This window comes from Xenopus laevis, chromosome 3S, assembly GCF_017654675.1.
Source record: "Xenopus laevis strain J_2021 chromosome 3S, Xenopus_laevis_v10.1, whole genome shotgun sequence".
NCBI classification, from domain to species: Eukaryota; Metazoa; Chordata; class Amphibia; order Anura; family Pipidae; genus Xenopus; species Xenopus laevis.
Window position 1 is genome coordinate 98,319,642 of NC_054376.1, and position 72,089 is coordinate 98,391,730.

The 72,089-nt window shown below is 39.0% G+C and overlaps 2 protein-coding genes and 1 pseudogene across 4 annotated transcripts in view; 2 read left to right on the plus strand and 1 right to left on the minus strand.

The window, feature by feature from the left end:
* Positions 1-11,657, plus strand: part of arl1.S (ADP ribosylation factor like GTPase 1 S homeolog) — a 13,777-nt gene extending 2,120 nt beyond the window's left edge. Inside the window, 5 exon segments of one of the 2 annotated variants that reach the window (NM_001094069.1) lie at positions 5,967-6,104; positions 6,774-6,855; positions 8,652-8,763; positions 10,225-10,403; positions 10,784-11,147. In NM_001094069.1, coding sequence (NP_001087538.1) covers positions 6,014-6,104; positions 6,774-6,855; positions 8,652-8,763; positions 10,225-10,403; positions 10,784-10,814 — 495 coding nt within the window. In that variant the 5' untranslated portion in view covers positions 5,967-6,013 and the 3' untranslated portion in view covers positions 10,815-11,147. 2 annotated transcript variants of the gene reach the window in all.
* A 6,358-nt stretch (positions 11,658-18,015) lies between these two features.
* Positions 18,016-54,282, minus strand: LOC108712386 (annotated as a pseudogene).
* A 13,819-nt stretch (positions 54,283-68,101) lies between these two features.
* The window catches only part of LOC108713211 (sodium-coupled monocarboxylate transporter 1), a 14,118-nt gene continuing 10,130 nt past the window's right edge, over positions 68,102-72,089 (plus strand). Inside the window, exons 1-4 of one of the 2 annotated variants that reach the window (XM_041588672.1) lie at positions 68,102-69,056; positions 69,883-69,948; positions 71,493-71,544; positions 71,874-71,941. In XM_041588672.1, coding sequence (XP_041444606.1) covers positions 68,706-69,056; positions 69,883-69,948; positions 71,493-71,544; positions 71,874-71,941 — 537 coding nt within the window. In that variant the 5' untranslated portion in view covers positions 68,102-68,705. The remainder of the gene's footprint in view (positions 69,057-69,882; positions 69,949-71,492; positions 71,545-71,873; positions 71,942-72,089) is intronic. The other variant, XM_018256068.2, reaches the window with a different exon arrangement.

A 72,089-nucleotide genomic window follows, 5' to 3' on the forward strand; every position in this document is an offset into this window, starting at 1 on the left:
CTCCCTAATCTATGTTCTTGTGGCCTATCATCTGTCTATCTATACATCTCTCTATCTATACATCTCTCTATCTAAACATCTATATATCCATTGCTCTGTCTGACAGTATTTAATATGGATGCACCCACCACATATTGTGCCCTCCCTGTGCTTTCTATATATAAGTCTCATGCTGACATTAAAGGATGCTTTACCTAAAATTTACTTTTACTGTGTCATAGACAACAGTATTCCAAGACAGTTTGCACCTGGGTTTATTTTTGGTTCATGAAATATTTATATTTTTTTATTGTAACTCTTGGAATATCAAAGGCTATCCATTTTCTACGGCTTTATTACCCTAGTAACCAGGCAGCAGTTTAGGTGCCAGAATGGAAAGAAGACTGAGTGGACCTGAAAATGACCATAATGCTATAACAATGAAAGGGAACACTAAAGCTGGCCATAGACGCAACGATCCGATCGCACGAATCGTGGATTCGTACGATTTTCGGACTCTGTGTGGAGAGTCCCGACATATTTTTGTCCGGTGGAGATCGGTCGTTTGGTTGATCGGACAGGTTAGAAAATTTCTGTCGGCTGCCGATAATATCTCTGCATGTATTGCTGATCATACGATTTTCAGAGGGAGACTGTCCCTAACTTTTGTCGGACATAACTTTCATACGACTGCAGAACATCGGCTGATCTGTTCTTTTCTACTTTATTTGATCGGAATGGTAAGACTTTGATCTGAATGGTTATTGGCAGGTCGGGAGATGGGAAAGTCTGATCGTACATTGATTCATACGATCGGATCTTTGCGTCTATGGCCAGCTTAACAGTATGTGTTGTTTGGTTGCAAGGGGTCAGTGACATTGGCAGGCTATTTTTTTTTTTCAGATGTAAATTGCAAATAGCCAGGCTTATAAACCAGAAAGCATAAATAATGAAGACAAATGTAAAAGTTACTTATTTTGTATTGCCTTAAACCATACTATCACAATTATAATTTTATACTCCCTTAGCCATCATATTAGCATTTCTGCCAGATTTTACCTCTTCCCAGGCACTTGCCAAATGCTGTGTATTGTCAGCAATATGAACATATGCAGGATAACTAATCAGTACCAAAGCAATAATATGCCCTTATTCCCTGAGCCATTATCCATTCAACACCCAGCTTTTAGTATACAGATTTCCTTGTCCTTTAAGGCTGATGTCACATGGGGGCGAAGCTAAGACTGCTGAAATATGTAGGGCAAGAACCTGCCCTTATGCTGGAATTAGCCCCTTACCTTGCCTACACCTAGTTGCATTGCATCGGCCCAGTGCAGGCACACACATTGGATTTCATAAGAGAAATGCAAACTCTGTTGTTTTGATGCTGAAATCTGCCTTGTGTGTCTGGCCCACATAATGGATCAGGGTGAGTCAAGGTAAGCAGGCCACGTTTCAGCCACTTGCAGCTTTAGTAACTCTAGTCCAGTCCTGGTAGTTTTTTCTACTCAATATTAAATTAGTTCCATAGTGCAACATTTTAAATGGCCTCAGTGAGGCAACTTCAGGCGACTATATAAAACGCATCGCCGCTTGTGCATTAGCGCAGGCGACTTTTCATTCTAGCCTATGGGGAAAAATGCAGAGGCAGTTCGGGGAGATAGTCGCGCAAAAGACGAGGCGATTAGTCGCCAGGCGACAAAATCTCCCCGAATCTCTTTGTGTGGCCTTACTCTAAAGAGTGACCGTATGGGATCCTCAAAGCAACTCTCAAAATATCTGAAAACAAAGATTGTTCAGTATCATGGTTTAAGGAAAGGCTACAAATAGCTATCTCAGAGGTTTAAACTGTCAGTTTCAACTGTAAGGAATGTAATCAGGAAATGGAAGGCCATAGGCACAGTTGCTGTAAAACCCATGTCTGGCAGGCCAAGTAAAATACAGGAGCGGCATATGCGAAAGATTGTGAGTGGTTACAGACAACCCAAAGATCACCTCCAAAGACCTGTAAGAACATCTTTCTGCAGATGGTGTATCTGTACATCGTTCTACAATTCAGCGCAATTTGCACAAAGAACATCTGAATGGCAGGGTGACGAGAAAGCCCTTTCTGGACTCACGCCACAAACAGTCACTTGTTGTATGCAAAAGCTCATTTAGACAAGCCACAGTCATTTTGGAACAAAGTGCTTTGGACTGATGAGACAAAAATTGAGTTATTTGGTCATGACAAAAAGCGCTTTGCATGGTGGAAGGGGAACACCACATTCCAAGAAAAACACCTGCTACCTACTGTCAAATTTGGTGGAGGTTCCATCGTGCTGTGTTGCTAGTTCAGGGACTGTGGCCCTTGTTAAAGTCGAGGGTCGGATGAATTCAACCCAATATCAACAAATTATTCAGAATAATGTTCAATCATCAATATTCTGGAATGGCCGTCACAGTCCCCCAACTTGAATAAAATTGAAAATCTATGGGATGATTTGGAGCAGGCTGTCCATGCTTGGTAACCATCAAATTTAATTGAACTGGAGAGATTTTGTATGGACAATTTTCAAAAATACCTCCATCCAGAATCCAGACACTCGTCAAAGGCTATAGGAGGTGTCTAGAGGCTGTTACATTTGCAAAAGGAGGCTCAACTAAGTATTGAATTAATATCTCTGTTGGGGAGCCCAAATTTATGCACCTGTCTAATTTTGTTATGATGCATATTGCATATTTTCTGTTAATCCAATAAACTTTGTCACTGCTGAAATACTACTGTTTCCATAAGGCATGTTATATATTAAAACGAAGCTGCAACTTTAAAAGCTCAGCCAATGATAAACAAAACTCCAAAGAATTAAGAGGGGTTCCCAAACCTTTTCATATGACTGTAATTGAGAAGGGACATTTTTCCCCCAAAGCATTGTAGCATTTGGCCATATGAATCAAATTTAAAAACAGAGTGATTAGATTGGAAGGTGAAGTATTTCATATTAAAAATGGCTCTAAGATTATGTTTAATTGCCCGACCACTGCCTACGCTACTTGGTTTTCTGCACTCACTAGTTTGAAGGACAGTTAGTTAGGTTTTAAAGGGGTTGTTGACCTTCAAACGTTTTTCTAGTTCAGTTTCAGATAGATCACCAGAAATAGACTTTTTCCAATTAATTTCTATTTGTGACTGTTTTTCTAATATTGAAGTGTAAAGTTTCATTTTTCACCTTTTAAAGCAGCTCGGGGGGGGGGGGGGTCGCTGACTCATTAAAGTGATACTGACACTAAAACAATATGAATATACGTTTAAAAGTTACCTATAAGTCATGCTGAGGTTTGTTTTTTTAAGTAATTGTTGTTTGAAGTTCCTAAAACTGACTGTTTTGCAAACCTGACTGTCCCATCTCAGCCTGTCGGTTAAAGAGATACTGACACCTGAAATTAAACTTTTTTTTACATCTATTATAATATTGGCTATGCAAGCTAATTCTAACTTTGCCATAAAGTATTTGCATGATGCTTTTACATTACCTGTCTGATCCCCCATGTTCCTGTATGAGGGGGCTGCCATATTTGTGCAGCAGGAGTCCGTTCGCATTAGAAACTGTAACTAACTGGCTGAGATGGGACAGTCAGGTTGGCAAAGTCAGAGTGTCAGAGAGTCCGGCTTATGAACTTCAACTAACAATTATATACAAAAACACACCTCTCAGCAAAAAATGATCAACCTGACCTATAGGTAACATTTAATGTACATTCATATGCTAAAATTCATTTTTTAGTATCAGTATCACTTTAAACTTGCTAATGCTAAAGGACTCCTGGTGCAAAAATATGGCAGCCCCCTTATACAGGAACATGGGGCATCAGACAGGTAATGTAAAAGCATTGTGCAAATACTTTGTCAAAGTTATAAGTAGTTTTCAAAGGCAATATTATGAGAGATGTGAAATTCTAAATTAATACATTTAGTTAATATGTTTGTTATCTTTGTCCCTGCTGAGCAGAATCTCTGAGTTTCATTAAAGGCAGCTGTTAGAATTGATACAATAGTTGCTAATATTCCACCGATACTGCTGAGAAATGTATCAACTAAATGTAGCAAATTGTAACAGTTCAGAATCTGCTCCTGGATCACTGAGCTGCCAGACTGAAACACTAGAGACGCGGACATTAAATTTACATTTTGTGAAAAACAATTGAACTGAAAAAGGTGTTTGGAAGGTGAACAACCCTTTAACGGAATTGGCCAACATATACATATACTTAAAGCCATTTCATAAAATGTTCACAAATTTGACTTCTTTTTCAAATTATTCAAAAGAATCTTAAATGTTTTTGCATATTTAGAGGAAATTTCCAAACATGTGTACTCCTGGGTCTGATGCAAAGTGTGCAGTCTGAAGCAGGGATTAAATAATCCGATTTGATTGAGAAGGAATTATAATCACCCAGTGATTATAATTCCACGTCTCAGACCTTGAGATGTCGTCTTCTCTCCTGTGACTCCATGGATCCATTGTGGCATGTGCAGTAGAGTTAAGTAAAGGCCTGCAGCAAATATTCTAAATTTGTGATGCTAAGATTTGTTAGTGCCCATAGAAGCCCCCCACATGTGATTTTTATATGCATTGGTCAGTTCAACTGCACTCGCACTGCATAAATCAGAGACTTGCTTGAAGCCTTAATTGAAATGTTAACATGGTGCAGGCATTGATTTACACCTGAGCCATAATATACAAACACAACTGATGTTTCATGTGTCAACACCCTACATTTGTGCATTATATTAACAATGGGTAATTGGATTTCCCTGCACCCTCTCCTGAATGCCTCTCTGTTGAATCATTGCTAAGCCTTTTTGAAAAGTATCTGCCTGTTGACAAAACTAAATTCAGCATTGAACTTCACTTTGTTAATCACACATTGCTTAATCAACATTATTATTACTATAAATTTGGGTCCGTCTCCTTTTTTAGCTTTTAGGTCACTGAAGAGTTGAGCATGATGAATAAATAAATTTAAACACAAGTAATAATGTAAATCTTTTCTGCAGAAAAAGGTTGGTTAAGTATTCTATTAGGATATTCCGTTAGTTGGAAGGCTTAAAACCCCTTTTATAATACAAGGTACAGGTAAGGGACATATTATCCACAATGCTCAGGACCCATGTTTTTCAGATAAACGATCTTTCCATAATTTGTATCTCCATACCTTAGGGGTAGGACTACACAAACGTTTTTGGCGCAATCCGACGGTCTTGTCGTGTCGGATCAACGATGCAACTTCATCCGACATTTCTATCTCTTACCGTATTTCTGTCACATGCGTTTGGTCGCATGTCGTCGGTTCACACCGAAAACGTCTGTGTAGTCCTACCCTAATGGTGGCACACATGAAGATTCTGGGAGATTAGAAGCTCAGCGACGAATCTTCTCTTCTTCGGGTGACTAATCTTCCCGTATTGTTGTGGCGGGAAGACATTTGGGGAGATTAGTCGCCGGAAGTAGGGGAGATTTGTCGCTGGGTGACTAATCTCCCCTGAATCTTCACGTGTACCACAACCCTAGGTCTACTAGAAAATTATTTAAATATTAAATAAATTAGACTTGTTTGGATAAAATGGAGTCTGTGGGAGATGACTTTCCTGTAATTCATAGCTTTCTGGATAACGGTGTTCCAGATAATGGATCCCATACCTGTACTACATTTGCCCTAGTTATACCAAACTTTTTCCCTCAGATTTTTTTTTTTGCAAATTATGGTTTGGATTCAGCTTGATATCTGGCCATATCTATTTGGCAGGGATTTGGCATTCAGCTGAATCTTAAAATGATGGCTTTGGTGTGACCCAGCACAAATACCTGTGTTTGCTGCACAAATAATAATTTCAAATCCTATACTGTTTTCATGCTGGTTGTAGAGATCTGCAAATGCATTCAGTAGATTTATTTACTTGCACTAAATACTCTTTACTACTCTTTTTTTTTTTTTTTTTTTTCCAGGGGGCTTTTTTTCCAGCATCTTTTCCAGCTTGTTTGGAACACGAGAAATGAGAATTTTGATTCTTGGTCTGGACGGAGCAGGAAAGACAACAATCCTTTACCGGTTACAAGTAGGAGAAGTCGTTACTACTATACCAAGTATGTGCTTATAATTCTGTATCTTACACTGTGTATTTAGGGTATTCGGGCATCAGTTACATTTATTCAATAATAAGAGAGAACTTTATTCTGTGAAGATTCTGTAGGATCATTTTTATTCCTACATTTTATTAAAGTAAGTATTATTGCTGGTCCTTCTATTGTATGAAACAGAACCCTTTAAAGCATTGTTTTAATTATGTTAACAGCCATGACCTACTTAAAAGGAAAAATATTGTACTGTAAAAATACTGTAGCTACATTTTTGACATGAGCTCAGTCAGTTAATCTTATGTAAAAAAAAAAGGCACATAAACACAAATGGAGTTGCAAAAATAATATACATTCAGACATACATTATTTCTCAGCTTGAGTAAAGACCCTTATCATCTGCCTCAGACTCACAGGGACAGTGTCCCAATGACTGGCAGTCATGTATCCTCTCCTTGCCTTTGTCCACTGTAAAGTTATGATTCCTAGACTTGAAGTTCCTCTGCTTTCCAGAGAATCTGTGCACTGCCCACCATGGAAAGCAGACGGACCATAATCCATCACTTCAATGTGGAACATAGAGAAATATTTGAAATCTAATGGTAGGATGAAGAGTTTAGTATAGCAATGTAATTGAGATAAATATAATTCTGTCACTGGTTTTGTTTTTTATTTCAGCTATCGGTTTTAATGTTGAAACAGTAACTTATAAGAATCTCAAATTCCAAGTTTGGGACTTAGGAGGACAAACAAGTATCAGGTACTAAATTTTTCATTGTACAAATGAAGCACTTTAGAAGCCCCAAACATCAGCTGTAACAGTGACATAACTGATATTTAAGCTAGTAAAGTTTGTGATATCTTTTATGAATATTTTTGGGTTTTATTAATCACCACACATTCACAGTTAGCCATGTGTAGTTTGTTTTACATAAAACATCAAGTATTGTTGTTGGGGTCCTCCCTCTGCAAAACATATTCTTGGCAATGTTTATTTTATTTGCTTCTGTAATATTCATTTATTTACATCACCAGCAACCCCATAGTTTGAAATGCTTTACATTGCTAGGAAACATTGGCAGGTGCCCTTTCCAGTTTACTGCAGCGCCTCAGAAAAGTCGTCAAGGCTTGGATTAGGCAAGAAAGTTTCTTACTGAATTTAACTTGCTTGGGTTTTCCATTTTGAGTGGTTGGCTCAGATGCACCTACATTAGATTTCTTTATAATTTCAGAATAATCCTATGCCCAGTTATCAACTGGTTCAGATGAAAATAGAATATAGCAACAAGATAAGGTCAACAGTGATCAGTTTGAAAGTTCATACCATCTGACAACAATCTCTGATTATCTCACAGTCCACTACATCCATTTTGCACTCCTTTCCCTTGATCCCAGCTCTCCCACCAACTATCGTCCAGTTTCTTCCATTTGCATTCAAATTTCTGGAAAGACTTGTTTACAAATGCATGGGACACAGTTGACCATCCGCTTCTCCTAGACATTCTATACTCAGCTGGCATTTGTGACACTGCTCTTTCTTGGTTTACATTCTCTTTCTGATAATTCCTTTAAATGTGCCTTCTCACACTCGACTTCTTCCACATTCCCTTTCTTTGTCTTAGGTCCTCTGCTGTTCTCACTCTATACTACTTTGCTATGAAAACATATTCAGTCATTTGGACTTTAGTATCACCTTTATGCTGATGACACCCAACTATACTTGTCTAGTCCTGATCTCTCTCTTTCTATCCTTTCCCAAGTTACAGACTGCCTCTATGCTGTCTCCTCCTGGATGTCTCAGCACCACCCGAAACTGAATTTTTCCAAAACAGAACTCATTATATTTCCTCCAAGATCTTCCCCTGTCCCTCAGATCACACTCACAGTTAATAACACCACCTTTTATTCAACCACACAGGCACGCTGGCTAGGTATCATCTTAGACTCTCATCTGTCCTTTTCACCACACATCCAAACACTTCAAATTTTGTCGTAATTGGCTGTGCAGCATTGCCCAAATATGACTGTACCTCAGTTTAAATACAACCAAAACACTTATCCAGTCTCTTATTATCTCCCACCTTAACATTAAACCTCTGCTTCTGACCTTCGCCTCTTTTTTCCTCTCATCACTTCAGCCTATTCTCGTCTACATGACTTCTCTTGAGCTTTTGCTTTTCTCTGAAATTCTCTCCCTTGAGCGGTCAGACTTTCTCCTTCCTTCCAAGTGCTCCCTAAAGACCCACCTGTTTATAGAAGCTTATTCAATGTATCTTAATCAGTCATAAATGTATTATAAATCACACATTTGTTTCTAAAATCCTTATGTCTCAATGGTACCCTAACTCTTTCCTTTGTAAACTCTTGTGAGTAGGGCCCTCTAATCTTACCATACTCTGTAAACCCTTGTTTGTTATCTGCTGTTTGTTCCTGGTTTGTTAAAAATTTTCATCATATTATTTCATGTTGCAATGCATACTATTTCCACTTGGGGGAAGCAGAGAATGTGCATTAGAGATGACTGTAACTGACATATTATGTTCTTTCTTCTTCTAGACCTTACTGGAGATGCTACTATTCCAATACCGATGCTGTAATCTATGTAGTAGACAGCTGTGACAGAGACAGAATAGGAATATCCAAATCGGAGCTGGTGGCCATGTTAGAGGTAAAGTATGACTAAAGTGGAGTGTAAAACTGGCAATACACTATAAGATCGTTCCCTGATATGCTCACCTAAGTTGGACGAGAATACGAGCAGGGAGGAGAGGACTGCATCAACTAGCCTATGTGGTCCCTGATCTAATGGGAAAATTAAACCTGCTCAATCAGCATCTGGCTAGTTTTCGGACAAATTTTGGTCAGGTGGGCCCGTCAGAGGGCCCCTCACATGGGCAGATAAACTGTCATTGGTCTAATGGGCCCGAACCAGCAGATTGAATTTGTCAGGGGTTGTTCACCTTCAAACACTTTTTCCAGTTCAGTTCATTTCAGGTTGTTCACCAGAAATAAAAACTTTTTTTCCAATTATTTTCTATTTGTGACTGTTTTTCTAATGTTGAAGTGTAAATTGTAATTTTTCACCTAACGCAGCTCTGGAAGGGGGGGGTCACTGACTCTTTAAACTGTTTGTTATCCTTGAGGCACAGCCACACAGGGCATTTTACAATGCCTTTAATAACCCGCTGTCGCACGTAAATACGCACAAAATGAAGCCACAAGAGACCAGTATTTGCTTTTTTCAGCAGAAACGGCAATATGCCAATGAAACGCCATATTCTGGAACTCTATGGGATCCGCAGGTTTGGAAAATACACTTCGCTGAAATACGCCGCATATTTGCAATCTGGTGGCCAAACTTTTGCACGATAGAATGCAAATATACGTATTTGCAGCGTTGTCTGCTGGTGAAGTAATTATGCTGCTGAATTTCTTTTCCCCTTAGCTTTTTTTCACAAAAGTTTTAATAAATTTCTTCTGAGTGGAATTGTGGGGAATGTGAAAAAACAGAAATGCATATTGGGAAAAGAAAACTGCAGGCTGAATGCACATTATGCACATTATCCTGCAATGTGATTTCATTGGCGTATTTACACTCGACTGCACGTTTTTATAAACACTATGTGTGACCTCACCCATAGCCCTGCTGAGGCAGCTGTTAATTGATACAATAGTTGCTAATATTCCACAGATACTGCTGAGAAATGTATCAACTAATTCTATCTACTTAATGTAGCAAATTGTAACAGTTCAGATGCTCCTGGCTCACAGCTGCCAGACTGAAACACTAGAGACACTAACATTAAATTTTGGGGAAACAGTAAAAAAAGAAAATATGGAAAGCAATTCAAAAAAGGCTTTGTTTATGGTGATCAATCTGAAACAACCGAAATGAAAAAAAGTGTTTGGAAGGTGAACAACCCCTTTAAGGGCTGGGAGTTTCTGCAGGGTTTTCCCAGTGTATACATGTAGGCATTTCTTATCGTAGTCATGGCTCATTCATGCCATTTTGGCAAAGTAAAAGCACTTGCCCACCTTCTGAGACACTCAAGCAAGTAATGTAATCTGTACATGCAAGATTTCTTGGACACACACAAAACAAACTACATTTCCCTGTTTTTCTATTTAGGAGGAAGAATTGAAGAAAGCAATTTTAATAGTGTTTGCAAACAAACAAGATATGGAACAGGCCATGACTCCCACAGAAGTTGCAAATTCACTTGGCTTACCAGCTCTGAAGGATCGCAAGTGGCAGATTTTCAAAACATCAGCTACAAAAGGCACTGGACTTGATGAAGCTATGGAATGGTAAGTAATATAACTAGAGAAATCGGGCTGATTGAAGTACCATTGGTAAAGTAACTCATGTTAAAAAGAGCAGATCAATGAGTGATTTGGCCTCCCATGTGGCAAGACATATGGCTTGATCATATGGCTCTTAGGCCAACAACTGATGGTATTGCGCAGACCCTTCGAATGAAGGCCACACACAAGAGCTGAAACATCCCACCCTCGCTGCTGATCACCTCCTTGATCAATATATTGTTTAGTCCAGTACACAGGCCAATAATCTGCTGATTTTTTTGTAGAGTAGCTGAGCCAACAGCCATATCTGCTCTTGTCTATCCAGGTTTATAGTCCTGCTTCTGTCTTCAAAAGACATTTGGTACAATGTGCTGTTTTTGCAGGTTGGTGGAATCCCTGAAGAGTAGGCAGTAATTCACACTATGACCTTGCTCTCCATCACTCCAGAAGAAGACTGTGGCTGGATGTACATAGAATAGAAAACAACACAACAAAGAAAGTGCTCATTGATGAAAATATAGTTATTGGAAAAGGATATTGACTCTAAAGGCACATGTCTATAGCAATGCACTGTACCCAGTTCTTTGTGCTTGCTCTGTGTAGGGAAGTTTCACTTTATTTATACAACATTTTTGTAATGAATATGAAAACTCTGAGAATGCACAGTTAGGTGTTAGATCATCAAATTTTCCCTTATGGCTGAAAGTGTTTATTTTTAATTGTAACTAATAAAAACCTTTTCAGCTATTTGGGTTTTTTTTTTTATATATATTTTTTGTGGGACAGAGGACCTGTGATTGATTGATTCAGTTCCATAGGTGCAGCCTTATAGAATATATAATTGTACTTTTTTCTAAAGGAATTAATATAAACCCCCTTTCGTAAATAAACTGTCATTAAGCATTTGTATAAATGACTGCTTCTATAGAATTCTCTCTCATCCTATGGGTGTGTGCACTGTATTGACAATAGAAGCTCCTGGGGGGCCCATGAGCTTCTATTGAATTCTATTTCTAAATCTATTTCTGAATATTCCATCTGCGACAGGTACAATCATTATTGGTACGTAAGTTCTGTTGCACTGTGGGTCCCCTGTGCGGTGTCACCCAGCTGTATAGAAGGTACTTATAATAATGCCTGTTTCTGACAGTATGTGACCAAAAGAAAATGGATTTCTGGATCTTTAACCACTGCAAAACTTTTCTTCAGAATAGCTGTAAGAAGCCTGACACATATCTGTAATAAAATATGGAAAAATAATTTTGTTTGTGAATACATTATATTAGAGTGCATATGGAATTTGTTTACTAACCTGGTTAATCAATAGTTGCCTTACAATTAATCTGTAGTATGGTGCAGACCTCTATACTGTAATAGGCATTTGTTCTGCATTTTTTTTATTGTTTTTGAACTGTGTTGTGTTTAGAATAATAGCAGTCCAACAGCACTAACTTGATCAATCACTGTTTTTGGTAGTAATTATATTCTACATGGCAAATAATTTACTAGTAGGTGTATTTGAGTAATATAAAGACCAACAGTCATGACATGCTGCTGATTCTGTGTAATTGAATCATTGATTGAGACTTGTTCCAAATAATATCAGTGTGGAGTTCAAATAGTGAGGTCATTCATTCTGGGAAAATACAGGCGTCAATTAGAGGACTTATTTAAGGAAGGAAGGCAGCAATGTGGTGCATGCTGGTTATATTGCATTTCTCTCTGAAAATCTGGGTAAAATGGGTTGTTCTAGACATTTTTCAGATAAACAGGGTACTTTGATTAAAAAGTTGGAGAGGGGAAAACATATAAAGAAGTGCAGAAAATGATAGACGGCTCAGCTAAAATGATCTCCAAAGCTTTGAAATGGCAATCAAAACCTGAAAGATGCAGAAGAAAACTACCATGGAGTGTGTTTGGGAGTTTTTGCCTTGCCGTAAGCAGTATTAAAAACATTCCTCTTACTGCTCAACAAACACAACTGCAGATTTGTTGTGCCTGGAAGTGGTAATGCTTTTTTCATATGTGAATGGATGGGGTGAGAGTGGACACTTTAGTGTGATATAAAGCTACATAAGGTATGGGTACACCTGCAACTTCAGACTTGCTACGTTGGGTTTCCTAGAATTCAGAGCTCAATTTTAACATAAACGTGATCGATTGGGTTAACTTCCACCACCACTTGCTGCTCCCTTCAGTTCTAGGGCAAGGATGAAAGTGGGGAGACAGATCACAATCCACTTTCAAATCTGGCAAAGTCCCAGTTTTGGAACAGACTGAAGTTTGTTTCCCAGTTCCACTTTTTTTCCTGTGGTTTACGCTTCATTTCTTTGCTAAACTGCTAAACTGACTACAGTTATCTACACCCCAGTCAAACACCTCTAAAAAGGAGAGGAAGCATGAGTAATGAAATCTACCTGCAGATTCTTTGGAAAATACTGTTGATTTATGAAGTTATAAATATTTAATTACAAAAACTATTGGCACAACTGCAAACAAATGTAACAGGAAGAGATCTTGGCCCATATTCTGTCACATGTAAAGTAAAAAAAAAAAATATATATATATATATATATATATATATATATATATATAGTGAATAAAGTACCCCCTCTTGTAAGATATAAGGATATTATAAGTTACCGAGGAGTTTCATGACCATATAAAAACACGAGGCCGAAGGCCGAGTGTTTTTATACAGGTCATGGAACTCCGAGGTAACTTCTAATATCCTCATATTTTGCAACTGGGGGTACTTTATTCACTATATATATATATATATATATATATATATATATATATATATATTTTTTTTTTTTTACTTTACATGTGACAGAATATGGGCCAAGATCTCTTCCTGTTACATTTGTTTGCAGTTGTGCCAATAGTTTTTGTAATTAAATATTTATAACTTCATAAATCAATTTTTATTATAATACACAAATTTTAGTGAGTCGTGACAGAAATGACATCAGAACTCACCGTTTATAACTGATGACATCAGAACTCACCGTTTATAAGGATATAATTTACAAGATATTCATGGCTTTTGTGTATTATATATATATATATATATACATATACATATACATATATATTTCAGAGGAAATTTTAGATTGCAGGAAGGAACTGCATCTTGTGCCTCTTCTATTCCTGCCCAGAAACATTTCCAGAATGATTTTAGAGGATATGAACTAAATTTACTACAGTATTAAGGCCAGAAACCTATCACATAATTTATAATATGGCTTGTAGTGTATGATCAGGCAGTCACTTGTGCCTCAGGCCTTTTAATTGAAAGTTTATAGCATATGTATGCCATCTTTTAGCATAAAGATATAAAAACGTTATTTTTGGAATGCCGTTCTTATTCTGGATGAGAGACTTATGGTTTCACATTGCTTTGTTCTCCTGCAAACCTGAGAGTTCTTTGACTACTTCCCACAATAAAGGTGTAGCACATCAACAGCCAGGAGTAGAGGTGAAATGATGGACAAAGTAGGATATACAGTATCTCTATATGCCATAATTCCTTAGCACATAAGTTGCTAAACTTTAGAACTTTTTAGGCTGTCAGTTTGGTGAATGTTAGAATTATTACTGCATAATCATGAAACGTACAATATGGAACAGATAGAGGTCCCATAACAGATACAATGTGCAAGTACTATTTTAAGAGTCAGCAAATATTTACACTCCTACACATTACATAAAAAAACCTACACAGGACACTTCCTGTTATGTACCTTCCTAATAAAACCTTATCATTTCTGTCCCCACGTGCCGGCATTACATCTGTTACCAGGTTATGCTCTTTCCTATTTGTAATTTCACATAACAAAAAAAATCACCTATTTACAATGCTTTTTGCTGTTTTAATAGGCCTAAGTGTTAGATGTGAAAACAGAGTTAAACAAATGGTTGGTGGTTCTCTCTTGTTATATAGTAGAATTAATATAGTAGCTACAACAAGAGACTGACGTGGTAAAGACAAGCGGATGCAGGTGATGGAGCATTAACATCCCCTCAAATACTGTAGAATAATGGAAGACTGTTTTCCTGATATGAAAATAAAGCAAATGACTGACCATTTGGTTTCAGAGGCTTTGTATAGTCAAAAGCTGTCTATAGTCTAAAGGTGTTAAATAAGTATAGAATACAACCTGTGAAGTCATTAAATTGAATGGAAGTTAGTGAAAATATAGAAATTTTTTCATACTCACCGTAATTTCTATTTCCAAGTCACTTCCATGGCAGCATTCACCAACATGGGTTAATCCCGCCTATCAGGTCACTGGACAGGAAAGAGTTAACGATCGGTATAAATACCTTGCTCCTCCCAGCAATCCTCGTCTAGTAACAAGCTCCAGAAGAAGGGAGGGAAGTTGGTGAATGCTGCCATGGAAGTGACTTGGAAATAGAAATTACGGTGAGTATGAAAAAATTTCTATATTTCCCAAGTCACCCATGGCAGACAATTCACCAACATGGGATTTCCCCAAGCTTAAAGAAGGGAGGGACCATTATCGATCAACCAAAAAACTTTATTTAGCATGAACAACAGATTGCAAAATCTTTCTTCCAAACTTTGCATCTTGAGACAGCATCACATTCAGTCTGTAATGACGAATGAAGGTACAAGAAGATGTCCACCTCGCAGCCTTGCAGATGAGGTCTGGCGGGGCCTTGGCTTCCGCCGCCCAGGAAGTAGCCATGGCTCTTGTAGAGTGAGCCCTCAGGTCCTTAGGAATCTCATTGCCTGTCAACCGATAAGCTAGAGCAATGCAGGAGACAATCCAGCGGCCAATCGTAGATTTAGCTGGTGCCATACCCTTTCTAGGGCCCCTCGGAATCAGGAATAACTTGTCAGATTTTCGCCAATCCTTCGTTCGCGTCAGATAATGCGAAACGGCCCTCACCAAGTCCAAAGTATGCCATTCTCGCTCCTTGTTAGACTTTGGAGACGGGCAGAAAGAAGGTAGTGTAATTTCCAAATCGGCATGAAATTGGGAGATTACTTTTGGAAGAAACTCAAAAGATGGTCTCATAATCACTTTGTCCGGATAGACAACTGTGTCTGGCTCTTTTGCTGACAAAGCAGAAATCTCACCAACCCTGCAAGCTGAGGTAATAGCGACCAGAAACAGGACTTTCAATGTCGCATGCCAGTCCGAGGCTTTCCGCAAAGGCTCAAAAGGTGAAGACATTAAGGCTCGTAAGACAATCGTAAGGTCCCAAGGTGGAACTCTGGATTTCTTGAAAGGACACACCCTTCTCATTGCGTTGAAGAACCGGTTAACCAGAGGCTCCTCCGCCCAGGAATGACCACACAATGCAGATAATGCGGAGACTTGACCTCGCAAGGTGCTTGTGCTAAGTTTTCTCTGGAAACCCACAAACAGGAACTGAATCACCTGTTGGACAGTAGGATCTTTTGGGTCAAACTTGTGTTGTACTGCAAATTCTGCGAAACACTTCCAGACCCTGTAATATTGAGCCGAGGTAGAAGCCCTCCGAGCCTTCAATAAGAAATTCACCAGATCTTCCTGGAAACCATATTCTGCTAGCCTCTGCCTTTCAATTTCCATGCCGTCAGTGACAGGGAATCCACTCCCTCGTAGACCACTGGGCCCTGGGATAACAAATCCGGCTGAAGAGGCAGTCTCAGAGGTGGCTCCACTGCCAAACTCTGCAGGAGCGGAAACCAAGGGCGTCTCGGCCAATACGGAATTATGGCTATGACCAAGGCTTTTTCGATATCCACCTTTTTCAACACCCTCCAAATCATTGGAAAGGGCGGAAAAACATAACCAAATATCCTGCTCCAATCCTGGAGGAGTGCATCCACTGCTTCTGCCAGAGGACATGGTGCCCTGGAGAAAAACCTGCTGCACTTGTGGTTTTTGTCCGTGGCCATAAGATCGATTTCTGGCCTTCCGAACCTCTGTACTACGCCTTGAAAGGTTAGCAGACATAAACTCCATTCTCCTGGTTGCAAGGTGTTGCGACTGAGAAAGTCTGCCTCCGTATTCTGACTGCCTGGAATATGTAAGGCTGTCAGCCCTTCTAGATTTTCCTCTGCCCACGTCATTATTGGGGCCAGTTCTTTTAGCAGTCGGGCGCTTCTGGTGCCACCTTGCTTCTGCACATAAGACACAGTTGTAACATTGTCTGACTGAATCTTTACCCAGGCATGTAGAATCTTTTCTGAAAAGGCCAGCAATGCCTCTTTCACGGCCCGTAGTTCCAGAATGTTTGAGGAGACACCCTGCAGGTTCCAATGACCTTGAACACTGCGGCCTTCCAGTACTGCACCCCAGCCTCTCTCTGAAGCGTCTGTCGTGATCACCACATACGGGGGGTTTGCAAGGACCATCCCCTGAGTCAAATTTCCTACAACCAGCCACCAACTTAAACTGTCTTTGGCGTCCTCTGAAACTACAATTCGTGAATTTAGTTTCAACTGTCTTGAAGCATTCTCCCTCAGGAAGAATTGTTGGAGAGGCCTCATGTGCCACCTGGCCCACTTCACCATCTGGATCGTAGATGCCATGAGACCTAGGACCGACATGCATGATCTTACTGAGACTCTTTGTTGTTCTTTGAACTGTCTTATTTGTCTCAATATATGCTGTATCTTTTCTTGAGGAAGTGAAACTATTCCTTCCTGCGTATCCAGGTGTGCACCCAAGAAGACCATCCTTTGTGACGGAAGTAAGCTGCTCTTCTCCCAGTTTATTACCCAACCGAACTGTTGGAGTACCAGGATTGTTCTGTCCCTGAATTTCAGAGCTTCCTCTCTTGATGAAGCCACCAACAGAATGTCGTCCAAGTAATGAAATATAGGCACACCTTCTACTCTTAGAAAAGCCACGACCGTGACCAGGACTTTTGTAAACGTTCTTGGGGACGTTGAGAGGCCAAAGGGAAGACAGGTAAACTGGACATGTTGACCTCTGAAAACAAATCGAAGATACTTCCGGTGTGTCTTGTGCACTGGTACATGGAAATATGCGTCCTTCAAGTCCAGATTTATTAGCCATGATTGTGGAGGAACTGCTTGTAGGATGGACGTCAGTGATTCCATTTTGAAGCGCCTGCAGTTGACAAACTGATTCAGAGGGCGTAAATCCAGTACCGGTCTGAATGCCCCCGAGGCCTTCCGGACTAGAAAGAGCTTCGAATAGAAACCTAAGCCCTGTTGGGACTTCGGAACCCATTCCACTGCCCCCGAGTTCAGGAGTTGATCTACATACTCCTGTAACACTTGGTCCGAACCTGGTACCTGCGGGACTGAAGACACCTTGAACACATTGCGAGACGGCACCCTGTGGAACTCCAACTGATATCCTTCCTGAATCACCCTCAGGACCCATTGGTCTCTGATTTTTGAGGCCCAGACCGCATAAAAGGATGTTAGACGTGCCCCCACTCTGCTGGTCTGAGCCGGCCTGATCTCATTGCTTCTTCTCCGTATGGCTTGAGCTGAAAGTAGAACTTCTCCTATTGGGAGGCCTACTTTCCCCCCTTGTGGGCTTCCAATTAGTCTGTCTTCCGGCCAGTCCTTCCATATCTAGGCTGTCTTGAACCCCGAAAGGACCTGTTAATGGGGGAACTAGGCCTCCCCCTTGACGCCCTGAATCTCTTCTCCTGCGGCCAAAAATACACTCTTGCCCCCGGAAGCTTTCTTAATGATGGAATCGAGTTTCTCACCGAAGAGCATCTCTCCCTCAAACGGCAACTGACATAAATTCCCCTTAGAGGCTGAATCCGCCAGCCATGGCTTCAACCACAAAGCCCTTCTTGAGGACACCGAAAGTGCCATAGTTCTTGAAGCTAGATGTACCAGATCTAGAGAGGTATCGGTCATGAAATCCACCGCTAGTTTCAATTCAGACAACATTTCACGTAACCCAGACCTTTTGACATTAGAAGAAATGGCATCTTCCAGGTTATTCAACCACACCTTCATAGCTCTTGATGTGGAGGTCATAGCTACTGCCGGTCTACAAGTTGCTCCTGCCGCTATAAACGTCTTCTTGAGGTTGGTTTCGATCCGTTTCTCCATTGGATCACGGAAAGCTGCTGCATCATCCACTGGCAGCGTCGTCTTTCTTGCCAACCTTACCACCGCAGCGTCGACTTTAGGCGGATTGTCCCACAATTTAGAGAAAGACTCCTCCACCGGATACTTTTTTGCAAACTTCCCCTGGATAACAAACTTTTTCTCTGTTCTCTTCCACTCAGAGCTGATGATTTCCTTAATTGAATCATGCACCGGGAAAGTCACCTGTCTTTTCCTGACCGATGGGAAGAATTTATCTGCTGAACTAGACTTAGGTAGCTCTTCCGAAAGACATAGCGTCTTCCTTACTGCCTTTACCAGATTCTCTATCGCTGTAGGATCAAATGCAATCTCTTCCTCAGAAAACACTTCTCCCTCCTCTGAGAGTTCTGAATGTGCGTCCCCTGGAGAATACAATTCTTCATCTGACACATCTGATAGAGACTCATATGGCAAATCTCTGACCCTCTTAGCTTTCCTCTGTACCCCAGAGGTAGAAGCAGTAGCCTCTTGCATGCCTTGTACTACAGCTTGCTTGATGATGGAGACCAGAGCATCCAATTGTGGGGCTCCTGAAGGCTGAGGGTCTGCAGACGCTACTGGGTCCGTAGCTGAAGCCGCTTTCTTTGAGAGAGTAGGCTCCCCTTTCTGCAATTCAGTTGACATATGTAGGCTGAAAATGGAAAAGACAACCATCAGCCACTAATTATCGTTCTCTCTCATTACATCCATATATCCACAGCCAGCTTACCTAGGACCCTTGGGCTGAGATCCTTTTCCAGAGCCAGGCTGATCCATAGTAACCTGTAACACATTATTCCATAAGCATAAATTCAATTACAAAAGCAAGATTCCACTGGAAAGGCACTCACAGTCTGTAGCCGAGTGAACCAACGCTCTCCAACTTCCGGCGAAGTGTACAATCACATCCAGCCAAAACGCCAGCCTTGCACACACTGCCAGCGTCTTCTTATTGCGTCACTTCCTGACGCCGTTTTCCCGCGCGTCAGTCCGGACGCGCGTCACTTCCGGGCGCGCGCGTCCATTTCCGGGCGCGCGTCTTCTTTGAGCGCGCGTCTTCCGCGTGCGTCACTTCCGGCACGCGTCACTCCGTTCGCGTCAACTCAGGCGCGCGTCTTACACGCGCTTCCGCGTCCGTACTCGACGCGCGTCCGCGTCAGTATTGGCGCGTGTGCTCTTCCATGGAACAAAACACTTTACCCAGCCTCGAATCCATCTGAAACGGCTGATCCTCTGGACTGCTTCATCCTCCTCTCTACCTTTAGGAGGGAATTCTTACAGCAGCTCCAGCACACAACCCTGCCCAACGGGTTCTTCTCACCACAACCCGTATAGGGTGCTCTTGGAGGCATCAGAGGGGAGAGAGAGAGAGAGAGAGAGAGAGACCCACTCTGGTATGGTAAGCTTAGCAGCCTTTTAGCCATCTGTAGCAGCCTGTAGCAGTCTGTAGCAGCCTGTCGTGACCTGGACAGGAAAAAAGACGAGGATTGCTGGGAGGAGCAAGGTATTTATACCGATCGTTAACTCTTTCCTGTCCAGTGACCTGATAGGCGGGATTAACCCATGTTGGTGAATTGTCTGCCATGGGTGACTTGGGAAATGTTTATATTATACATTACCTTTACATCCAGATAGTCCGCTAAGAATGAGGCAGATAATGATGTCTGTGTGTTTTTTTTACCCGGCTTTTTGGCCATCCATTTACTGACAAGATCTTCTGGCTTTTGTAAAGCAAAAAGCAATCCAAAGATCTGGCATGAGCTGAGCCAGACCCAGCTATGAGGATAAAGCTGGCCATAGACACACAGATCCTATCATACGAATAGAGGATTCGTACGATTTTCGGATTGTGTGTGGAGAGTGCCGACGTCTTTCGTCCGGCGGAGATCGGTCGCTTGGTCGATCGGTCAGGTTTGATTTTGACCCGGCCGATCCCGCCGGAGCCCATTGCGCATCGTAATCTGATCGTTCGGCCATATGGCCCAACGTTCAGACTACCCCCAATATAGCCATGCTCGTTAATGGCATATTGGGGAAAGATCCGCTCGTTTGGCGATGTCGCCAAACAAGCGGATCTTTGCGTCTATGGCCACCTTACCACAGATGAGACTGAACATGGGCTAAAATGTCATATCTTACTCAGACTGGCAAAGCTGTTCCCTGACTAGAAAGAATAGTTATAGAAGAGGCTTCTTATATAAGTGGAAGACATGTTTTTCAAGTTCAGTTATGGGACCTATTATCCAGAATACTCTGGATTTGGGTTTTTATGGGGTATTTCTGTAATTTGGACCTCCATGCTTTAAGTCTACTAAAAAAGTAATTTAAACATTAAACACTATAGGATTATTGAGGATTGTATTTTATAATTTAGTTGGGATCAAGTACAAGGCATTGTTTTATTATAGAGCCTTATTACAGAAAAAAAGAAACCTTTTTTATAATTATTTTGAATTATTTAATCAAAGTAGTAGTTCATGGGAGATGGATTTCCCGTAATTTGAAGCTTTTAGGATAATGAGTTTCTGGATAATTGATCTCATACCTGTCCTGGCCAATGTTCCCTCGATGCTGTGCACTGTTGCACACAAACACACACTGTTTAAGCATAGTGCACACAATAAGTTGTGGTGCGCACAAAGGATTTTGGGTGAAAACATAACATTTTGCATTTATTTTGACCTGCGCACACAGTTTCTGAAAATGCGCACAAAAATTTAAAATGTTTGCGCAAAATAATTTTTTTTGCGTACATAGCCGAGAAGGAATTCGAGAGAGAATTGGTCCTTGTAACATTCTGGCATATTAATCCCCCCTTTAATTTTCAAGAATAGTAAGAGTCCCAATGAGTTCCATGAGATGGATTTTTAGTTACTGACAAAAGCATGAAATTAGAAATATCACTTTTATTTTAGAAAGCCCTTCTTGTTCATGAATATTAAATGCAGTTCGAAAGGTAATATGGTTCAGATTTCATTATTGTGGTTCAGATTCTGCTTTTACTTGCAAGGCATCTGCCAGTGACAGTAATGGAAATAAACACGTAAAATGTAAAATGCATTGTGAAATACAGACTTGATTTCCGTCTCTGGCCCTAAAAGGACAACAGACTTTCCTAACATTGTAAAAAGGTCTACTAGAAGGAACTTTAATTATAATGGAGGATTCCTTAATGAAGGAATAGAGGGAAAAAAACTTTGAATTTCGAATGTTTTTTTTGGCTACTTCGACCATCGAATGGTCTATTTGACCTTCGACTTCAAATCGAATGATTCGAACTAAAAATCGTTCGACTATTCGACCATTCGATAGTCGAAGTACAGTCTCTTTAAGAAAAAACTTCGACCCCCTAGTTCGCCACCTAAAACCTACCGAAGTCAATGTTAGCCTATGGGGAAGGTCCCCATAGGCTTTGCTACCTTTTTTTGGTCGAGCAAAAGTCGTGGATGGATTAAAATCCTTCGAATTGAACAATTCGAAGGATTTAATCGTTCGATCGAACGATTTTTCGTTTGATCAAACTATTTGCGCTAAATCCTTCGACTTCGATATTCGAAGTCAAAGGATTTAACTTCGATGGTCGAATATCGAGGGTTAATTAACCCTCGATATTCGACCCTATGTAAATCTGCCCCGAAGTGTTCTGAAAGTTAATGGAAGTTTTTTTCTGAACAAGATGGCAGAACTGTCTTACTTACCAAGTATTACAGCCATAATCTCTTGGTGCGTTGATAACTGAGTAACGTTGCATTCCATTAAATCCTTAGCAATTAATGTAAGAAAACTAAACAGCAATCTATCTGCTGCCTTTTCTTCAGTCTCTTCTTTTAACTGCAATAGCCAAAATATCTGTTTAGTCAGAGAAAGAGAATATAGTGAATTGCTTTTAATCTATTCAAATTTGAGAAAGAGGCTGCTCTGATGTTTTTCTGGTTAGGAAAGGTTTGAAAAAGATTTCTAATGTTATTCCTAAGCAGAAGAACATGAGAGCAGCCTCTTTCTTTCTCCTGCAACTTCCTTGACTACTTGGTGGTCAGACAATGAACCAAAATTAATTGATGTTAACAGTACATGTAACTTTAAATATCTTGTATGACTGTACATTGCAAAAGTGCTTAGAATAGCCCCCTGCTCAATTTTACATTCACTCAATTTTAAGGTTTACTTATCCTTTTAAGGGAACAAACCTGTTTCCACAGAAGAATTTTAAACTATTTTGTGGCTGCTGGTGGACAGCAGCCGTACCATGCAGTCAAACTTTTCCTTTGATCATGACTTCCATGGCTCAGCAAGTGCACATACCTTTTCTTTAGAAAGCCACTTAGTGACCAAGGAAAACAACAGATCCTTCTTCTGAAGAATGATTTTATGAAGAAGGGACATCACTGCAAGGGAAGCCATTTTTTTGCACTTCGTGGAGTCATCATTTACCATTAACAAAACAACCGGGACCAAAACCAGGCCACAGAACTGGTCAAGAATGGTCTGTAAGGCAAAATACTGTATATGCTTTAGTGTGGTTTTATTTCACCAGAAATAAATATACCAAATATAAGGGACCTGAAGCACCTCCTGTTATGCAAAAGCAATCAACCGCAGTACATGTCAACACTAGCACACTTACTTCTGGGAATGCCTGGAAAAGGTAAGCCATCATTTCCAAAGCAGCCTCTCTTCCAGTTTCCTATTCATCGCTGCACCAAAAGGAACAAACAACTGACTGTTATAACTGGGAAATAGGTATACTGCATAGATGGAAGGTTACTTCGCATGTGTGAGTTTATAAACTAGAAGTAAATTGGGATATTTAAGACAATCACTGTATTCTGTTAAAGTCCAGCTCCCAGCAAACTAGAAGCAGGTTGGAGGTCTCTAACCTTTAGATTTAACAATGCTCAGTTTGATCATATTACACATTGCCAGGTTAGGAGATATCAGGGCAAATTCACTAAGATTCGTAGTTGCGCCAGCGTCCGCTTCACCGCACTTCACCAGGCATATTTTCCCCAGCGCTAAAATCCGAAGTTGCGCCCAGGGGAAGCGTAAGGTTGCGAAGTTGCGCTAGCATTAATTCGCCAAGCAAAGCGAAGTTACGCTAGCGATGCTTAATTTGCATACAGCGCCAAATTGACTTTACAATGAGGTATATGTAGCATCACTACACAAGCCTGGGAAACCTTCAAAACAGCAAATAACATTTTTATTTTGCCCTACACATGTGCCCACTGTATAGTTAAGGTGCCATGAGTTAGGAAATGTAAGGGGGAAGGAGGGTAGCCCCAAAAAAATGTTTGATCTTTTTCAGCCTATCTTCCATAAAAAAAGAAAGAACACCAGCATTTTTTGGGACTTAGAAAAATGTTTAACTTTTTTTTGAAGCAATCCCCATCTACTCTATTGCACTTTTCCTGGTCTGAGGTGGCGAAGGAAGTCTGGCGTAAAAGGTAGCGTTCAGAAAAATTTGCGTGTCACTGAATTTGCGTAGTTACGTCCGTTGTACAAATTCGCCAGGCGTAAGGGTGCGAGGTAACACTAGCGAATTTACGCCAGTGTCTGTTAGTGAATCAGCAAATTAACGAAAATGCCCAACGCTAGCGTTAGGCGCTTTGTCCTTTAGTGAATTTCCCCCATTGACTGTAGCTACGTCAACCTCATTCTTCAAATCAACCACACCCAGCACAGATTTACAGAAAAGACAAAATACGTCAGTTTGATTATGGAGCACTTGCTAGATAGTTTAATCCATTGCGATGTGCTAAACAATGGAACACCAGCTCTTTGCAGCCCCAGGTGCATGCTGTACCCTTATAATTCAATGAAGACTGCAGAACTCCGGAGTGCTGTTGTCTTCACTGAATTGCAACATAGTTTAAGAGATCTCTTTTACCATTACTAAATATGGGCGGCAACCCATTATCAATTTAACACATGTAAATGTCTGTTTGTTTGAATTATGCATCATTCCTCGCTAAGCAATGCATCTTGTAAAAAAAATAAAAGGGCATCTTATTTTAGCATTTTAATGAGAGAGATTCACAGCAACCAAATCAAACAACCGTGTACATTGTTACGGAGCCAATATAATTTATGAGGCACACTGAAACATATCTAGAGCTGTGACTAAAAGGAATTATCCCTGGAGACATTTGTGCTAGCTCATCTATGCATTTCAGTAATATTATGTTCTATTGGCCAGAGAAGCATGATGATCAAACTTATTGAGGTTTAATGAGAGTGATAATTTGGAGTCAAAGTTATTATTCTCCAGGCCAGCAGAATATATTATTTGAGCATCAGAAACACTGCTCCAAAACATAAATTCTCAATAGTATGTATGTTCACCAAGAAGCCTTAAAAACACTTAAAATACCTTCAAATCCCAATGTTGCTGTCCCACTGCTTAAAGAGCATGTAAAGGCAAACACATAAAATCCCATTTTTACTTTCTGTAATGAAAAAGAAACCTATCTCCAATATACTTTAATTAAAGAATGTGTACCGTTTTTATAAGAAACCGGACTGTATGCAGTGAAATTCTCCATTCATTTACTGCTGTGGATAGGAATTGTCAGACGGTCCCTAACTGCTGAGCAGGGAAACAATCATACTTATGAACAGCAGGGGGAGCCCCCGCCTTACTTCCCAGCCATGCAGAACTCAAGCAGCTTTGTTTATGAAGATCCCTAAGCAGCCCAGACCACACTGAGCATGTGCACAGTCCTAGGGGGCAGATTTACCTAGGGTCGAATATGGAGGGTTAATTAACCCTCCATATTCGACCGTCGAAGTCAAATCCTTCGTCTTTGAATATCGAAGTCGAAGGATTTTGCGCTATTCCTACAATCGAAGGAATAATCAAACGATTCGAAGGATTTTAATCCATCGATCGAAGGATATTCCTTCGATCAGGAAATTGTTAGGTTTTAGGTGGCGAACTAGGGGGTCGAAGAATTCTTTAAAGAGACAGTACTTCGACTATCGAATAGTCGAACAAATTTTAGTTCGAATCGTTCGATTCGTAGTCGAAGGTCGTAGTCGAAGTAGCCATATTCGACCATTCGAAATTCGAACTTTTTTCCTCTATTCCTACACTCGAACTAAGTAAATGGGCCCCATAGTCTTGCAAAGATGTTTAACAAAGTCACAAGATGGTGACCCCCTGTAGCCAACTTTGAAAGCATAAATTATTTGTTTGATTAGGCTTGTGGTGCAGTAAGTTCATGTTTATATTTAGTATACAAAATACAGCATTTCTAGCCTTATTCTATTTTAGACTTTACATGCCCTTTAACTGAACAGCCATAGAGGAAAATTAAGCAGGGAAAATCCCCAGGCATATGTATATGACCATATAGAATGTGGATCAGCCTTCAGATGTAGACTCTGCATCATATGTGGGAAGAGCTTAATTACAATTAACAAAGAGAGTAAAATATGTCAAGCCAGTCTTGAGCAAAACAGGATAGTCAAGATGGTACTTTTTAGAGTAAATTAGGGGATGGGTTACGTCCAGTATTAGCTGGCAGCATTATAAATACATGTTGTCATTTCACATCTGCTAACACAAGTGCATGGGTTCCTTTACCTGCCGACACTGGACTCTGACTTGCTCGCTCTGGCCAGTGACTGCCAACTTAGCTACCTTCTGCATCACCTCATCAATCTCAGGAACAATCACTTTCCTTGATACAATGGCCTTTAAAATAACAGAAGAACACAAATAGTCATTATAAATTTTCCCAGAGGAAATCCCAGTTATTTGAAAAAATTTAGCTCAACTCGAACTGGCACAGTTACTAGGAACAGAATGGTCACTAGCTGAACAATGCACCATTATATACTTCTTGCTTTTGCCTTATTTACAGCTCAGACGTAATGCTGTTTTGAAGATGCTGTACATTTAAAATTCCAAGTGTAGATAAAAACATATTACAAGTTTTCTACTTTTTAGTATTCACAAACAAAAAGGTTTGCTTCTACATTGTTTTATAAAACAGGAGATGTATTTATTTTTTTCTACTGATATTTAGAAACAGAATTTTTTTGGAAAATGTTTTGGTTATACATTAGATGTGCCAAAGGCAGTCACTTGTCATGATGATCGTACAGATCTTCCTCGGCATTAACACCTGCAGCTGCTTCTCTATAATTTCTCCCTTTGTGTGTCTTACCAATATGGTAACACACTGCAAAATAAAGGACCACTTATTACTGGGGTGGCAGCTAGGAGTCTGGGCAATTTCTGATACAATGTAGAAATGACCTGAGCAGTCTTATAAACTCTCAAGTTTATAAAGTAATACTGTACTTTGCATGCAGTAGGATCAGAACTAGGGACAGGCAGAAAAGGCAACTCCCAAAGTGGGGGGTCACAATTTCAGGGAAAAAAATACTGTTTAATACACCTTATTGCTGCCTGCTAGGGATGTAGCGAACGTCGGAAAAAAAGTTCGCGAACATATTCGCGAACTTGCGCAAAAATGCGAGCGGTTCGCGAACGGTTCGCGAACCCCATAGACTTCAATGGGAAGGCGAACTTTAACATCTAGAAAAGACATTTCTGGCCAGAAAAATGATTTTAAAGTTGTTTAAAGGGTGCAACGACCTGGACAGTGGCATGCCAGAGGGGGATCAAGGGCAAAAATGTATCTGAAAAATCTGCCTGTGTGTGCTTGGAAGAGATAGTGTAGGGGGAGAGCTGTTAGTGATTTCAGGGACAGATGATAGTAAGCTTGCTGGCTAGTAATCTGCTTGATACTGCTCTGTATTGGAGGGACAGAAGTCTGCAGGGATTTGAGGGACATTTTAGCTTAGGTAGCTTTGCTGGCTAGTAATCTACTGTTCTCTTTAAACAACTGCCATACGTTGACCTTGTAGGCATTGTTTGCCCAGTTTTTTGGACGCAGCCACTGAAGCACAGTTGCCAGAAAAAATATGCCATATAAATGCTGAAAATAGTCATTTTTCGCCATTACGTAAAATATATTATGGCTGCTTGAAAAAAGTGACTCCGGTGTTTTTTCTGGAGACGGTAATATTATGGATATTTAGACAGAATGGGAACAAGGTCACACAGCTCGATGGCGGGTTGAAGAAAACAGTGTGCAAATAATGCCTACAAGGCCAACGTATACACTACTACAGCGGTGGATACGGATTACGTAAAATATATTATGGCTGCTTGAAAAAAGTGACTCCGGTGTTTTTTCTGGAGACGGTAATATTATGGATATTTAGACAGAATGTGAACAAGGTCACACAGCTCGATGGCGGGTTGAAGAAAACAGTGTGCAAATAATGCCTACAGGGCAAATAATGCCTAAAAGGTCAACTTATACACTACTACAGCGGTAGTAAAATAAAAAAAAGTAAAATAAAAAAAAAATGAATATTAAAAAAAAAAATTAAAGTTGGTGCTGCTGAACTACTAGGAGCAGCAGATTAGCACACCAGTCCCACTCCCCAACACTGCTAGACTAATAGCACTGGGCTCTTATAGTAGTAGTAGTAGTAGTAGTAGTAAAACAACAAAAAAATAAATAAAAGCAGTCCTTACAAGGACTACTGTTATTGCAGCAGTCAGCAGATGAGATCAGAAGCAGGACAGCTGCCCACTGCAGCTACATACAGAGCACTGCAGTAGAAGGTAGATTACTAGCCAGCAAAGCTACCTAAGCTTAAATGTCCCTCAAACCCCTGCAGACTTCTGTCCCTCCAATAACAGAGCAGTATCAAAACGATTACTAGCCAGCAAACTTTCAACTGTCCCTGAAATCACTAACAGGCAGCAGCTCTCTCCCTACACTATCTCTTCAGCACACACAGGCAGAGTGAAAAAACGCTGCAGGGCTTCGGTTTTTATAGGGAAGGGGAGTGGTCCAGGGGAGAGCTTCCTGATTGGCTGCCATGTACCTGCTGGTCTGGGGTGAGAGGGCAAAAAAAAGCGCCAACAATGGCGAACCCAAAATGGCGAACGTCGCGCGACGTTCGCGAACTTCCGGCGAGCGCGAACACCCGATGTTCGCGCGAACAAGTTCGCCGGCGAACAGTTCGCGACATCTCTACTGCCTGCCCTGAATTTTTTGAAAAGGGTGAGTAGGAGCAATGCATTGTTAAGGGAAAACTATACCCCTCAAACAATATAGGTCTCTATAAAAATAATATTGTATAAAACAACTCATATGTAAAACTCTGCTTCATATAAATAAACCATTTTCATAATAATGTAGGGAATTTGTGCAAACACCTTGCTCTTATCCTTGGAGGGCAGAAGCACAGAGCCTGTGTTTCTATCTGAGCATCCAAAGGGGCTGGTAGTCGCATTGTATGACTGAATGTGCTGGATTCGCCTGAAGAGAGCTCTAAAGTATCCGAAGAGGATTTGTGAGTATCCTGTTTAAAGGGACAGTACCCTAAAGAGTACCCTAAAGAGTGCTGAAGATAAACAGACTGTTTATTAAAGGCCATTAAAGGACTTTGCCTTTTTAGTTAGCTAGACAGCGTTGTGCTAGCAAGTTAGTTAGTGAGGCCCTATTGCCACCAGTTAGGAGTGCTACCTGTATTAGGTGCCCATTTATTTTAGATAAACAGTTATTTAAGTTAACCAATACTGTGTGTGTGTTATTACTGTATTCCTAATGGGGCCACCAGTAGGTGCATTCCCGGATCCCACTAGGCGGAGGAACTACGCTAGTAAGTACCAGGTACCCAGTCTCTCCCCATACCACTGCGGAGTGGCTCAGGTTTGTCACGTGCCATCAGGTAAGCGCCACAAGTGGAGTGTAACACAGACAAAGGGGTGTCGAAAGGGTTACAATAATAAACTTAGTAGTATGTGCCATTGGGTAATCATAAGCAGGAAATTGCCATTTTAAAATATACGGGAAGCCCCCTGGGATCGTATGATTCACAGTGCACACACACATACCAAACAAACTATACTTGTTAGATCACATGAGCCAATTAACAGACAGAGTTCTGTCTTTTGCTTCCACACGTCTTCCTGTTACAGTTAGAGTTGTAGTATTTCTGGTCAGGTGATCTCCGAGGCAACATACAGACCATGAAAAATGATGGTTCAAGGTAGGAGATATAAAAGGGCAATATTTATATATATTCCAATTTGATAAGATTCTTTAATATGCCACTTAATTTGATATAAAATATCTGTTGCTCAAGTATTCATTTTGGGGATATAGTATCCCTCGAAGCAAGTGTGGAAGTGGGGGGAACGGGTATGGATAGCAAGTGGATGGTGGGCTATTGTGGTGGCAGGCGAGTGTTGTACAAGAGGTACTTGCCTTGAGTGCATGCACCACTTGCCAGGCACTGCCTTGCATTACCTTCTCCAAGATATAGCAGTTCCATATAGTGTTGATACGTGACTTTTGGGGCTACAGATATTTTCCAGTAGATTGTTGGCTAACTGGACTCCAATGTATGACTAGCAAACAGCTGAAATGTATAGTAACTGAGGGCTATTTTATGACCACAGCTGTGGATGAGTTAAAAATTGGTGCAGTTGCTGTGCAAATTGACATCATAATCAAAGGAACTTGCATCCAAACACACTCCTTGCACCAAGCTCCATTGCGCACCACCAGATGATGAATTATGCACAAGTGCACCAACTGGAGCTCCAGGTTTCCCATCGTGAGCAGCATCAATACTCACAGCAGAATCAATGCAAAAGAAATAGGCATGGTGGATTGCATCCAAAACTGCTCTTTGCACACTGTACTTGTGTAGATAAATAACCGCTAATGATCTGCTGTTTCATAAGGAGTCTGTGGGCAGGAGTTCTGGCTTGCCAAGTCGAATTAGAAGAATCAGAACATTTCTGCCAGTATTTACATGAAATTCTCACCTTGAAACAGTTAAAAACTAAGTGGAAATTCTGCCCTTTGGCTACTCCAGCTTTGGCATAATCTTTCAGCAGCAGAAAGAGCTGTTTGGTTTTAAGGGAAGGCAAAGGAAACTTTAGGATCCAGATGAAAGACTGTGAAGCTCCAGTGATAACCTGCTTAAAATTTAAACGTGCATATTGAAACAGCTTATGTATTCTCAGATGCTATTGAAATAATAGCTATATCCATGTGCAGGTGCATCCTAGAATACAGATTCACATATAGAAATACAAAAAGCTCACGGAATAGATATGGAATATCAGACATTTGATCTAACTCTTTTGCAGATGCCATTTCTTGAATAATAGCATGACTTGAATATTCAGATCCTTGTAAAGACATTGTTAATCTACTGATTAGCCTTAAACAGAGAAAGCTGGTTGTGATGAAAATTATTACCACCTTGCAGGCAAAGAGAGTCCAGTATAAGATAGTAACTTGATCCTCCCAGTAAGAGCTGCAGGATTTTGGGTCACTGGAGCTAAAAGACATATTGGAACCCTAATACAAAAATGTGTAAAATGTCAAAGACTAAGAGGTTAACACCACACACAACAAATGGCAAATTTACCATCTGACAGATTAAGCACCAACCCTCCTTTTTCTAATGTTGGTCTTGATGTCTTTGGTCAATAGTTAATTACTACCCAAAGAACATGAAGCGCCCAAACCAACAACAAAAGATGGGCTTTATTATTCACTTGCATGAGCATAAGAGCTGTACATATTGAAGTAATTAAATCAATGGATACATCGAGTTTCATCAATGCCTTTCAAAGATTTGTCTTGATAAGAGGGACTGTAAAGCAATTGCGTTCTGATTGTGGAACCAACTTTATTGGAGCATGTAAAGAGCTGCAAATTGACACAAACCTTTTCAACAAATACATAACTGAGAATGGCTCCACATGAATATTTAATCCACCTCATTCTTCTCATATGGGTGGATCATGGGAAAGAATGATTGACATTGCACGTCACATTTTAGATTCAATGTTGCTGGATGCCAATACTACACGACTTACTTGTGAAATGTTAACTACCTTTTTGGCAGAAATAGCAACTAGAATAAATTCAAGACCTTTAGCCTCTATTTCTTCAGACCCAGAATCTCCACAAATCCTAACTCCAGCAATTCTTCTTACACAAAAGATGGCAACACTCCAGACCCCAGTTGGAGACTTTGGCTCAGACAATCTTTACAGGAAACAATTGAAACGTGTTCAGCATCTTGCCGATTATTTTTGGAACAGATGGAGGAAGGAGTACTTTACAAAGCCACAGGAAATGGCAGAATGATAGACCAAATTTAAATAAAGGAGATCTAGTTCTTCTAAAAGATGATCACAGTCATCACAATGAATAGCCAATGGGACTAACAAACAAGGTCTTTCCCAGCAATGATGAGACGGTATGGAAGGTTGAAGTGAAGGCTGTAAAAAACGGAATGGCAAAGACTTTCACTAGACCTATCACGGAACTAATACATTTGCTGCCTAATAAAGATAACTCAAAGTCAACTAATGGGAAAACCAAAGAAGACAAGGCATAAATTACTTCAAGTATACCACTATGGACTATACAATGTTATTGTTGCATGTTCTCTCTTCTGGCAGGCTCCTGTAGAAAGGCAGAGTTCAACGGTCAGCCAATTATATTTATTCTCAGGTGTACTTGCATATTTTTTTGTTGATATATCTAAAGTGTTTAATTAGATATAGATAGACACTGATAGCTATGTGAAGAGACAACCACTTCCACAGTAACACGTTACAATAACCAGTACTCACTAAATGCTGGGAGAGAATTACTTGAATGTAATACATGTCACAGTAAAGAAGGACTTGAGGAGAACTTTGATACCTGCTTTTGGGAGTGTATGGAGGTTTTGTAATCTAAGTTGTTTATATTTACTTTGACAGGATATTTAGTTATTAGCTCACTTGTGCACTCATTTTTTTTCCTCATTTTGTCCACATTCAGCATAGTCTTACTGAAGTACTGGAGGATTACAGAAGTGTGCGGGTATATTAACCTCACACCAACAGTGGGAGATTCTAGCAAGAACAAAGATAGCATTTTAAGTGTGAAAGACAATAAGACCAAGATACATGGAAAAATATAAGCATTGGTTTGTTTCTTTCAGTCTTCATACCATCATTTATGTTTTCAACATCAGGGAGAACACAATCATTTACGATACAAGCAGGGAAGGTTCTCTACAGCTTCAAAAGATTGTCTGCCACATCTATAACCAGTTTTTTATAAGTTCTTTGTTGAGAGAAGGGCAAACACATTAAGTAGTACATCATATTCAGGCTGCCAAAGCATTTGTTTTCCAAGCAAAGGGAAACATCTATTTAAAAAAATATATACTATGTAAAGGTCATTACATACAGTGATATGGAGCACAAACTGAATTAAAAGTAAGATATTTAGCTTAAGTTTTCCAACCAGAGAATGATGAAGACATTCAATTGAGCAAGTTTTGACCAAAGCTGCAAACCATGAGTAAATGATTGGGATTCCCAGTGAAGTTTATTAAATGCCTGCACTGCTTACAATATCCCTTAATAAAAACACATTTCTGTAGTCATGTCACCTACTAGTATTTGACATTCTGACTCCCCTGTTCTGCTCACTTTTGATGCAAATTACCTCCAATAGATATGCAAATTGCATCTTCTGCTCAAGGCACTTTTTAATGACATTTTTCTTCTACTCCATTTCTAAATAGTTATTGCATATTTACTGAGTATATACTTTATTCTATGTGTGCAATAGAGGCATATGATAAACACGGTCTAAGAATGCAATGTTATCTGGTTTTATTGCTCCAAATATGGATAAGTTTCAGTAAAAGGGATGGGGAATACTGACTTTCAGCAGCAAGTCTGCTAATCTGCAAGAAATAAATCAAATCAAAAGCAATGATTACGTTCTACACTGACAATCACTTGCTTTATACTATACACAGAATTCTTCATTTCCATTCCATTTACAGCCTTTTTTATGGTTCCACCAATATAAAATGCATAATGCATATACCTAACTATATAGTGTCTATTAAATAAATTCAGTTACCTATGGCCATACAACAGCATGAAAAACAGCATCAATCTTATTAGTAGAGAAAAGATACGACTCAAAAGCTGTAAAAAAATTCTCCAATTCGTTTGACCCCAAGTTGCCTCAAGTTCTTTAGTGGGTTGATAAACTTTAGTTGTATCTAAAAAAAAAAATGTATATATATATATATTATATATATATATATATATATATATATATATATATATATACAATTCCAACGTTTATGATGCACTAATCCCAATGTATATCAGAGTCAAGGGTGCTGATCCCAATAGCAGTGAGTAATTCCGCTTCTTAGTTATATTGGTCCAACCAGATCGCACTCCATATTTAAACATAGCTTTTATTAGCCTGTTAAAATGTATCAAAAAATGGCATTCTTCACAACATAGTAGCAGCGTCATTTGTATCAAGACACTTATCTGTTAAAAGTCCAGCATAAACGCTATATTCATCCACACTCACGCGACGTTTCGGGACACATCCGTTCCCTTTCTCAAGCGTATGTATCGTGTAGTAGTGTGTAGGACTCCATTGCACACACTTTCTGCTTCCTCGTTAGGCGGGGCATACGTGGTAAGTAACTGTGATGATGCTTCCTCACCTGGAGGCCGGATCTGCACGTCAGTCACCACATATCTCCACCCTCCCGTTACTATGCAAAGTCCATAGTTACCAAAGAAAAGAAATATATCAGTAACAGCAAATTACATGGGCATTTTTCACTATATCTGATGATTGTAGTTGTTTGAGCAAATTATGCCAAAATGAAAAGCAAAAGTTGACAGATGAAATGGCAAAAAAGAAAAAAAAATTTTTTTAAAAAAATACAAAAGTACTTATAAAGAAAAAATATACACAAAATAATATTAGTTGCCCAAAATATTACTACTCACCCTAAATGGGTACTTTACAGAAATAAATGCAAGTCAAAATCACGATTTAGACCCCTTGGACTGAGAGTCCCTAGCCTGTCAATCCATTTAACTTCTGCTCTTTTTAATGCTAGAACACGATCTCCTCCTCTTTTCAGAGGTGGGACGTGTTGGATAACTCTGAATTTCAGCTCCTCTGATGTATGTCCTTGTTCTAAACAATGTCTAGAGACTGGCAATGATCTGTTGCCCACGTGTATAGTTGATCTATGCTGAGAAAACCTATCCTTCACCCTCTGGGTGGTTTCTCCAACATAGACCAACCCACATGGGCACACCAGCATATATACAACAAAATTGGTATCACACGTATTGTAACCCCTAATTTGATACTTCTGATCCCTATGTGGATGGTCGAAATCAGGACGTGTTCCTCCTATGGCGGGGTGACCTGGACTCCTTGGCCGTCTTCCGTGAGGCAATTAATGGGGCCCATAATGACATTAAATTCAGGATGACAGCTGATCTCCAAGTAGTTACTTTCTTAGATGTATTGGTTACACGAACCGAGACAGGGTTTGATACTCGTATCTATACAAAACCCACTGATCGAAATCAACTTCTTTCTTATGACAGCTTCCATCCCCCCTCAGTTAAGAGATCGATTCCTATCAGCCAGTTTACCAGAGTGAGTAGAATTACAAATAATCCGGTGGTCTTGGAACAAGACTTAGAAATAATGTCTAGGAAACTTACAGATAGGGGATATCCGAATCAGCTAATACAAAAAAATCAACAGGCTGCTATGGAAGGGATTCTTGGATGTACATCAAGAGATCGGCGTACTACAGGTAACAGATTAGCTTATGTATCCCAGTATAATTCTGCCAGTTCCAAATTTAAATGCATACTAGATAAACATTGGCACTTATTAAAAGATGCATATCCCTCAATTCCAGAGTTTCAACAAGGCCCTATGATGTCCTATCGCAGAGGAGCAACCATAGGGAGTAGATTAGTGAATGCAGACATACGGAAACCACCTAATAAGGCAATGTTTTGGGGTCCCAAGAAAGAGGGCATGTATAGATGTAAGGGTTGTGCCCAGTGTCGATTTGTATTGGTAGGTCCTGATTTCGACCATCCACATAGGGATCAGAAGTATCAAATTAGGGGTTATAATACGTGTGATACCAATTTTGTTGTATATATGCTGGTGTGCCCATGTGGGTTGGTCTATGTTGGAGAAACCACCCAGAGGGTGAAGGATAGGTTTTCTCAGCATAGATCAACTATACACGTGGGCAACAGATCATTGCCAGTCTCTAGACATTGTTTAGAACAAGGACATACATCAGAGGAGCTGAAATTCAGAGTTATCCAACACGTCCCACCTCTGAAAAGAGGAGGAGATCGTGTTCTAGCATTAAAAAGAGCAGAAGTTAAATGGATTGACAGGCTAGGGACTCTCAGTCCAAGGGGTCTAAATCGTGATTTTGACTTGCATTTATTTCTGTAAAGTACCCATTTAGGGTGAGTAGTAATATTTTGGGCAACTAATATTATTTTGTGTATATTTTTTCTTTATAAGTACTTTTGTATTTTTTTAAAAAAAAATTTTTTTTCTTTTTTGCCATTTCATCTGTCAACTTTTGCTTTTCATTTTGGCATAATTTGCTCAAACAACTACAATTATCAGATATAGTGAAAAATGCCCATGTAATTTGCTGTTACTGATATATTTCTTTTCTTTGGTAACTATGGACTTTGCATAGTAACGGGAGGGTGGAGATATGTGGTGACTGACGTGCAGATCCGGCCTCCAGGTGAGGAAGCATCATCACAGTTACTTACCACGCATGCCCCGCCTAACGAGGAAGCAGAAAGTGTGTGCAATGGAGTCCTACACGCTACTACACGATACATACGCTTGAGAAAGGGAACGGATGTGTCCCGAAACGTCGCGTGAGTGTGGATGAATATAGCGTTTATGCTGGACTTTTAACAGATAAGTGTCTTGATACAAATGACGCTGCTACTATGTTGTGAAGAATGCCATTTTTTGATACATTTTAACAGGCTAATAAAAGCTATGTTTTAAATATGGAGTGCGATCTGGTTGGACCAATATATATATATATATATATGCAGTCCCACAGTACCAGCACTCAGACAGATGTTGCCAGTGGTGCACGATCAATAAATCGTATATAGTCTTATGAAGGATCAGCACACACTGTTCTGTAGTGAAGTAATAGTGTTTATTTTCAAACAAAACACATTTTTATCCATATATAGTTATTATAAACATATAGTTATTATAAACAAAACTGACACAACATAACAGGCATGGGACCTGTTATCCAGAATGCTTGGGAACTGGGGTTTTCTGGATAAGGGATTACCTTAAATCTACCTAATAATAATTTCAACATTTTTAATAACCTCAATAGGATTATTTTGCCTCCAATACAATCTATAATTGTATTGTATTTGGCATTAAGTACAATGTACTGTTTTATTATTACAGAGAAAAGGGAAATCATGTTTTGAAATTTGAGTTATTTGATTATAATCGAGTCAATGGCCTTCCCGTAATCTGGAGCTTTCTGGAGAAAGAGTTTCCAGCAATGGAAACATCTACCAATTATTGTGCCCATGTCTTCGGGCCCTAGTAGCAGACATAATGTCTGACATTCCCAACCTACCTGTATTAGTGAAAATCAGTGGCATGTGCAATATTTATGTTTTCCCACTTGGAATTTACCAGTAGGAAGCATCAGCTATCATTCTGTATAAAGTGGTGGTTAATATGGGATAGTGCAAACGCTACTGTCTCTCAGGTGCACATAACTATCCCAGGGCAATAAGCTTCTCAAGTAGCAAAGCTGTAGCTGCCCCTCTGTAAATAAATTGCAGTGTTCATATTATAAACAGCACAGGAAGGTGTTAATCACTTGGTTTCACCTGGACCTTTGCTATTAAAGTTAAAATTTGCCAAAGTTCTACTTAAGCAATAAAAGGAGTGCTCTGCAAACATCCCGTAATCATTAGCTTGGATGGAGCCAATGTCATCTACTTTATAGGATTTCTGACACCCTGGCATCTAATGAAGCGGTAAATGAACTTTGCAAATGACTGCTTGGCATTTCAGCCAAATATCTGAGGGTTACTGAGTCTTCAAATCTGTTGTAAAAACAAGTTAGGGATTCCAGGAACAGGCATTACATGCAGGGTAACATGAAGGTGTTTATAATAGTGCTTGAGTAAACATGTAACACACTGGTTAAAGGGAGGAAATTGACTATAAAAAGAATACATTTTAATATCATGTCCTCTACAGCACAATTGAAGGACCCAAGTAACTGGCTTGTTTAGTACTAGGGTATAGGGATGCAGTGTGGTTCCCACTGATAACAATTATATGTGTTTCAAAACTTTCAGGACCCCCCCATCATTTAACCATTATGAGCCTGTATGCATAAGGTACCTGTTGCATACGCACATTAGTATACAGGTAGGGGGTTAAAGCTGAAATGGTGCCTGTAACCTAAAAAGCATTTGCTGACCAAGGGAAACACCACAGCAGCGAAAGGGCCTCTAATTCTCCTTTATACAGTTACATTTAGGTTAAAACATACACATTTCCATCAAGTTAGACCTTTTTCTAAATAAAACTTGCCTATTAGCTACAGGGTGGGGGAGACAACTGTGAGATTTTACTTGTACAGGGCATGGACCCTAAAAGAGTGGCTGTCCGCAACAAGACAGATGTACAGCGCCTTGCAAGAGTATTCACCCCCCTTGGCTTTTTTTTTACCTATTTTGTTACATTCCAATCTGTAATTTAAATGTTTCTTAATCTTATTTTATGTGATGGATCTGCACAAAATAGTCTAAGTTGGTGAAGTGAAATAAGAAAAATATATATAAAAAAAAGAATTAAAAAAAAAAAAAAAACTGAAAATTGCCATGTGCATATGTATTCACCCCCTTTGAAATGAAGCCCCTAAAAAATCCCGGTGCAACCAATTACCTTCAAAAGTTCCATAATTAGTGAAATGAAGTTCACCTGTGTGCAATCTAAGTGTCACATGATCTGTCAGTAAAAACACACCTTTTTCTGACATGGTGCCACAACAATGGTACCACAACAAACCTTCCAAGAGAGGGCCGCCCACCAAAACTCACAGACCGGGCAAGGAAGGCATTAATCAGAGAGGCAGCACAGAGACCAAAGGTAACTCTGAAGGAGTTGCAGAGTTCCACAGCAGAGACTGGAGTATCTGTCCATAGGACCACAATAAGCCGTACACTCCATAGAGCTGGGCTTTATGGAAGAGTGGCCAGAAAAAAAACATTACTTAAAGTTAAAAATAAGAAGGAAGGTGCTCTGGTCAGATGAGACTAATATTGAAGTTTTCTAAAGCATACTGCTAAAGCAACACTGGAGTGGTTTAAGGGGAAACATTTAAATGTGTTGGAATGGCCTAGTCAAAGTCCAGACCTCAATCCAATTGAGAATCTGTGGTCAGACTTGAAGATTGCTGTTCACAAGCAAAAACCATCCCACATGAAGGAGCTGGAGCACGTTTGAGGAATGGGCAAAAATCCCAGTGGCAAGATGTGGCAAGCTCATAGGGGCAAATTCACTAAGCCGCGAAGCGCCGAACGCTAGCGTTAATTCGCTAGCGTTTGGCATTTTCGCTACTGAGCAAATTCACTAACGAACGCTGGCGTAGTTTCGCTAGTGTTACTTCGCAACCTTACGCCAAGCGAATTTTCGCTAGCGACGAAACAACGCAAATTCACTAACTAGCGCAGTGTACTGAACGCTACCTTTTACGCTAGACTTCCTTCTTTTTTCTAAGTCCCAAAAAAACGCTGGCGTGTTTTCTACATGATGGCTGATAGGCTGAAAAAGATTGAAAAATTTTTGGGGCTCCCCTTCCTCCCCCCTACATTTCCTGACTCATGGCAACTTACCTAGACAGTGGGCACATGTGTAGGGCAAAATAAAAATTTTATTTGCTGATTTGAAGGTTTTCTAGGCATTTGTAGTGCAGATACGTGTTCCTCCATTGAAATTTGAATTTCGCGCCATATGCAAATTAGCCTTCGCTAGCGTAACTTCGCTTTATATAGCGAATCAACGCTAGCGCAACTTCGCAAGCTTACACTACCCCTGTGTGCAACTTCGGATTTTAGTGAATTTGCGGAGCCCTGGCAAAAATACGCCTGGCGAAGTGCGGCGAAGTTGCGCGTGGCGCAACTTCGCATCTTAGTGAATTTGCCCCATAGAGACTTATCCAAAGCGACTTGCAACTGTAATTGCAGCAAAAGGTGGCTCTACATAATATTGACTTTAGGGGGGGTGAACAGTTATGCACGCTGAAGATTTCTGTTATTTTGTCCAATTTGTTGTTTGCTTCGCAATTAAAAAAAAAATCTTCAAAGTTGTAGGCATGTTCTGTAAATGAAATGGTGCAAACAATCCATTTTAACTCCAGGTTGTGAGGTAACAAAACCTGAAAAATGCCAAGGGGGTGAATACTTTTGCAAGGCACTGTATAACAGTCCCTTATTACCTTTTCCCTTTGCCCAAGAATGTGAGACATCGAAGCAGTTATGCACAGCAATATCCGTAACATTTCAGTGCAGATGCCCAAGAGGGAGAACTTTAGCGAGATCCAAACTTTCAACAGTTTGTATTACTGAAGCAAGGCAATGACCTGTAAAATAACAAGTGAGGAATTACAGTATGCTTAAAGGCAATCCTATTGTTATATTAACTCAAAAAAATTAACCTTGGAGACAAAGCATGAGAAAGGGAAATGAAAGATTAGCACGCTATCTAATATACAGTATATAGTTTCATACAATCTTTTAGATGTTTCACTGTCTCAAACACGAGCTCCAGGAACATTTGTATCTCCTCAGACAGTGAGCCAGCTAGAAACCACAGAACAATAGACATTCGGGTTCCTGACGCCGACTTGCCCTGAGTTTTGCTGCCAGTTTTACTTCTCATGTGGCCATAAAGGATTCTGAAATGACAGAAAATAGGCATGTCCCTTCAAAAATATCATTGATTAAACAAAAACGATTTATTATGTATTTTATCATCCGCATCTTAAGAACACAAACCTCATGAGAACAGGCATTACATCTGGCCGGTGTAAGGATTTTACTATTGAATTCTCTTCAGATATGCTGAAATGGACAATTACCTCTTTAAAGCTTTTATCATCCAGAAGTTTTAGCAGGTTTTCTCTATAGTTAACCAAGAGAGAGAAAAAAAAATGATTATAATGTGTAAAATGCTTACTTCAGTAATATAATAATGTGGTAAATCTTTTCTAAAATTAAAAAAATGCATATTTGCACACTATTTTAATATTTTAATTTTATAATTTATGGAAATATAAAGTAACGGGATATTTAAAATATTTAATTGTACACTATCATGACATAACTGTATAACTTAAAATCTGCATACTAATACAACTATTGGTGCTGGACAACACTGTAAGCGAATATTGTTTGCAGACGTAACCTCTTTCTTGTTGTCTCGAATGAAATGTTTGCAAATCTGTCCTACAACATTTGTCAGCGACATAGATGAAAATTGCTTACTTGTAAGGAAGAAGACTGTGATGCTTATAGCTCATCACACACTCAAGGGTGATCTTCTGCACTTCTTGATCTTGATGACACAATCGTTTGGAGGGAGATTGAAGATATTAAACTACTAATGTATCACTGTGAGTATAAAATGTGTACATTTAATTAAATGCAATGCCTGTATAAGAGCAGCCACACACAATGTTAGTTGTAGTGTTTTTTTACAGATACAAAATGCCAGAAAACTGCCTGCTGTAGAGAATACAGGGAATTGTACAATTTCCAGTATTCTCGAAGGCAGGATATTTTCTAGTGTTTTGTAATAGTTCTTATAAATGTGGGCCCTCTTGTTCAGGTTCTCTAGTAGGCCCAGACTGACACTATTCAATTATTATTCAATTAAATATGTGCTAGAATTGTTCTTCCTGCAGATGTCTGAAAACAGATATTCACTGATCAATGTTTTCTGTAAGTTACTACCCAGGTGCAAATTTGTCCAGCAACAACTTATGTCTGTATTGGAATCATGTTTCAGTGATGCATTTCACAGAAATAACAATGCTGGAATGTACAGTATTATACCATGGTCATTAATGAAACAGTTTTTGTTGACACATCAAACAGAAAAACTAGAACAAATGACATATGAGGCATTTTGACTGGTAGGACATAGCTTTCTATAGTTCCGTAAATGCTTGGATGTCAGGCTATCTGCACCCAGCACAGTATTGTAAGTTCACTGGAGCTGTTTATGGCTATAGGAATGCATTTAACTAACATTCTGACACCCCAAGCAATTGCTGGTTTATAATTCAGAGAATTTCTGAAACCTTGCAACTTTGTAACTCAACTAGATAATTAACCAAGGCAAATGTTTTAACTTAATTAAGGCATAAGGTCAAGGAGAAAGTGTTACTACTGTAATACTTCGGGGAATCCTACATGCCTAAAGAAATGTGCTGATTTTTGGAAACATTATACAGAAAAACTATCCTTGCACACCCCACATTCATCCCAATCCTCTTTTCTGTGACAGCAGGCATAATGTTGGATGCTTGGCCTGAACGGTTTAATTTTCCATGCGATACTATATTCTCACAAAATTTTTTAAAACTAATCTTTATTTAGTTTTTTGTTACAATCACTCTGCTAATTACTCTTTTCAACATCAGGTTCACCTTAAGGAGGCCTCAAGAGTTGCTCCATTTAAAACTCACACAGCTAGTTGCTTTCCTTGCCTGAAATGGTGCCATGTAATAGGGATAAAAAATTTTTTAGTATGATTTTGACATATAAGTGGTAGTGTTCCTGCATTCTAAATTGTCATGTTTTGTGTAGCTGAGGACAAGTAGAGTATAACAGTGCTTTATCAGCAGGCTCTCATGCAGCCATTACACAACAGTAACTTTCACTTTCACTTTTAAGCTGTCAGGAAGTATGCACAGTATATGTCTGGGCACAGTGACAGCTACAGGCCATTTGTATAAACACCACATATTCCCCCTATAGTAGGAAAGCATTTGGGCAAATGTAATAAACAACAACAATGCATCTTAAAGCAATAATATACATTATTCACATCACATAGTCCTGGGTCCATGCAGGTAATTTTCTGATTCTCTCAGTGCGCCGTATAGGTTCAATTTCTTCAGGCCTATTAACAGGAGCAAGACGACTTGCATTCCATATGCGTCCATCAGACAGTTCATATGTGTATGGTCCTCGCTGGCATCTCACTTCAAGTGATGTAGTAAATTTAGATTGTCCTTGTTTCAGTATTCCTGTTTTCTTAATTCTGACTAAAGATCCAGGCTGAAGTGTCAGTATAAGCCTTGCATTTGGCTTGGTGACGTTTCACAATGTCAGCAGTAGATGATTTTGTAGGCACAGTATTTTGTGGAAGTTCGATGTCTGCAACATGTAACATCTGTCTGCCATGTAATAATTCACCTGGAGATGATTGGGTTGTTGCATGGCGCGTTGCTCTATAGTTATGTAGGAATTCTGATGTAAATCTTTCCAAGATTTCCCAGTAAGATTTGCTGTCTGTAGTGCTTCTTTCAGACTTCTGTTGAATCGCTCCATTTGCTTGTGGGTAATAAACTGAAGATTTCCTATGCACAATATTCCTCTATCTCAGAAAGAATTCAAACTCGGATGAGACAAACTGTGGTCCATTGTCTGATATTAACTCCTTTGGATTACCTTCTCTGCTGAAGACTGTAGACAGAAATGTTATTACTGTAGCTGATGTTTTATGAGAAACAAATGCAATTTCAGGCCATTTACTGTAATAGTCTATCAAGGTTATAGCAAATCTGCAAAAGGACCAAAAATATCAATAGCAAGTTTTTCCCATGCTGAATCAGGAAATGGTACTGGTTTTACATCTGGTCTCAACTTAACATTGTGTGGCTGTGTGGCAGACACTGGTGCTGTAGTAATGAGACCATCAATTAATTGTAGGTTTAATGCAGCAAAGAGATGTCTTCCAAGTATAGCAGTACCCTTATACACAATGTAAAAGTCACATTTTGCAGTATTTGATTCCAATTGTACAGTCACTGGCAAGCAACCAAGCACAGGGATTGAATCCTTTAAGTAACTGACCAGTTTCAGGGCAGGTGCAACAAGCGGATCTTTTGCAAAGTATTTCAAGAAAATATCCTTTGGTAGTTTAGAAACAGCTGAACCTGTATCAAGCATCAGGTTAATGGAGTGTCCCTTGTCAGCAGAAGCAGTACTGACACTGACTGTGCATATAAACTTGTCTGGAATAAATGTACCAACTTTATGCTCGATTGCTGGGTGAATAACTGTTTAAGAGCTATGATACTAATATGACTGTGATGTTCTCTTGCTACATGTTCCCTGATATTTATGTACCATTCTGATTCATGTTGCTCTTTCATATGGTCTTTTGCAATGATGTTGATGTATAGTGCAACATCTGTATACTACTTGCGTGTATCCAATTACTGACTTGTTGGACAGTGATATGTTTTTTTTGTGCTCCTGATGTAAGAACGTCTATGATTTTTGTCTCTTTATGTTTTCAATAAACTACCTGAGTTTAAAAAAAAAATGTACCAACTTTATCCACACTTAATACTGTAACATTTGTAGTAGTGACTTCATGAACATCTTTAACAGAACTACGGCAGATCTTAGCAAAATGTCCTACTTTTGTGCATTTGTGGCACCGTTTAGCTTTTGCAGGACATGTAACATGATTTGCAGTGTGTTGTGTTGAACCACAGCGAAAGCAGTATTTTCTATTTGTATTTGCTGCATGGTTTTGCAGTGTAGGTGAATCCCTTTCCTTAGTACTGTATTTTGCCTGTGACTGTGCATTATTAGACCACAGTGTTGAATTCACAATCTGTACATTCCCAGCAGTTCCCTGACTGAGAGTTTTAGCCTCTGCCACTGCTGTTTCAATTTGGCTAGCAACTGTAATAGCCTCTGCAAGGGTTAAATCCTGCTATAGGAGCAGTCTCTCTCTAATGCAGGTGAGTTTGTTTTTCTATTTGGTCTCTTAGCATTTCATCTGTTAGATTTCCAAACTCACAGGTAACAACCAGCTCTCTCAAAGCTGCTTCAAATTATTCTGTGGATTCGCCATTACATTGTCCACGTTGGTGGAATTTATATCAGCAACCACATTTACTCTTGGCACAAAATAGTTCTTTATAGCAGTAAGTGCAGTTTCATAAGTATCATCATGTAATGGTGATGTATAGAATATGTCCCTCTGCTCCCAGGCAGTGAATAAATAAATCACGCTTTCTAGCAGCAGAAATCTCCCCTTGGTCAGACCCAATAATGTAATTTTCAAACATACATATCCAAGCAGTAAAAGGTATGGTAGGCTCACCAGGGTTTTGGAGAAAAGGTTCAGGCTGCTGCAGAGGTAGAAGAGCCATCCTTGTTATCAATCTGTTATGTTTTGGGTAGCCGAGGATGAGTAGAGTATAACAGCAGCAGGCTCTCATGCAGCCATTACACAACAGTAACTTTCACTTTTAAGCTGTCAGGAAGTATGCACAGTATATGTCTGGGCACAGTGACATCTACAGGCCATTTGTATAAACACCACATAAATGATCTCACCCATTATATACTCACTTTGAGGCTGCTCTCCTTGGTTTTTTTTTATGTATCTCAGTATCTTTGACTTCATTTAATTCTACATCTTCATTACCCTCCATTGTCTCATTTTCTTTCATGCGAACATCTTCATCAGCTTTTTCAATTTCTAGATTCTTTATCCGAAGGTCCTGGGGAGGAGCTATTAAATCTGCTGGATAATATTCGTTGCTGCAAAAGAAATCATCTTAAAGAGCACTAACACTGCTGGTAATAAACATTTTCACCCAAAAGTGACTATGCATTAAACCAACTCTCCCCGAATTTTAGCTTTTTTTGGCTTTAGTCAGCTGCAGAGGGGTTCACTGTTAAGCAAACATTAAGATCACAATGAAACTACTGTGCAAGCATACGACTACTGCTGTGTAAATTGAAAGAACACAAATATCGACTACTGTGTAAATTGAGAAACACAACATGAATCTGATTAGTAAGTGGCATCGTCAAAAAGAATGTCTGATAAAGCAAAATGGAATCTGATATATTAGGCCCACAGTCTATATTTTATATTTGCACAATGCAATAATCATGTGAAACATTTTCCATCCAATTGTCAGCTACTAGTAGCAGCTACAAAATATATAATGGGCTTTAGATGAGAGAACGAACACACTATCCCATGTTTACACAGTAAAGTATAACCTCTATTGTGTTATAAAAGACAACTGGGTCCCAGAGCGGACTGAAATTGATATATAACATTGCCAGCAAATACCTTAGAGGTACCTGAAAAAAAATATGGAATGTCAGATTATATTTTTGATTAAAAACTTACATATTTGATCAGGAGCAACTCTGTTGGAATACAGTTTGTTTTCTTAAAGGTATTCTGTCATGATTTTTATGATGTCGTTTTATTTCTTAATTAAAAAAAATTACTGTTTGCACTGAAAATAATTTACTTTACAATACAAAATTTCATTTCTGAACCAGCAAGTGTAGTTTTTTAGTTGCAATATTGGTGTGTAGGCTGCCATTTTGCCTGGTCATGTGCTTTTGGATAGAGCCAGCAGTTTAGGATGGAACTGCTTTCTGGCAGGCTGTTGTTACTCCTACTTAATGTAACTAATGTGTCACAGTGGGATTTTACTATTGAGTTCTGTTCTTACATCTACCAGGGAGCTGTTATCTTGTGTGAGGTAGCTGCTATCTGGTGAGGGAGGAGGGTGATATTACTCCAACTTGCAGTAGTTTATCAGTGCATAAATCACATGACTGGGGGCACCTCGAAAACTGACCATGTCTAGCCCCATGTCAGATTTCAAAATTGAATGTAAAAATGTTTTTTGCTCTTTTGAGAAATGGATTTCAGTGCAGATTTCTACTGGAGCAGCACTATTAACTGATGCATTTTGACATTTTTTTCCCATGACAATATCCCTTTGAAGAAGAACTAAACGTTTGCATAAAATCCAACACTGAGCAATTTAACTGACTTTTTTATGAGCTGTTTTTTGAGGAAAAATAAGCTTTAAAAGCGGTTTATTCTATACAGTATCTAGTAACAGTTAGGGGCATATTTACTAAGGGTCAAAATTCGAAGTTAAAAAACGTCGAAATTCGACCATCAAACTTGATACTTCGATAGTCGAAGTATTTTTCCGATCGAAAACGGCCGTTTACGAGCGAAGTAAAAGTCATTAGAATCGAACGATTTGAAGGATCGTACAAAAAAATCTTTGACTTCTAAAAACATAGCCAAAGACTCAGAGGGGTTCTAGGAGGTCCCCTATAGGCTAAACAGCAATTCGGCAGGTTTAAAGTTTTTTAAAGAGACTGTACTTCGATTTTCGAAATTCGAAAATTCACTTCGACCCTTAGTAAATGGGCCCCATAGTCTACAGCCACTGGACTTGCTGTGTAATCTTTGAATGGTTTCATCACTGATCTGAGCTGCTTCTATAGTTCAGCTTTCAAGGGAGCCCCATGTGGAAATGGGTTGAATTGTTGATTATATCAAAGTTTCAATTGTTTTTACTTCAACAAGGAGATGCTCTGTTTTCCTGCTGGTTGAAGGTTTTCATAAAAATGACATGTATGTGTATCAGGACTTACTACTATGTTGCTTTGACTACTTATGAGTTCTAAAAGTGACAGTTTAGCAACAGCTATATAGCTCCACAATGGAGATCCGGGTTCTACAGAGCACAGGGCATTTAACTTTTGAACAATCTCAATAGACATTCAATTGTGCTGGTTTTAAAATTTGACGGCACACACAATGCTTTTGGTTTAGTTTCCTTACTTACCTAAAGAAAAGTGTGGAATTCATATTTCTGTTCTATATATAGGGCTTTACCAAAAAGGAGCCCAATGACCCCAATAAATTTAAAAAGAGGTTCTCGATCTTTAAAAAATCCTGTCTGCTTTGCCTGTATTGTCTCTATCTGCACTTTGGCACCAGTTGTATGCATATGCTGATAACAGTATTATAACTGTGTATTTTATACATTCTGCTTTGTATTATATTACAATTTCTTTGCATATACAATGGTGTGCTAAATGTATTGTTGTGCGTTGTGCTCCTTTTTGCCATATTACCCTGCTAAAGGGCTTCCCATGTTTTAGTAAATGTGTTAATGTTACTCTGCCTGGTCATTCTACACAACGTGTCAAAATTGCTGCTGTCATGTGTAAAGATCATACGGACATATTGTGGATGGGGAACATGGTCTTGGGTATGGGCTGATGTCATCAAGAGATATGAAAAAACAGAAGGCTCAAGGAGACTAAGTAGCTGTGATGATGGAAGGTGCAAGAACACCCCATGTTTAGTAATGTAATAAAAGATTTGCTACTGGTCTACTCACCCAAACTATATGTTTAGCGAGTAGCATTTACTGCTCAGCTATCGTTTGATAAGGTTTGTTATGAGTTACTAGACATGGCCAAACATTGTACCATTTATTATTACATTACCATGTTTATTTGTTAGTTCATAACAGGGATATACCATAAATCTAGTTATGGTATACAGTAAGTAGCCCCACGTAGTGAACATAAGTAACTCATAAAGAACTATCCTAGTTTGTCTGTTCCCAAATCTGAAAAAAAAAACCAATACACATCTCCTGCAAGTCTCCCTTTGCTACTGTTTCAACAAGATCATGCCTCAGTTTGCTGAGATGAAGAAGTTTGTCTCTGAATTCATGAACAGTAGCCGGAAAAATGTAAAAAGGGGGATTCTACTGTATTGACAGCTACCTGTGACTATTTATTGCTGACTAAAACCACACTACAACCACAGCTGAGTGGTAGTATTCCACCATGTTGGGATATTTGGCCACTAGGGGCACAACTTCTTGAAAATAATTTATTTTATTTTGGCAGAGCAATCATTAAAGGGGCAACATGTGCTCCCCCCCTCCAACATGAGAAAAATAAATATAACATATGCTTAAACATTCTTTGGAACTAGGGGGGTCTTGAATCCACTGATATTACTTTCATATTAGATCCTATTCCCATCCTATTATAGATTTTAAGTATGATGGATCTGTTTTTGTGCTGTTCTATAAACATCACCTGCTATCAAATATGTACAACAACCAAGACAGCAACAATGATTAAACCCTAATTTATATAGGTATATTCAAACACTATTTTAATATCCTCACTCCAAGAAGTGATAACACTGTTTCAGTCATTTTCAAAATACCTTTGAGGAGTTTATTGAAATGTTATTTTGTAGTTTTGTGAAGATCTCCACCATGGTGCTGCGTGACAGTCGATTTTGGAGGCCACAGAATACTAATCTAGTAAAGTACAGGTCAGCCAACAACAAGGTTATTGGATCATGGGGGAAAGCCGTGGAAGACAATCAGCAAAAAACTACATTGAATAAGCCAATAATCATGTAAACAGTGTAACATGGAGATTCTAGGAATATTTTTATTCTGTAAGGTTAATCATATGTCCCTCAGAGCCCACCACCAAAGGAGGCCCAGGTGAAAAATGGGCTAATAATTAAGGCTCTTTGGGGGGGGGGGGGCTGCTAACCTAGTAGTATGGGGGGCCATGACAACTAATAGTGGCCATGTATGCTAGTATACAACAGATGCCTTTCATACCATCAACAAACATGGCTCACTGCTATGAGATGGTGATTATAATAGCACAACTTGGCAGCAGAACTAGTTTAGTCTATAATGGCAAAATATCTCTGTTCAGATTACATATACCGGGTCAGTACTTGAATTTTAAAGGAACTCTTTGAAAGAGCTATTCAAGACACAAAGGGCTAGCACAAAGTCTAGGAAGACATATTATGGGGTTTATAGTGGTGTGTAGGTCAAAGCTTCTGTTTGGTGTTATATAATGTGGTCTAGCTGATAGCACACAAGCAACAACAGGGCTTATTGACCCCAGTGGCTCTCTAACCATAGGAATGCTGACAAACATTGACTCTTGGACACATAACTATCAACTAGTATAACATCAGCAAAGGCATGGATTCTTCATGATGTCTGATTAGATAAGGAACTGTTAAAGTTGTCAAAGGTTACTGACCCATAACAAACATTGATTATGCTCAATGTTTTAGTGGAGTTTTTATTTCTTTTTCTCTGCTCAGTACAAACAAAAAGACTGTTCCATACTTTTGAGTCATTTCTAAACTTCTGAAGTATTTCTCTTATGTTTTTTGTTTGGTAGTCTCTTTTTTTGATCATAGAACAAACCGTTCAGCACAGCAAAATGAGATTCTGAAATCTGTTCTCCCCAGTCCAGCAACAGATTGAAAATGATTTATTGTCAGCTACAATGTAACTATATTTGTCTTCAATAAAACATGGAGAATCCTACAACCCTCTTGCAGAGAAAAAATATCTTTTATGAAACTAAAAATAAATGCATTTCTGAAAGGAAGCTGGGAAGTGCCTGTAGTAGGGCAGGATCATGTCATCAACAGGACTGACTATACTTCTATATAGGCACCCGAGGTCAAGTGCCTAGGATGTAGCTTTAGGTGGGTCAGGCAATGAATGCTATTATATATGTTGTTTGTATAAGATAATAATCTGGGTGCCAGAATAAAAAAAAACTATATAACATCATATCAAACTGCATTCACAGGTCTTTGCAAAGTGAAGAAGAATGGTAATTTATTTAACCAAAGTTTTGGTCTCAACAGAGAACTGTTCATATAGTCTGTGCATACATGATTGGTGAAAGGGGTGGGTAGACAAACAGAATTAGAGCCCATGACTAAGTGCCCTGAGTGGGTGTGAAATGTGTAGGGCGGATGGAGATGCAAATATACACTTTTAACTTTGTGTAAATGTTTTAACTAATTTTCCTTGGTCCTGTGGATCCGTTTGCGTGCTGGTCAGCCCTGTTCTTTCCAAACAGATTTAGAAACAGCCCTGGACTCTGACCCATGGGGTTAATCAGACCATTACAAGTTCACCATCCATATGTGCACAATATGTATCTATTGGTCCATGAGTTGGATTACTTTATACTAAGATGCTTTACATGTGGCAACCCTGCACATTAGAGACACTTCTATACTATATATATATATATATATATATAGGAGTATATTTATCAAAGAGTGAAGTTAGAGATCGCCACAGTCCCGTGCAGTGAAATTCCACCACTCTCCATTTATTTCTATGGGATTTTGAAAGGCGTTTTTTCAACGGGTGAATTTTCACTTGCACCCATTGATAAATACTCTTTTAAAAATCCCATAGAAATGAATGGAGAGTGATGGAATTTCACTCTAGCAGACTGTGGTGATCTCTTACTCTTTGATAAATATACCCCATAGTGACAGTCAATTAAAGATAAAAGCTGCTCAATGCCATAAGAGATGTCTGTGTATCTGACCTTAATGATAATGTCACAGGCACTTAAGTCTCTTAAAAGCAAACTAGGAATAGGAAAATCAAATATTTTCAGACTTTCTCCATTAAACACTTAATTTGAGCAAATATCCAGATTCACTTACAGCAAAAGACACTTCACAGTCTCTACTGAAACAATAGAAAGAATTTCAGAAGAGTCATCCAGACTGAGTAGTGTGCTTACAGCTTGGCAAAGTACAAATATGACTCCTATGGGACAAACAAGCCAGTTTAGTATCATGTTAGATATAAAATGCAGCACAAACATAAAAACAAGCATATGCATGTGTTACTATAAAAGCATGTACATAATAGAATGGCATCATTATTTTCAATTAACGATTCCTTTAAAATCATACTATGTCATACCTTGTTTCTGTTTATTTGTTCTTTTAAAGAAAAAAAGATTTTCAATAAATGTCTTTAAAAGTGGCAGAATTTTATCTTTTTCTAATGGCCTGTAAGAAGAAAAAAATAATGTAATACAATTATGTCAGATATATTTACCTAAGACATGTTTTGGCTCTCAAATAAAAATATATACCAGGGATACTTACAAAAAAATCTAAATACAAAACCCTACATTCTTATAGTTAAAGAGTATGTTGTAAAATTCACTAACATTCTATATATGCTGCATCTTGGAAGTTGTTTATTGGAAAGACGTTTGCCCTTTTTTCCCTTACGAGCTTGTTATTTGCCAAGGCAGTGGATTCCAGACATTACAGACATGGGGTCTGGGCTCTACATTTAATGCAGTTTTACTACCAAGGTCACTAAAGCCATGCAAGGTATGAAATGATTAAAAGGCCATTAGACGGACGCCCAAAAGCTGTAATGTGCATGTAAAACAAACCCCAAGAGGATGCCACCAGTTCTTGCATTGACTAAATCAGCCTAGTCCTTTTTTAAAGGACAAGGAAAGTTAAACTAAGTAGGCTAGAAATGTTGTACATTATGTTTTGAGCTTCTGTACCAGCCCCAGGCAACCAAAGCCCTTTAGCAGTAAAGATCGGTGCCTCCAAAGATGCCCCAGTAGCTCCCCATCTTCTTTTCTGCTGATTCACTGCACATGCTCTGTGCTGCTGTCACTTACTGAGCTTAGGGACCCACTCACAATATACAGTACACATAGAATATAAATGTCACAATATAAGGCTGATTAGTAATTAATATGTATAATTACTACATGGCAGCACAGAAACCAGTACAATTAGCATCAGAATTTAATAATCAGCCCTTTAGCACCAGCTTATATTACAGTTCAACCTCATTTTCTGCTTGATAATTTGCGACAATAGCTCAGTTTAGCTTCTCAACAGCTGCTCAGAGCCCACTGAGCATGTGAGTGTCACAGACACTTTCCAAGATGGTGACCCCCTGTGACAAGTCCTGTATCATTACCGCTATTGAAGTTGAAACTTTAGGCTTGTGCAAAACGTTCAGTATATAAAATATGATATTTTTAGCCACATACATTTTTAGGGTTTAGTTCTCCTTTAAAAGCAATCAACACACCACCTAAACATGTCATTTTTCTGAAAACTTTCAACCAGCAGGAAAACAGAGCATCTCCTTGGTTGATATAATCACCAATTCAACCATTTCCCCATGGGGCTCCCTTGAAAGCTGAACTATAGAAACATCTCAGATTAATGATGAAACCATTCCAAAATTACACAGCAAGTCCAGTGGCTAAAGCCATGCAAGGTATTAAAATTTATGAACGTTCAATATTTCTGTTAACGTCTAGAAATTAAGAAAAATGAAAGAAATTGTTTAAAAATCCTTCTTGTATAAAGAGATCAGGTAGAACAATGGACAATAACCATGTAGATAATTTAATCCTACCTGGCAGTCAGTTTCTTGTTTTTGAACCTTATATCCCTGCCCATGCGCCAAAAGGATGGAATAAGCCTGCAGCAACCTTTCAATTTGATCGAAACATTCAGTGCTTTGAGTTGGCTCCATTTTCTTTGAAAGTCCTAAAAGGATCACCTTAAAAGGCAAAATAGGAGGAAAATCTCAGTGATAACAAGAGACATTCTCTTTTTTTTATAATCACTGCGGCATTAATTTCAACTATTAAAAAATATTTACTATAATATATGTTATAAATAAATAGTATTATATATGTAATACATAAAAGAGATAATGAACATGGTTTATAATTGTTATCGCGCAAGTTTATCATTTTCTTATTTACCTAAATACTGCTAAAAAGTGGATCAAATTGTTCTGTGTTGATATAATGTGTTACAGACTCAACAAAATGTTTCAGAGTCTCCCCAACCATGCTCTATGGTATATTCTCCACAGTGTCAGTGATAGGTCCAATCTTCTGTAGTATCAGTCATATTGCCTGTACGAGGTTTAAAATACAAATAAGGAAAAATTAATTAATATTCATATATATAGTTTAAGATGAGCAGTGCATTTAGACTGATGTCACACTGGGTGACCATGGTGGAATTAAATGTTGTGGGTAGTGGCAAAAAATATTTATGGCATACAAGTAAGTCTGTGAAACCCTAGTAGCCTGAGAAACATACAATCAGATGTCTGAAGTCTATCAGAAGCAAAATGTGTGGCAATTCACATAACAGTGCTTAATTGCACCCAGTCACTTACCTTTGGGGCCGAGGAGTGAAACATGTTTCTTACTCCTTTACACATCTCAAACAATAGCTGCCTCAGACCTTGTGCCTTCTGAGTGTGATCCAAAAACATGACATTTAAAAGCCCATTTAGATCAGGGACCTGAAATAAATGAAAATGATACTATGATCAACTAATACTGCAAATACATGAAAAAATAGATACATATAACTGTTATAGTGGGCCTAAACTGTTGTAGTAAAACAGGGGGGAAGAAGATGAACCCAAAGTCTTTGGGCAAGGAAAGCCAATGGAGTCATATGAGAATAATACCAGCCCAGCATAGGGCTGCCAATTGTTCATTCTCCATTTTAAATTAGAGAGGGAAAAAGAAAAGAGAGTGGATTCTTTTGCATCAGCTGCACTGGGAGGAGTGACTTGAGGAAAAGTTTCAATACTTCTATAGCAGAACAATATAGCAAGTAGTGAGTACTGACAGAAGTTGCAATGAAGAATATACCACATTTTCCAGTGTCAGGTACAATAATTACTCTGAACCCTCCATATTTGTACTGATTCTTACTTGATATTAAACATTTATCTGCATCTAAATTTTGCAAACATTTTTGTAGCCCAGAACTCTCCAAACTGAAGCCCTGATCTAGTGCATGTCTACTTACAAGTGTTGCATCTTACCTTCCTCATTCAAAATGCAAACTGTCATTCATAAAAAAATTAGATAAATAAATGAGATAATAGCAGATAAATAAATTCCCTAAACATCTCATGGAAGCTAAAACTACATCAGTCATCTCTGTGGTTGGGTTCTACAATGCCACCACGTGGTGCAAAAAAAGATCAAAGTTCTCTTCAAAGTTCTTCTGTGTCTTAGGGGTTGGACAGCCACACAGACCCTTTCCCTGTGTACTATGATCTCTTCAAACAAAAGAGAGAGTGATATGTGCTCTGCTGTGAATTCTGCAGAGAAATCACCACCAGTTCTGAAGAAGCAACGATTTATCTGCACAGATGGGCAATGTACAATGCTCTGCCTTAGTTGTGAACTGAAAGAGAATATTTTGTTCAGACGGGGGTATACACAATACAGACACAACTGCAGACAGGACAGCAAAGAAATTATTATTGAGTGAAATTGCACAATTTGAACAACTCTCAGGTTAATATCCTGTTAATATTGGGCAATAAAATACAAGAATGTGAGCATACAAAGCATTCCTTTCTTGCATATTTGAATGTATACACAGCCACCTAGCTGTCTAAACCAATGCATATTCCACAAAGAGAAGGTGATATAGATTTTTATAGTGACTGCTTCTGCTAAATGTGCAGTTATAAATGTAAGTCTATGTTGTATACTACAAATTACTATACAGTAATTTTTGGTGTATATATATATATATCTCTAAAAGTATTTGCTTTTAATGCCAAATACATTTCTCTCACTATGAATTCTGCCAAAAACAGAAGCCCTTTGTCTTTACCTTTCTTAGCAGTTATTACATTTTTATTGACATTGCATACCAGTATAATGTATAACCGGCATATCCTTTATCATCATTCTCCATAGATATTTGTACAGATATGTCAGGCAAGTAAAGGCTCTTTCTAGTAAATCAGTGTCTTTGGTTTCCAGTATTGAACAGACAGCTAGAAAAAACTCCCGAAATTGGGGATAGAAGTCGGTCTGAAATCTCTAGCCAGCTGTACCACGAGGCTGTCAAAAATAATAATATGACTGTACTAAAGGCTGTGTACAGGGCAGACTTCTGAATTAGATGCCTCTGAAATTAAAATCAACCATTGTACAAAAAGGTAGTCTCCGTAGTAAATATAAGTAAAATTGTCTATAATTAAGCCAGACCCTCATTAGGCTCACAGAAGGCCTGGCATGGTCCTGCAGACCAAAGTTGTCTATGTTGCATTTCGAAGTTTATTCATGTACTTACAGTAGTATGTAAAAAATATAAGGCTAAAGTGCAAAAATGAACACTTTATTGAAGGGGTTGTTCACATTCCAAATCATTTTTTTCAGTTTAGTCATTTTCAAACTGTTCACTAGACTTTTTTCAGTTCTTTTCCATTATTATTTCTCAAAATTTTTCTAAAATTCAAGTTTAATATTCTTGTCTCTGGTGTTTCAGTCTGGCATCTCAGTAATCCAAGTGCAGTTTCTAAACTTGTACAATTTGCTACATTAGTTGATATATTTCTCAGCAGAATCTGTTGCATATTAGCAAATATTGTATTAAGTCTAACAGCTGCCTTTAATGAAACTCAGGGATTCTGCTCAGCAAGGCCAAAGATACGAAATTTATCAGTTAATGTATTCGTTTGGAACAGTTTATAGAGTCGTGCCCCCCCCCCAAGCCTCTTTAGAAAGATATAAAAAGGTGACATTTTTTTTACTTTAAGCTTCAGTATTAGAAAAATGGTCACAAGAAGAAAATGAAAGGTAATGGAATGAAAAAAAGTATTTATTTCTGGTGAACTACCTGAAAAAACTGAAAAGGTGAACAACCCCTTTAAAAGTTAAAAAAAAAAAAATCTTTGAGCATGTTGACCAAAACTTGGAATGTTTTAGATACTTTTGACAACTATGCATTATAAATTGCATTTTATTTCAAATAGCACTATAAAACCATGACAACACTGGGTTATGAGAATTACAGGGATATATAGTACAGCACTGGGTTATGCAACATACAGGAATTTATATTATACATTTACAATAAAAAATTAAATATTAACCCAGGCCTGCCTGTTCCTGGTGGAGTTCTTCCTTCCAGTATCCTGGTGAGACGATCGTTCCCCTTTGCTCGTCAGTTGAGACGGGGTGGAATGATACAGCTCTTCGTAGTCAATTCCGGGTGGGCTCTGTCAAAAATAGCCTGGTTAATTACCCTCCTTCATCCACTTTGGATAACCTCATGAGGTTAGCCATCCAAATTGATAGGAAGCAAAGAGAAAGACAGGCTGAGGGGGATTTCCCTATTATATGTCATGACGAATCACCAACTCCCTCGTTTCCTAACCCTCAGGGGGAACCCATGCAATTGAGGGCTACACGTTTGTCCCCTGAGGAAAGGGCTGTAGGTGATCCCTGAGTCTATGCATGTATTGTGGGGATAAGAGGCATTTCCTTAAAAATTGTCCCAAGAGGCCTGGAAGTCCTCAAAACCTAAGTGGAAAAGGGAAGCTCCATTTGGGTAGAGAGATTTCCTCTCCCCAATTCACCTCAAAAAACTTAGTATCTGTAGTTTTGTCCTGGCCTGGGGGTTCAGTTAGAGTTTCGGCCTTTGTGTATTCTGGGGCCGGGGGAAATTTTTTAGATGCTGCCTTCGCAGAAAGGTATAATATTCCCCTTATTCCCCTCACACCTCCTATAAGGATTTCTGCTATTGATAAAAGCCCACAGGGCTGGTAACCCAAAAATCCAAGGCATTATCCATTTGTGTGAAAAATTAGCCTCTCACGTTCTTGATGGTTCCTTGTCCCCTTTAATTCTGGGGTTACCATGGCTACAGGTACACAACCCCCACATTGATTGGGTCTGGGGAGGTTATTAAGTGGGGGTCCAAGTGCAAAGACTCATGTCTAGCTTCCACTTTAATGGTGGCAGTTGCTTCTCTAGAGAAACTCCCTTCTGTCAAGCATTGTTCTATGTCTCGTTCTGGGGTACATAGTTCCCTATTGGCAGCTACGTCTGCTCACAAAAGAGCAGCCGATAAGACTCATAGGGAAGTATCCAAATTTCAGGTTGGGGACTTGCAAGCTTAAAATCCCATCTCTTAAGCGGAGACAGAGATTTATAGGTCCATACCCTATTGTGGAAATTGTGATCCCAACCTCTGTCTGTCTCAAGTTACCTGACTTGTTTAAGTTATCTAACCTATTTCATGTTTCTATGTTAAAACCAGCCATTCAGGTCCACCAGCAATCCTGTCCTCCTTCAGTGTTGTTGAAAAGTCTGGTCAAATCTGATGCCTAGGTTGACCACCTTAGGAGACAGTTCCATCTCAGGTCTCCTGGTAAGCTTGAGGGTCCAGTGGCCCCTCCTTGAGTGGGGGTAATGTAACGAATAGCGTTTACCCTGGTGGTCCAGTGGAGTACCCTCTGGCATGCAGGGAGCCCACCATGCTTTCGGCGGGGACACATGCGTCCTGTTTCATCCAGTGCTGGTTCTTCTATGGTGGGCGCGGGCACATGCTTCCGGGTTTATGCGCCGGCATGATGAAGTCATCGCGCAACGGCTCCAAATTCAAAGTATTTAAAGGGGCTTTGTATTATTATACTTTGCCCGTTGTAAGGTTGTATTTGTAAAGTTCCTAGGTGCCTGATTCTATCTGTTATTACTGGTTTTGATCCTTGCCTGCCTTTTTGACTATTCTGATCCTCTCCAATCCTGACCTTTGCCTACCTAATTACTCCAACCTCTCCAATCCTGATCCTGCCTGCTTGTGTCTACTCTGACCTCTCCAATCCGACATTTGCATATGCACTGACGTTTCTACATTCTCCTATCCTGTTTTCGGCCTGTCTGACAATTCTCGGCTTGTGCTGGCCCGGCCTGCCTGTTCCTGGTGGTGTTCTTCCTTCCAGTTTCCTGGTGAGACGATCGTGCCCCTTTGCTCGTCCGGAACAGTTAGCTTTGCTCCTCTCTCAAATAAGACCTGGCGGCATCCGATTAGCCGAGGGCTCCTCCCGAGGTGAAAGGCGGCGGTTATAGGCGGAAGTGAGAGCCGTGACCAGGGAGCTTAGCTTTGGTTCTGGATATAGGGTGCCGAACGTGACATGCATCTTGCAGTCTGCCCCAATAAACCCAATTCAGCCTGCTCTGATGGATCATATACAAGTGCACAAATGATGTGCAGGTCAAATATTTTTAACCCGCACTGACCCTAACCCAACAGTAACCTATTGGGTTTGGATAAGGCAGAGGCCTGCAACCTACTGCAGGAGGCAATTGGTTGACCCAAACCAGGGTCTACAGAGGAAGCAGGGGGTCCAGGACATAAACGGGCCCGGGAGGCCCTAATTCATATACAATTTCAATAAATATTGGTAAAACAGTTCAACCTCTAGACATTTAGGGGGCCTAAAAATTATTTGCTGTGGGGCCCGATAATATCTAGATACGCCACTGACCCAAACAATATGACCTGTGCAGCACTAAAGTTAATGCAGGGCTATTATCTAAAACTATGTGAATCAGACATATGTACATGCCAGAAGCGCCGACATTGCCACACAAAGTCAGGGGGAAATGGGTGGCAGCTTGTGCACGATTTACTAAATCAGATGTTCATATGTGCACATATTGATACACTATACGAAAGTTACAGTTACACAGCTTAACATGTGCTCATGATTACATTGGTATTTGTAGTGTATGAATTCCCACATAGCACATTGCACTCTGGATGAGCTAGAGTTGGTGGATTTAAGTTAAAGAAAAACATTTCCTACAGATTTAATCAACATAGACAGATATTGTGCTTAATCTGATCATAGTCCAGTACTGATTTAAGTATAAGTATTGGTTTTTCTGGTGCCTCAATGAGCCTCTGCTGTTGGCCACTGACCTATAATATGATAAAATGTGATGGGGAAATTAGATTCTCATGGATGTTGCAGGCCATTATGATAAAAAGTAGAATTATAGTTCAGCCTGCCACAAGGATTATATAACTAGTTCCTAAAGACCATCAATACAGAAAGGGAAATTTCACTGTCCTGTGCACTGAGCTGGGTGTTTGTTTGTAAAACTTTATTTCAGATTTATTAGAAAAAATACACTTGCACTGCCATAAACAACCCTGGTCAATACTTGTACACAGATTTTCTAACTATAAGTAACTGAATAAAAATTTACAGTTTATGAATTAGATGAGAGCATCAATTTGCAATAATGTCAAGAGGAGTGCGTTTTTTTTATTTTTAGGCAATCATTTGTGGGTCATTCCTAATACATTAACTATGTGTTAGCAGATTAAGCTGGATAAAGTTCAAACTCTGGTCAATTTTGAGTTGGTTTCATGACAAGATAAGAGGTAAGATAAGATTGATATTAGGATATAATAAAAAGGAATTAAAAATATTAATTTGGAGATTTTTATGTGCATACATATACCTCCCAACATTTTTGAAATAGAAAGAGGGACAAAAAGATTTGTACCCCCTAATTACCATTTTCATTTTGGTAAGTGAATTGCGCTTTAAGATGCAAGTCACAGTTTCCCCACGAGACCTGCTTATCTTAAATTGGTACAATAACTTATTTGCTTATCTCAAATTGTTACAAAAGTGTCTAAGTGCACCTGGTGGCTGTTCTCGGCTCTCTGCCAAAAGCCAAATATGTTTTAGAAACGTTGTATCTTTTTCTGGCTGTTCAGTGCAGGAGATCAAAGAGAAAGTTGGGACATTTCAGTAACTATCCGGGACTGCGTGTTGAGCTGTCAAAATCGGGACTGTCCCACGAAAAACAGGACAGTTGGGAGGTATGTATGTATACGGTATAAATCATGAAATGATGATAGGGACATACAGCGTTGTGTGAATGCTTTGTTTCTGGTTTCCTTGTGTAACTAAAATAAATTAATTACTTAGAAATTGCTGAGGCCAACATTGTTGCTTCCATGGGCTTCCTTTGAACTTGGTCAACTGGGTTGACTGGGATTTGTACTGATGACCCAGGGATGCATGCACATTGCCCCCCTGCATAGATAAAATAGATATCTGCATAGATAAAATGTGGTTGCATCTTTGAAAACCTGCTTTAGGGTCCAGTTATTTCATTTTTAGCAATGTTTATTTACCATGTAATGCTAACATGGGTTAGCCATATAATTTCCAGTTGATGAGTATGACTAACTAGTCTTACACAATCTTTGCAATACTCCTCTCTGTAGTTCACCAGGACCAAAGGTATTGTGGCAGCCTGTGTTGTCCAAATTGGATAATACATTCAGTGTGCTGCCATCCACAGCTTACCCCTTCATAATACAGACTAATGCATCTGAATTGCCTGACAAATCTGGTCTGCCAATGATTGATAAAAAATATATTTATTCAATACTGTGCATCTAACAAAGAAAATAATTATTTTCTCAGCTTTTGCACCTTGAACTCTCCTTTGCCTTTCCCACACTACCTGTTTATTTCTTTTTCTGAAGCACAGATGGTACTGTACTCCCTTATTAAAATGAAACAGCTAATATTATTAATGTAATATTGTCATTCCATTAAAAGACTTTTATTTTTATTTGTTACTGTTCCTTTAAGATAAACGAAGGTCCAGGACCGGATGGTATTTATTCCAGGGTACTAAGAGAGCATAGCTCTATGATTGCCAAACTGCTTTACATAATTTTTCAGGATTCATTGAGGTCTGGCATGGTGCTGATGTTATATTGCTAATGTGGTGCTGCTATTCAAAAAGGGATCCTGTTCTCAGCCTCAAAACTATAGGCTGGTTAGTCTGAAATCAGTGGTGACATCAGTGGAACGAAAGCTTTTCGAAGGGGTATTAAGGGATAAGATACTGGACTGTATTGCAAATCATAATACTATAAGTTTTTGCCAGCATGGTTTTTTGCATAATAGATTTTGCCAGACTAATTTAGTTTCTGAAGCAAACACATCAGTTTTATCAGTGCTCCAAACGGTACATTATATTTTCATTACATTAAAGGCCTTTCATTGTTTTGTATTACTGTTCTTTAAACATGTTCTAGTTTCTTTTGAATTTGAATTACTTAGTTGCAGAGCACTTATGTAAGGCTTTTTACACACTTTATTTATTCCTTTTTTCCTGTGCCACTGCTGAGACCCAAGATCTAAAAAAAAAAAGCATTATCTAAAATGCCCAAATATTCTGGGGCAAATTTACCAAAAGGTTAAATAGCTCATCAAAGTTCTCCAGAGGCAAATTTGCAGAGTTCTCTGTTCATTTGTATAGGGTTTCTAGGTGCATCTTTATCAAAGGCGGAACATAAAGCATAAATATGCTTCTCCGAGACTGCTAGAAATCCTACTTTTCGGAATTTGCCCAAATCCAAAATCCTTTACACAGCATTTGGTCGAATACCAAACCAAATCCAAATCCTTTCACAGGGGGCCATAAACAGGTGATCAGTAAAATGATTGATGCCGGAGTGCATGAATATATGTGTACACTATGCGCATATCTAAAAATTGACAGAATTGTAATACTTTGTAAGGTTTAGATTTGGTTCAGCCAGGCTCTTATATTCGTCCAAATCCTGCTAAAAAAGATTCGGATTCAGCCTGGATTTGGTGCACCCCTTATCTTTCAGCTTTTAGTATCAGGTTTTCTGTGTAAAGGTTTTAACTGTAAAAATATTAATTATTTTGATGCCTCCTTCCTTGAGAAAGGTATATGGGGGTTTTACAAAGAATACTGGAAAATAATATGTGACAAAATATTGTTAATTTGTTTCTTGCACTTGGATTTCATTGTGCATAGTGCAGATCTGCACACCTAAACCAGATCAACAGTGTGACAACCCTAGCCCTATCTTTTTTTAAAACTAAAGCTGGCTATACATATATGCATACATCATGGGCCATTCAGACCAATATTCTTACAGTCACTGTGGATAAAGAACTATTTGTTATCCCAAAATATTTTCATCAGAGACAAATATCCCTGCTCTTGGTTTTCTTGTATAGGATTAGAAAAGGGATATCGTTTTAAAATAGAGAAATGTACCATAAAAAATCCTAAACAAACCAAGAGAGATTGTTTTCCCTCTGACAAATAGGGGACCTCTACTTTTAGTCTATGAGAACTGTGCCCCTATGGGAACCTTGGCATCTCTTGTTTTGGTTACTAGAAAATGTGTAGTAGCCCTGAAATTGCACAATATGCCATTCCTCTTAAACCAAGTCTTTTAACGCGCTTAAGAGAGAGCGGCATAGAAGAAATTAGCATCTTTACAAAATATTTCTAAAAAATGCAAACGAGTAAAAAGCCTTAAGAACATGATCTGCTTCCCTTAGTTTCCTTTAGGCTTAGTTGTCGGTTTAGGAGTGCTGTACTGTTTATTGAACAATAACATCCTAAGTGCATTTTAACAACTTACGTTCACTGGCAACTGCTGCTGTTGATAGGTTTTACCATTTTAATTATGCCCATAATGATCCCTAAAACAACTCAGGGGTAATATATTTCAGTATCACACAATTTGTTTGTCGTTCTATAATGAAATCTCTAAGATGTTAACCAGTCCCATTCCAAGTCCAGGTAAGAGTTCTTTGTACACCTGACTTACTTTATCATTTTATCTGCTGCTTGTGTGTTTGGCCCATTGTTGTTGTTTGTATGATGGATGTCTCCTCTTATTACAAGCTCCTTGTTGTTCTGTATCATTAACCTTGATTTACACTGATTGTATCATCAAGTAGTAAACAGGTTATTGTTTAAATTGTATTTACTTTTGATTCGCTCATCTGGGTTTACACATGCTAACTTTCCAAAAATCATTGCAAATTTTTTTTCTGCAGAGAGAATGAAGGTCAATGAAAGGGCCTTATTCTTATTTAACATTATCAAATGTCATTTACATGTTGTCTAATATGCAAGAAGGCAGAAGCAATAAAAGCCAGTTATCGCTTATGTTGTATGAAACCATACTTGATGCTTAAAACTTCTAATTAAACGGATTGACACATTAATTCATTCCAACACCCAGTGATTCAGTTGTCTCTGGTTCTACTGATCCTGTCTATGCATTTGTGCAACAAACATATTTGGGAAACACAATGAACTAGTGAACAGAGCAAATAAGCTGCCAGTGACTAAACCTTAAACCTTTTTCCAAAAGATGCCAGATAAAACACTGTACATGCATATTGAATGTGTGATTGTGTATCAGCCATTATCCTCACCTTCACTCTAATGGGTACACTTGAAATACTGCATCAGCTGCTCACAAAATACATAATAAATATTATGTTCCTGCATATATTTTGGTATAAGACAATATAGAAGTTTGCTATTGCATGCAATTAATCCAAGTGTTTAAAGGCAGCACATACGTTAAGTTATTTTGTTGAAACATAATTGTACTGGACATTGGTGGGACACACTTTGGGTCTCATTCCCTCAACAGTGGTATCAATTCCTGTGCCTCTGATGCACCCCTGAGAAAAAATGGAGCTTGCTTCTCCCCATTGATAGAGACACTTTCAGTGATAAAAGAAACTAGCCCAGTTATCCCATACAAATACGGTACAATCACCTATTCATGGATACTCCAGTTTCCTCCAACACTCTAAAAACATACAGGCAGGTTATTTGGCTCCTGATTAAAGTGATAGGGAGCTTAGCACAACTGCGGCAAGGAACTGATGTGTATGATAATCAACCTTTGTAGATATGTTGGTGCTAATAATAATCTATCTTTAAGAACATTACCCCTTCATTTACAAGAACAATTTTGATGGTTGTGTTCCTTTAATACACCGATACACCCTTCTTTTAGGTAAACTGTGGCAACAAGAGAAGCTGACAGACCATTTAACCTACTGTATGTGAGCGTTAGCTCTCTTGTTATTTACTCTTGGGAATTACAGGACAACAAATTGCTTTACAATACACCTTTACAATATAACATCTTTCTGTCTTCTGATTTAGAAAACAAATATATATTTTCTTCCAAACCTCCCAGGTACAGTACCTTCAGCCTGTCTGCAATGCACAGACTTTTTCTAAGAATAGTACTGATTGTACCTGGATGGAATCAACTGTGCAGCAGTTCTACTGACTTAATTTCACAAGAACATCAGATACCTAATATGACGCTAGTATAATAAAGAATGAACAATTCTTAAGAAAACAAAAGATCACAAAGACAAAGTTCTATTTTTAAGATTAGTAAAGATAAATAGTTGTTTCTGTAGCACCATGATTAGGCAAGAGCTGTCACTCTTATTATTTTTTTTATATATAACTGCCTGTGTGTTAATCAGGAAACACCGTGAAGCAATCCTTGCATTCTTTTGATGTTAAATTGTTCTGGTATTTTTACTGTACCTCAGTACCTTTTTATTCATAACTGCAATAAGTCTGTAAATAACACAGTAAACTTTAATGGATTAAAGAGAAAGTCAGTGCCACTCAACAACCTGGACCAAGTTATGTCACATTTAACAAAACTTTATAGGAAAAACAGTTGCTTTGGCTTTCTTATCAGGTCAGGCTAGCCCCCTACAGGTGTCTTAGTGGAGGGTTCTCTCCTTCAAGGAACTACTCCCAAAGATTTCATGCCAGAGGCACACACAGAAAGAAGCACACAGATTGAGATGTCATGGGTACTACACTACAATGCAAAAGCCTATGCATTAGTAGTGACACTACAAGTACAAGCCACCCTGGAAACTCCATATCAAACTCGCAACCAGTGTTACTTACTGTCTGCAAACATTCAGCTGAAAATGACTTGCACAGAGTTTCACTACACATGATTACACCAATAGTGACTGCACTGTTTGTAAATATACATGTAGGCTGTGTAATAGGAAGGAACTCTAACAGCATAGTCAGGGTGAGCCCAAGCATCTATAAATTGCCGGAATATTGATTTATTTTCTCAATTCAGCTTATGCCACTGGGCAGTATAAAGTTTATACATCATAGGAGAGGCTTGAATATGGGTGTTCTTATTTGTATTTCCTGTTGAGTTAGAGTTGCAATTAGAGTAGAAGCTGAGCCAAAACTAACACCTGGAACTTTTTGCTTTTTAACTAGAAAAGACTCTGTAACCTTTAAAAGAAAATATTAACCCCTCCTAATGACTGAGGTTAAATCTATTAAACATGAGCTCATGCATTATTATGCAGATGCATGCACACATTCCATCCCACCCAAGATAATCCAGTGGGGCAGACATTAAAGTTTGCATTTAGTATGGGATTTATGGTCTAAATGTCAGATGGAATTGCCAGTTCATATACAATATAAATAGATGGTCTGACACTCAGATGCAAGTGCAAGAGCACTAAGGGGCCTTAAAGTGTAATTACTGAGCAGGAGCATGTGTAATGAAGCCAAAACCAGGTTGGCATTCAATATGCACGTTTATGTAATTTAAAATATATCAGATACTTGTTTTATGGAACAGATAATTTATTATGCCCCCCAATAAGTGCCCCCCTCCAGCTATAAGTTTCTTTGTGATATTAAACTGCCCATACAGGACCTTTGCCCCCATAAATGGAGGGTCAAACATGATAGAATGGTTGTTGGCCAAAACAAATTAAACGTAGGGTAGGAATGCACCGCACCAAAATCTTGTTTTTTATCCTAATTCCATAAACTCTAGACAACATCTGTTACACACATACAGCATATTGTATACCAAAATCCCTCACCAGATCTATACACAGGGCTTACTAGTGACCATGGGTGAAAATGTATCAAAACTAGACCAACACCTCACCAATTAATTTGTTATTATCACGTAACTGTCAGGAAAGTGCTTTAATGAATTGGTACATTTATCAAAGCATTTGCTGCTAATCAGTCTATCATTCCATCAGATATGGCTATTTTGGGCAGTTAAACTCCATTCTGTGCAGTACAGCCACAGAAAGAGATTTGTAAGACTTCAGGCATTGCTATAATCTTACCATGTAGTAACCACTGTAACATTAGCCCCAAAGTGTCATCTATTTTAGCGCAGCTGACCTATTTAGAAAATCCACAGGACACAACCATTCAGTAGTTATACATTCCTTGAAGCAGAATATTTCTCAAATAATCCCTTCCTAAATATGTACTGTTTCTTCTCAATGGGTTATTGTACTTAAAGGGCACCTGTTGGGCAAAAATATAATTCCCAACCCAAGGGGCAGGCTAATAGCACTTCGGTTGGGGGTAACAGTAGTTGAAGTAGTTTTAAAAAATTGCCCCCCACCAGTGCTAGGAAATGTGCACCAGGAGGGAGCTCCTGGTGCAAGCGTCCATGTTGTGCATAGTGCACGCACATAAGGAGCATCACATACATGCGCATAATGAGCAAGTTGCAGCATTTGTTGATTATGCGCATGCCCCAACATGGGGGTGGCGGGTGGCCTAGTTCTGGCAGGGGGCACATTTTTTAGACTGCACCTTTGGTTGGGGATAATACTTTTGCCCTTTAAGAATGGCAAGTTGCAAATTGCAAAAAATAGTCACAATTGCTCTCTGTACTTGGCACTGCATGCTTTGTGAAACATACCATACCTTCACACTACATTTCCATTAGAATTATTTAATGAATAAGCTGCTATCCCTGTGGATGAAAAGGTGAGAACAAGGAAATGACTAGAGAAGGAGTAGTCGGTGCTGACAAAGGGAATTAATAAATTACTATTTTCCCAGAAATATTTTGCTCGGGCAGGTTGTCACACCAGTTCCAGAGTGGGCACTGTCCAGTAAAATTATCACCAAGAACAGCCTTTGCCTGTAGCCTATATAGTTACAAAAGAATACTGATGGATCTGATCATGGTAATAACAGAAGGTCTCACTATTTAGACTGGCATCTGTGATTCAACTGCAGTTGTACTGTCAGTGAGATCCAGATGACAAGGATCTCAAATCCACTGATTTCTATTGGATTTTAGAGTGCCCTCAAACTTGGGCAAGCTAACCAGTTTCATAAACATACTGAATATGGGCATCAGTTAGAACCCCACCGGCATTGAACAGTCAGTGGGTTTGCTGTCCTTGTTCTTACACCCTTGGTCAAATGCAAGCTACAGCCTAAATTTAAAGAAAATTAAGAGGCTTGGTCACCGATAAAACGTTAATGCCAAACAATGTGACTGATGCCTCTCCCAGCAACCTTGGTCTTACAGAAAAATAAATTTAGGACCACCCTAAACCTTGGGAAGATAGTCCAATATTGAACTGGTCTTCCACAAGGACTGGCCCCAATAAGTTGCAGGCTATACTTCACCTTTTACTGTGTCCCTTATCATTTCCCAACTGAGTGAATCTGCAACTACTGTATGTGCTTTTCAGTGGTCCAGGGCTAAAAGGACAATAGTAATGACATCCTTTTAGTGGAAGCTGTCTAGGAGTTTGCAGGTTGGACTTACACCATGGGGGCTCATTGTTGGGTTCTTGGCCACCTATCTGTGCATGTTTAGTAGTTGTTAATGGGAAATCACCAGGGGGGCATTATCTTTCTGCTAATGACACATTTGCTAATTTCTATGTGATTTATTGCTGATTTTTTTTTTTAAAAACCCAAATTGAGACAATATGCCCTGCATTTACATATATGATTTTCACTGATTTCCATGCTAGTCTTCTATCAGTTTTATGATTAAAAATGCTAATTCCAGGAAAAGACTGTATAAAAACCCAAACAAGTTTCCATATAGCACATGGTCTTGAGCATGTTGTTCTTTGTAGTGTTGATAAAACATTCAAGGAGGCATTTATGGGCAGTAACTGTTGTCTAAATCAGTCATTCAGCATACACTCAGAGTCTCCACATTTTATTTAAAGAAACTCTAGCCTTTTTATTTCTAAGTAACTTTCATCTTCTTTTCTATTAATAGCATAGGTACCAAAAGTCATTTTATTTGTCAGGATTGTAAAATAATGGCTAAGTGGCAATGTTTCATAATTGTAATTTTGTATTGCAACCTGATCTGTTTGCCTGATGTGGATAGTGTTCACAATACCTGGCTGTTTTGCCTAGTAGGAGGGTATCTACAGTATGTAAGACCTGGAGTTAACCTTATCTGTTCTGGGAGGGGATTGCAGGACAATGACAGCTCTCACCTGCTGATCCCTCCTCCTGAGCTTCGTTTCTTTATTAACCCTCCTTTTGGCTCAATCATTCCTTCCCCACCTAGCTTGTTACAATCACTGCATCTTATAGCATACTGCCTGTCCCTGCCTTTCAGCTTTAGCTATCTGCCCCTAGAGTTTACATCTTGCCCTTGCTTTTGGCTGCACTTATTTGCCCCCTTTATCCTCTCAGCTATAGATAACTTCCCTTTGATTCTAGTGTCTTCTCCTTATCCTATATCTGAGCACATCCTTTCTGGGCACTTGTGATCTAAAACAGAAGCTATATTTATTTTACTATGGTTACTCCGGGGGACATTGGCTCTTTTACAGTTTGGGACTACCTGGTGTTTGCTCTGATGCTGCTGATCTCAGCAGTTATTGGAATCTATTATGCTTTTGCTGGGGGTGGACAGAAGACCTCTAAAGATTTCCTGATGGGTGGGAGAAGCATGACTGCCGTGCCTGTGGCCCTATCCCTAACTGCCAGCTTCATGTCTGCAGTTACAGTGCTGGGCACACCAGCAGAAGTGTACCGCTTTGGAGCCATGTTCAGCATATTTGCCATCACATACGCCATAGTGGTGGTGATCAGCTCAGAAGTCTTCCTGCCGGTGTTCTACAGACTGGGCATCACTAGCACTTATGAGGTAATTATCGTTTACTCTTGGGGGCTGCAATGATTTCATACACATATAATGGCTACATTTAATTGTAGGTGCTAGTACTGTGCCTAAACAAACAGATATAGGGTAGATACTCATATTGGAGTATACTAATGTTGGTTAAATATAGGACTTGCATTGGGGAAGGCTTGTGTGAAAATAAATGCTCAGATTCCACCTGATGAACTAGTAACTGGTACAATATTATAACATATGCTATCAGTCCCACATAGCCTGTGTTCTTGCGAACTACCAGAATTCTGAGATATCCAGTTCCTCAATGAAAACCCCTCATTAAGTAAAGCAGTATGGCCATGGGTTTTCAGAGAGATGTTGCCCAAGTTAATTGTAGATGACAAAGAAATTATGGTAGTTTCTGGTTGGATTGCAGTATGGTATCTAACCACCTAATCTATAACCATCTATAACCATGTGCCTCCCTGCCACTGCTTTGCCATACCAACAACTTGTGCCACCACAATATAGCAGGCTACAATAGTATCATATCGGGCATTCTTTAATGTATATATACTGTGGTTTAGACTGTCAGCTACAGGTTGATCATGTGGCATAGCAATTCATCATAAAGCTGTCTTAGAATATTGAATTTAAAGTGTTGTGTATGATATATACACAAGTTGTGGTTCTATACCTTGTGGAGACTTGCAAGTTGTATCATAAATAAGATGGCTCCATGCAGGATGTTTGGGACCAAACTCAATCTCATCAGAAGCATCTCCTATTTAAATAATTGTGCCATGGGTGGAAAAACAGAATAAATGCTACAAACATTTTATCTTTTCATTTTCAGTACCTTGAACTCCGCTTTAATAAGTTTGTCCGGCTCCTCGGGACTATACTTTTCATCATACAAACGGTATGTCTTATTATTCCCTATTTCACTGTAATCCTGGGATTCTTATTCAAAGCACAGCATGAACTTAGCCTTTCATGGTTCCACATTTAATTCAATGTATAATAACATGTATGCAGTTAGGAATAAGATGAGTTGAGCTTTATTTACTGTATTTATTTAAAAGAACAGTGTAGAAATACGATCAAATCCAAACAGCTGGGCTGAGCTCAAGACTATCTAACGCATTTCGTGCCAAGGTAGACACTTACTCATAGGCTGTCCTATGACAGCCTATCAGTAAGTGCCTACCTTGGCACGAAACGCGCTAGGCTAATGCATGTCCAAATACTTGATTACTTTAAAATTACTACTAAAAAATACTTGGTCTAGTTTTTCACCAAACAGCAGGTCTTTCCCGACTTTTGTTTCAGTTAACACAAAGCTGCATATAAGTAACTTACATCCTTCATTGCAAGTTGGGCTGCATATATAGTAGTGAACAGGTGGGCAGTTATTTAGCTCTGATTTGAGTTTTCATGTATGTAATGGGCACATACAAATGATTTCAGTATCAGAACTGGTTAATGCAGTAATGTACATGATTCATATTGTTTATCTTGTCTTTAAGCTTGGTGCTGCTTTGGTTGCACTTTCCAACGTTAATCTGCTATGAAAGGTTCTCTATTAACAATCTGTGAATAAACAATTGTTCTATTCAGTTTTCTTTGTTAGCAAAGTCATCAACCCCGCATTCCTCATTGCAGACCTATGTCCCATGACAGGGAGACGTGTGCAAACTGCCGGCTATATTTGTATAATCATTTCAGGTGTCCTACACTAGGTGCATATCTTAGGCAATGAGCTTTTTAAATACATTAAAGGCACACATATATGAGCTGATTTAGAGACTCGTTGAGCAACATGCAAAATGATTATATATTTTACAATGTGACAACAGATGTGATGGCTATATCACGTTGTTTGCTTTTAACGGAAGCTTGAGGAAGATGTGTTATTACGTTAAAGCAATAGTATAATGTAGAAAGTGATATTCTGAGGCCTTTTTAAATTGGTCTACAATTCTATCATTTTTTAAAATTATTTAGCCATTTGCTCAGAATCTTTTCACTTTGGAATTTTTTTTACAACTATGTGGTTGCTAGGGTTGAATTTACTCCAGCAACCAGGCAGTGATTTGAATGAGAGACTGAACTATGAAAAGGAGAGGGTCTCAACAGAAAGAAGTAACAATAACATTGTAGTGTCACAGATCAATAGTTTTGTGTCTGACCTGAAAGACCAACTGAAAACTGCTAAGAATAGGATATCTTTAAAATAGTAAATGTTAACTTAAAGGCCACATGCCAAGTGTTATTTTTGTCTCAGAATCATCAGAAGATCTATTGCCATCACTGCAGATAAAATTGTTTGGGTGTAATTGTGCAAAATAGGACAAAGCACCATGTTATTGCCCGAATGGCGAACTACAGTAAGTACCACAGTGTTTGAAATGAAACGCAAAATAACCCAAGTTACTCTGTACTAATGTGTATTTCCTCTCCTAGATTTTATACACTGGAATTGTTATTTATGCTCCTGCTTTGGCTTTAAATCAAGGTAAGAAAACATTATATAGAGAAACATAATGCCTAAGCCATTATGATCAATGCCATGTATTTTATCAGTAAACAAGTACTTCTTCTAAAACCACACCAATCAGTGCAGTGGACTATGCACATTAAATTATTCTCATACTGAAAATAAATGTTGCCTCTAAAAAACACCTATTTTTGCAAGGCAGCGAAGATAAAGTGGCAAGAAGCAGCTAGTGACGGAAATGTTATAATAAGTATATAAATAGTGCATGATCAGTCTAGCAGTGCTACCCTAATGAGCATCTATTTAGATTTCACTGGACTCATTACTTTTAATTTCCCTCTATACAGTGACTGGGTTTCACCTGTGGGGTGCTGTTGTTGCCACTGGGGTGGTTTGTACCTTCTACTGCACAATGGTAAGCAATTATTTATTTTATCCTTACCTTAAGCTTTCTGTTTCTAAGCAGTGTCATCCCCAGTAGGTCTTTAATGAGAAAGCTATACCATTGAGTTGTTGGGCACTGCAATAAATTACAGTTTAGCCTGTAATGGCTATATATGTAT